This window comes from Gobius niger, assembly GCF_951799975.1.
Source record: "Gobius niger genome assembly, contig: SCAFFOLD_59, whole genome shotgun sequence".
Lineage (NCBI taxonomy): Eukaryota > Metazoa > Chordata > Actinopteri > Gobiiformes > Gobiidae > Gobius > Gobius niger.
The window spans coordinates 151,547-221,401 of NW_027639207.1; the positions used below are offsets into that span (position 1 = coordinate 151,547).

Sequence of the window (69,855 nt, forward strand, 5' to 3'; positions counted from 1 at the left end):
TTTTTAATATTTATGTTTTCCTGGATATATGCCAAACCGAAACATCTTTGGGTTTAATATTACTGGTTTAGGAATATTTTTTTCAATCACGTCTCTTATCTCACTCCAAAACAACACAGTTTTTCTCATTTGAATAGTTTACTAATATCATTATTGTTACACTTTTTACTATTTAAAGGAGTCTGGTTTATTTGACTTTTAGAATAATGTGAATAGTTTTGTATCATATTTAAAAGGCTCTTGGTGTTGCTTTACACATTATTATTCTCTCTTACTGAACTTTGTAGATTGAATTTTGTTTTAAAATCCTTAAATCTAAAAAAAATGACCTTGTTCATCTAATATCTGTGATAAACATTCCTTTTTCAAACCAACTTCTGAAAAAAAAAGCGTTTTTCTGCTGATTGTCATGACTCTGTTGTTCCACCAGGGGGAGCCATGTGCTGTAAAGTAAATACCATCTTCACTAATGCAGAACCTGCTGATGATATTCAGACAGTTTCACCGGCAGTTTGGAAACCTGGAAATCACACAAACCTCCCACTTTAGCAGAAACACTTTCAGGAAAATGGAACCATAAAGAATCAGGTTTATCTAAAAGGCTTTGATCCAGTTTCCTCTAAAAACTCGACCACAGATCCTTTGTTATGATCCTTTACCAGCTGTGATTGTTTAATACGTGTTATTACGCCGTATGAACTGGTACATTATAGTCTTTGCTTTTCTTATGTTTTGTGGATTAATATAAAGAGAGAAACTTGGAGAAATCAAATTTTGACAAGAGGTCACGTCCTAAAATAGTTCAGTCTCTGGTCGACCAATGATTTATGTTTCTTTATTTCTTCAAATCAGTGTCTGACTCTGACTTTAGGACCGGGAACTGCAGTACTGATACTTTTACTGATACTATTACTATTACTGATACTTTTACTGATAATATTACTATTACTGATACTATTACTGATACTATTACTGATACTATTACTGATACTATTACAATTACTGATACTATTACTGATACTATTACTGATACTATTACTATTACTGATACTATTACTGATACTATTACTGATACTATTACAATTACTGATACTATTACTGATACTATTACTGATACTATTACTATTACTGATACTATTACTGATACTATTACTGATACTATTACTATTACTGATACTATTACTGATACTATTACTGATACTTTTACTGATACTATTACTGATACTATTACTATTACTGATAATATTACTATTACTGATAATATTACTATTACTGATACTATTACTGATACTATTACTGATACTATTACTATTACTGATAATATTACTATTACTGATAATATTAATATTACTGATACTATTACTGATACTATTACTGATACTATTACTGATACTATTACTATTACTGATAATATTACTATTACTGATAATATTACTATTACTGATACTATTACTGATACTATTACTGATACTATTACTGATACTATTACTGATACAATTACTGATACTATTACTGATACTATTACTGATACTATTACTGATACAATTACTGATACTATTACTGATACTATTACTGATACTATTACTGATACTATTACTGATACTATTACTGATACTATTACTGATACTATTACTGATACTATTACTGATAATATTACTGATAATATTACTATTACTGATAATATTACTATTACTGATACTATTACTGATACTATTACTGATACTATTACTGATACTATTACTGATACTATTACTATTACTGATAATATTACTATTACTGATAATATTACTATTACTGATACTATTACTGATACTATTACTGATACTATTACTATTACTGATACTATTACTGATACTATTACTGATACTATTACTGATACTATTACTATTACTGATACTATTACTGATACTATTACTGATACTATTACTGATACTATTACTATTACTGATACTATTACTGATACTATTACTGATACTATTACTATTACTGATACTATTACTGATACTATTACTGATACTATTACTATTACTGATACTATTACTGATACTATTACTATTACTGATACTATTACTGATACTATTACTGATACTATTACTATTACTGATACTATTACTGATACTATTACTATTACTGATACTATTACTGATACTATTACTGATACTATTACTATTACTGATACTATTACTGATACTATTACTATTACTGATACTATTACTATTACTGATACTATTACTGATACTATTACTATTACTGATACTATTACTGATACTATTACTGATACTATTACTGATACTATTACTATTACTGATACTATTACTGATACTATTACTGATACTATTACTATTACTGATACTATTACTGATACTATTACTGATACTATTACTGATACTATTACTATTACTGATACTATTACTATTACTGATACTATTACTGATACTATTACTGATACTATTACTATTACTGATACTATTACTGATACTATTACTGATACTATTACTGATACTATTACTATTACTGATACTATTACTATTACTGATACTATTACTGATACTATTACTATTACTGATACTATTACTATTACTGATACTATTACTGATACTATTACTGATACTATTACTGATACTATTACTGATACTATTACTGATACTATTACTATTACTGATACTATTACTATTACTGATACTATTACTATTACTGATACTATTACTGATACTATTACTATTACTGATACTATTACTGATACTATTACTGATACTATTACTATTACTGATACTATTACTGATACTATTACTGATACTATTACTGATACTATTACTGATACTATTACTATTACTGATACTATTACTATTACTGATACTTTTACTGATACTATTACTGATACTATTACTATTACTGATACTTTTACTATTACTGATACTTTTACTGATACTATTACTGATACTATTACTGATACTATTACTGATACTATTACTATTACTGATACTATTACTGATAATATTACTGATAATATTACTGATAATATTACTATTACTGATACTATTACTGATACTATTACTGATACTATTACTGATAATATTACTGATAATATTACTATTACTGATACTATTACTGATACTATTACTGATACTATTACTGATACTATTACTATTACTGATACTATTACTGATACTATTACTATTACTGATACTATTACTGATACTATTACTGATAATATTACTGATAATATTACTATTACTGATACTATTACTGATACTATTACTATTACTGATACTATTACTGATAATATTACTGATAATATTACTATTACTGATACTATTACTGATACTTTTACTGATACTATTACTGATACTATTACTGATACTATTACTATTACTGATACTATTACTGATACTATTACTGATAATATTACTGATAATATTACTATTACTGATACTATTACTGATACTTTTACTGATACTATTACTGATACTATTACTGATACTATTACTATTACTGATACTATTACTGATACTATTACTGATACTATTACTGATAATATTACTGATAATATTACTATTACTGATACTATTACTGATACTTTTACTGATACTATTACTGATACTATTACTGATACTATTACTATTACTGATACTATTACTGATACTATTACTGATACTATTACTGATACTATTACTGATAATATTACTGATAATATTACTATTACTGATACTATTACTGATACTATTACTGATACTATTACTGATACTATTACTGATAATATTACTGATAATATTACTATTACTGATACTATTACTGATACTATTACTGATACTTTTACTATTACTGATACTTTTACTGATACTATTACTGATACTATTACTGATACTTTTACTATTACTGATACTTTTACTGATACTATTACTGATACTATTACTGATAATATTACTATTACTGATACTATTACTGATAATATTACTATTACTGATACTATTACTGATAATATTACTGATACTTTTACTATTACTGATACTTTTACTGATACTATTACTGATACTATTACTGATACTATTACTGATAATATTACTATTACTGATACTATTACTGATACTATTACTGATACTATTACTGATAATATTACTGATACTATTACTATTACTGATACTATTACTGATACTATTACTATTACTGATACTTTTACTGATACTATTACTGATACTATTACTGATACTATTACTGATACTATTACTATTACTGATACTATTACTGATACTATTACTATTACTGATACTATTACTGATACTATTACTGATACTATTACTGATACTATTACTATTACTGATACTATTACTGATACTATTACTCAAATCATGTCAAAAGCAGACCAATAATCTCACATAGAAATGTTTTATTTTCAAAATATACTATATCTTCCTCTCCCTCACTCGTCATCATCTTACGTGAGTAGAAGTAAAAAGTACTGTATAAAAACTAAGAAGTACAATGACGTCTACCTGATGATTATAATAAATACAAATGGACTAAATTCGTCTTAGTTTCAGGCTCAAACTGGACTAAAAATGAAGAGAATTATTTCACTAAAACTAATATATAAATAAATAAATGTTTGCGTCAGAATGAGCTCCAGAAAGCAAAAGTACCCGGATGTTACGTGCGTCACAGCGTCAGATTCTTCATCAGAGCTTTTACTGCGGAGCCGGAAGTGAGAGCTCGCTCTTTACTGTGAAAGTCCGGAGCGGAAGTGCGCGGTGACGTCACAGAGGAGACAGCGTCGCGAGGATGAGGTGCGTCAGTTTCTCCTGTTCCGTTTGTTTTATTTGTTTTTCCTCTGATTTAAACCTGGGATCGATTCTCTGAGTCTGGATCGATCCTGAGCGCGAGGTGCGGGCGCGTGCGGGAGAGAGAGAGGGAGAGGGGGGCTCTTCATCATCATCATCTTCATCATCTTCATCATCATTATCATCATCATCCCCCCCCCCCCCCCCCCCCTCTCCCGCCTCCCTCCTGTCACGTGCTGTTGTTGTTTACGTGTTTTCTTGTTTTCTTTTCTTCCACATCAGACGCTCCGTTACCTTACGTCACAACAACAATAACGGAGCGCTCTGATTGGCGGAGGCTGTTTCCGGTGAAGGGCGTGGTTTGCTTTATTTTCTTTGGATTCTCTGGATGTGGAGTTTTCCCTGTTTAACCCCTTAACCCCCACCTGAACCTTCCTCTCCTGTTCAGCTTTACCCAAATCTACGGCGTTTACAGCGACAGGCCAGAGCGACGCTTTATTGTGTCTCTGTTGTCGCTTTTCCGTCGTGTTATTGTCGCTCTTGTTTTGTTCTGACGTCGTGTTTTCATCCTCGTTTCTGTCGCTGTTTTCCAGAAGCTTTTAGATTTGGGTAAAGTCGAACCGGAGAAAATGTGCTCGGTCAAAGTGGTTAAGAAAGACTTGGGAAAATATTAGGTTAAAAGAATGAGTAAAACTCCTCTGCTTAAAGATGGATCAGGAGTTATGTCAGTCTGTGTGTTTTAGTATCAGGAGATCAGACTGTGGGTTCCTCAGGGCTGCTGCCTCGGCCCACTGCTCTTCTCTGTCCTTACAAATCATCTATGTTATCGGGACCGTGAGGAGCCCTGACCCTGGTCTGGCCTCAGTCTCTGCTCTGTCCCTCAGGTTTCTGCTCCTGCTGGTCCTGGTCCTGGTCTGGTCTCAGTCTCTAAAGTCTCTGCTCTGTCCCTCAGGTCTCTGCTCCTGCCGCTCCTGCTGGTCCTGGCCCTGGTCTGCCCCTGGTCTCGGTCTCTAAAGTCTCTGCTCTGTCCCTCAGGTTTCTGCTCCTGCTGGTCCTGGTCCTGGTCTGGTCTCAGTCTCTAAAGTCTCTGCTCTGTCCCTCAGGTCTCTACTCCCGCCGCTCCTGCCGCTCCTGCTGGTCCTGGCCCTGGTCTGGTCCCGGTCTCAGTCTCTGCTCTGTCCCTCAGGTTTCTGCTCCTGCCGCTCCTGCTGCTCCTGGCCCTGGTCTGCCCTTGGTCCCGGTCTCAGTCTCTGAAGTCTCTGCTCTGTCCCTCAGGTCTCTGCTCCTGCTGGTCCTGCCCCTGGTCCCGGTCTCAGTCTCTGAAGTCTCTGCTCTGTCCCTCAGGTCTCTGCTCCTGCCGCTCCTGCCGCTCCTGCTGGTCCTGCTCCTGGTCTGCCCCTGGTCCCGGTCTCAGTCTCTGCTCTGTCCCTCAGGTCTCTACTCCTGCCGCTCCTGCTGGTCCTGCTCCTGGTCCTGCCCCTGGTCCTGGTCTCAGTCTCTAAAGTCTCTGCTCTGTCCCTCAGGTTTCTGCTCCTGCCGCTCCTGCTGGTCCTGGCCCTGGTCTGCCCCTGGTCCCGGTCTCAGTCCTGGTCTCAGTCTCTAAAGTCTCTGCTCTGTCCCTCAGGTCTCTGCTCCTGCCGCTCCTGCTGGTCTGCCCCTGGTCCCGGTCTCAGTCCTGGTCTCAGTCCTGGTCTCAGTCCTGGTCTCAGTCTCTAAAGTCTCTGCTCTGTCCCTCAGGTCTCTGCTCCTGCCGCTCCTGCTGGTCTGCCCCTGGTCCCGGTCTCAGTCCTGGTCTCAGTCTCTAAAGTCTCTGCTCTGTCCCTCAGGTCTCTACTCCTGCCGCTCCTGCCGCTCCTGCTGGTCCTGGCCCTAGTCTGCCCCTGGTCCCGGTCTCAGTCCTGGTCTCAGTCCCTGAAGTCTCTGCTCTGTCCCTCAGGTCTCTGCTCCTGCCGCTCCTGCTGGTCCTGCTCCTGGTCTGCCCCTGGTCCCGGGCTCAGTCCCTGCCGGGTCCGGAGGTCCTGGACTGCTCCCGGCGCTGGTCGGACTTCGGGATCCGTTTGTTCCGAGCGGCGTCGTCTCAGTCGGACCAAAACCTGGTCCTGAGTCCGAGCGGAGCCGCCCTGAGTCTGAGCTCAGTCCTGGAGCGAAGCGCGGGAACCGGGAGGGAACAACTGCAGAGGCTGCTGGGAACTGCAGGTACTACTACTACTACTACTACTGTAGTACTACTGTAATACAACTGTAATACAGCTGCAGAGGCTGCTGGGAACTGCAGGTACTACTACTACTACTACTACTACTACTGTAGTACTACTGCAGAGGCTGCTGGGAACTGCAGGTACTACTACTGCAATACTGCAGTACTACTACTACTACTACTACTACTACTACTACTGCAACTACTACTACTGCTACTACTACTACTGTAATACAGCTGCAGAGGCTGCTGGGAACTGCAGGTACTACTACTACTACTACTACTGTAGTACTACTGTAATACAGCTGCAGAGGCTGCTGGGAACTGCAGGTACTACTACTACTACTACTACTACTACTGTAGTACTACTGCAGAGGCTGCTGGGAACTGCAGGTACTACTACTGCAATACTGCAGTACTACTACTACTACTACTACTACTACTACTACTGCAACTACTACTACTGCTACTACTACTACTGTAATACAGCTGCAGAGGCTGCTGGGAACTGCAGGTACTACTACTACTACTACTACTGTAGTACTACTGTAATACAGCTGCAGAGGCTGCTGGGAACTGCAGGTACTACTACTGCAATACTGCAGTACTACTGTAATACTACTGTCATACAGCTGCAGAGGCTGCTGGGAACTGCAGGTACTACTACTACTACTACTACTACTACTACTACTACTACTACTACTACTACTACTACTGTAATACTACTGTAATACAGCTGCAGAGGCTGCTGGGAACTGCAGGTACTACTACTACTACTACTACTACTACTACTACTACTACTACTACTGTAGTACTACTGTCATACAGCTGCAGAGGCTGCTGGGAACTGCAGGTACTACTACTACTACTACTACTACTGTAGTACTACTGTCATACAGCTGCAGAGGCTGCTGGGAACTGCAGGTACTACTACTACTACTACTACTACTACTACTACTACTACTACTACTGTAATACTACTGTAATACAGCTGCAGAGGCTGCTGGGAACTGCAGGTACTACTACTACTACTACTACTACTACTGTAATACAACTGCAGAGGCTGCTGGGAACTGCAGGTACTACTACTGCAATACTGCAGTACTACTACTACTACTACTACTACTACTACTACTGCAACTACTACTACTGCTACTACTACTACTGTAATACAGCTGCAGAGGCTGCTGGGAACTGCAGGTACTACTACTACTACTACTACTACTACTGTAGTACTACTGTAATACAGCTGCAGAGGCTGCTGGGAACTGCAGGTACTACTACTGCAATACTGCAGTACTACTGTAATACTACTGTCATACAGCTGCAGAGGCTGCTGGGAACTGCAGGTACTACTACTACTACTACTACTACTACTACTACTACTACTACTACTACTACTACTACTACTACTACTGTAATACTACTGTAATACAGCTGCAGAGGCTGCTGGGAACTGCAGGTACTACTACTACTACTACTACTACTACTACTACTACTACTACTACTGTAATACTACTGTAATACAGCTGCAGAGGCTGCTGGGAACTGCAGGTACTACTACTACTACTACTACTACTACTACTGTAGTACTACTGTAATACAACTGCAGAGGCTGCTGGGAACTGCAGGTACTACTACTGCAATACTGCAGTACTACTGTAATACTACTGTAATACAACTGCAGAGGCTGCTGGGAACTGCAGGTACTACTACTGCAATACTGCAGTACTACTGTAATACTACTGTACTACTACTGCAATACTGCAGTACTACTGTAATACTACTGTAATACAACTACAGAGGCTGCTGGGAACTGCAGGTAAATACTACTGCAATACTGCAGTACTACTACTACTACTACTACTGTAATACAGCTGCAGAGGCTGCTGGGAACTGCAGGTACTACTACTACTACTACTACTACTACTACTACTACTACTACTACTACTACTGTAGTACTACTGTAATACAGCTGCAGAGGCTGCTGGGTACTGCAGTAGTATTACAGTACTACTGCAGTATTACTGTGGTGGCCAGTCTTTGTTCATGTTTGGCAGAGGAGGTTGTAACTCTTATAAAGTCCAGTTTGCCGTTCAGACTGTATTTGTTCTCCGTGGTTCACCACAAAGTGGGTTTTCTTTCATTTAGTTTGTTACAAAACAGAGTCTCGTCCCCAAATACTGACCCACAAACTGCCCTCAGAGGAGCTGATCAGCTGCCTGATGAGGAGGGAGGTCAGAGGTCACAAAGAAAAAACAAAACATACCTCATTCCAAAACAAACAAACTGGCCCCAACATCCCGGCCCCTAATTGTTGCCGCAGAGCAAAACAATTACACATCTAGCTCACTAGGGGGAGCCAAAATCATCTCATTTATCATAATATTCCACACTTCAACGTATTTACAGGTCAACCAGAAAACCCGGATTTATTAGGCGACTTCTGTCTTGAAGTTATCAGTTCATCTGTGCTTCGTCTGCAGCTTCCATAAGCAGACACTACTTATTTACTGGTCGTTGCAGAACATTGGTCTCAGTCTGGACCATCACACTTCTCACAAGTCCTTGAGAGTCTGGAAAGGTTTGCGTTACCCGACCCACCAGCCATGAATGTCTTGGTGCTGTTTCATCCATGATAATGACGAGGTCTCCAGTCTGAAGGTTATTTCTAACGTGATGCCATTTTACTCTTTGCTGCTTTAAGGGGAGGTTTTCTTTTGTCCATCTTGACCAGAACAGCGAGATACTGTGCTTGTTTCCACCTCCTTCTTGAATACATGTCTTCCTCCAGGTGATATTGTGTGTTTTGTTTTGAGGTGAAGGAGATGGTTGGTTGGTTGGGTCACTTATTGGCCGATCGTTCAATATAGCCTCCACTTCAGTTAAGTTTGCAGCGTCTCATCATCCATTAGCTGTTGTCTTAGGATTGATGTGAGATCCACCGGCATTGCAGACTTGTTTATGTGACCTCCTACTCGTAGAATGCCCTTATCAATGGTTGGATCCAGATTGTGGAGACAATGCTTTGAGCCCAACCGTCTTCCGGTTCTGAGAAGTTGCAGCTCTTGTCCAAAGTGTCTGCTTTGTTCAAACTGAACCAGGGCTCTTTCAGCCTCCTTTATGTCATCCACTGTTAGAGTATGTACTTTTGCATCACACTTCTTCATCATCCCCCTTCTGTACGTGTATCTTCTCCCTGAAGGTCGTCACATTTTTGTTTTTTTATTTGATGAAGTAGAGTTTTCCTTACTTTCAATATCCATGCAGCTGCTCTCAACAGTTTGTTCCAGGAGGAATAGTGGCTGATCAGTAAACATAGTGGATTTGTGTTATCCACTTGCAACGTGTTAACTGTTACAGTTTTCCTCACTTCTGGATCTTCTACTGCTACTTCCCCTGGATCTTGTGAGTCATCCTTGTTTTTTCCCAGGAAAGGTGGACCTTCCAGCCATTTAGACTTGAGGAATGACTCCACATACAGCCCGCGTGTTCCATCATCTGCCGGGTTTTCTTTGGAGTTCATGTGTCTCCATTGCCTTGTGTTGGACAGGTCATGGATTACAGCCACTCGGTTGGATACAAACGTATGAAACCTCTTGGTCTGATTGTGGATGTACCTGAGTACTGTCATGCTGTCGGTCCAGAAGGTTGATTCTGTAGGTGGCATGTGCAGCTCTCTTTGTGTGGCTGCTGACAGCTCGAGTCTTGGTATTGTGATTTGTTTGATGGGAGCCACCCGTGCTTTTCCAAACACAAAAGCACCATGAATATCGTCTTGATGGTTTGTGTATCTAATGTAGCTTGCCGTGCCATAACCTGTTTCACTTGCATCACAGAAATGATGAAGCTCAGGGTCAAAATTGTCTGGCTTTAGACATCTTTTCACTTGAAATCCATTCAGCTGTTTGAGCTCTTCACACCATCTTTGCCAGGACTTTGAAAACTCATCCGGGATGATTTGATCCCACCCATATTTACATTTACAGAGTTCTTGGAGGATCTGTTTGGCTTTGAGCACAAATGGGGCAAGAAAACCTAGCGGGTCATACATTGAGCTGACAGTTGATAGGATAGCTCGTCTGGTTGCAGGACGGATTTTGAGGGTAACCTTGAAGGTAAATGTGTCATCTTTGAGCCTCCAACGTATTCCAAGTGCCCTTTCAACTGGATGTGGCTCCTTTGGACTGTCTTCATCCAGATCCAGCTCTTTGACCACAGCAGCGCGATGAGACTCAGGTTTCAAGCACTGCCTTACTGTCGCTGACCCATTTGTTTAGTGTGAAACCACCGTGCTTACAAGCGTCTCCCAGATCACTGCATAGCTCGACAGCCTGGCTCTCCGTTGGCACGGATTTGAGGCAATCATCAACATGAAAGTTGTGTTTAATGGTCTCAGTGATCACCTCATCATACTTGTCTTTATTGTCCTCCGCAGTTTGACGCAGGGCGAAATTGGCAATGCTTGGGGACGACACAGCGGCAAAAAGGTGCACTCTCATTGTGTGGATCACAGGCTCTTGTGTCACCCTCTGGCCACCAAAGAAACCTCAGTCTCTGTGGTCTTCATTTACAAAGACTTGATAAAACATAGCCTCAATGTCGGCCATAACAGCAACTTGTTCCTTTCGAAATCTTAGCAGGACTCCAATGAGCGTGTTTGTTAGGTCTGGACCCTGAAGAAGCTCTTTGTTTAGTGAAGCATCTTGATAAGAGCTTGTACAGTCAAATACAACTCTGAGTTTGAGTTTCTTCTTATGGTAAACACCATGATGGGGTATATACCAAACATGACCGTCATCTCTATTCAGCTGTTCATCAGGCACTTTTTCTGAGAATGTCTTGCATAAAGGCTGTGTATTCAGCAGCATAGCCAGAGTCCTTCATGAAGCGTCTTTTTAGACCTTGCAGGCGCTCTCTGGCCACTTTAATGTTGTTGGGCATGGACTTGTTTTCATTTCTGAGGGGCAGGGGCAAATAGTAGTGGCCATCTTTGAGAGTTACTTTGCTTGTTGCTATTGACATGAACATTTTGTCCTCCACAGACATCTCATTTTTCTCCTCAGATCTGTTTTCGCAGAAGTCTTGGTTATACTGTTTTATGAGAAGATCTTCCAGCTCCACCACAGAGATCCTGTTGCTTGACACTGCTATTGTCCCAGTGTTTTCTACTGTGGTTTGGCCTTGTTTTTGTGGTCCGCTCACCACCCGGCCCAGGAGCGTCTTTACTGCATATGGCCCATTGTTTTCACTGTGAAGGACATGCCATGGCTCCTGAGATCCGCTCTTGAGATGATGTTGTCTTTAGATACCGGGATCTTGTTTTCAGTGTAAACTTTTCCAATCTCAAGTCCAGGCACCTCATATGTTCGTGTGGGATTTTGTTTTCCCATTGTCTGCAATAGTATTGTTGTTTTACGTCCTTTTGCGTGTAGGCGGTTCATGAGACTGTTTGTGCAGAAGGATGCAGTACTGCCTGGATCGAGGAACGCGTAAGTACATAAGTATTTGGTACTCTGTCTGTGCAGTCCTTCCCGGCCCCGGTCGCATCTCCAGCTGAGACAATGGCATTGCTTATTGGGGTTTCTGGTGGGTTTTTAGTTTTGTTTTCCCGGTTCTGTAGGTCTGTATGATTCATGTGCAGAACAGCTGGATGTCTTTTTTGACATACATTACACGTTGACCTCTTTTTACAATATTTGCTCATATGAACTTTTATTAAGCATCCAAAACAAAAGCCATTCGACTTGAAAAACTCTTTTGTCATGGTCTTGTGAGTTTAACTGCGGACATTCATTCAGTACATGCTTTCCATGACAAAAATCACAATCGGCATTGGCACCACTAGAGGGCAGTGTTCGAGCATTTTGCTACTGCAATCTATTATAGAAAACGCAGAAAACGCAATCTCAATGGCCGCCTGGGCGCCGCCATGTTTATTTCCCATACCGACTTTGAAGCTAAGCAGGGAAGTGCTTGGTTAGGACTGGGATGGGAGACCGTTTGGGAACACCAGGAAGCCTGGCGACAGTAGTGAGTGTGTGCGTGGTTGGTGGTGCTGCCGTCCGAGGACAACCCGGCGTCACAAAAACGCGAGTGCACGAGATCGGACTGCCGTGCGTGTGCGCGCATCCTAACATGGCGATGTGTGCGTGTGTGTGCGTGTGTATGTGTGCGCGCGCATCCAAACCGGGCGGTGTGTGTCATCGTCACTCACCCTAAACTGCAGCTGCAGACGCTCCGCACAGGTACAGTTACATCCTCCAAAACACATCTGCGTGTCTTTGTTTCACTCTCTCCTGCAGTGACCGAGGCTGTGGTTCATTATAGATCCAGGCAGTATTCCGTCTCTAAAGCTTTGTCTCCGAAAAACACGCAAAACATTGCCCAAAAGCCTCTAATCAAACGCGCTGCTCCGACTGATTTATCCTCCGTGTGAGTAAAAGCGAAAATGAAACTAACACTTAACGAGCGCATGGCCTGCACTGCGTAGTTTTTTTCCTTTTTTTTCTTTGCTGCTGGACCATTTGTTTTCTATTTTGCTTTCATGTATTGTGAGCCCAGAGGTACATTTGATTCTAAAGCAGCTTGGAAAGCATTGCCAATTTTATTGTAAGGTTATAAATACTGTCTAACAACGATCATTTGGCTATTTCAGTTCAAAACCTACTTATTTTTTTTTTTATTGTACACTACCGTGATGCACCAAACCACGGGTCCTGCACCGTGAACCAAACCGTTAGAGCTGAACCCCTAATATTTATCCATAATTATCCCACTGTCTCTTGAATTCTATTGAGTTTAGCGAAAATATTGTCGATGTAGTTTATAAGAGAGGAGCACGGGTGCATCAAACACTCCAATTGCAGTTTGTTTGAAATTGTTTTTTGCATTCATTCTTTTACTCATTTGTAGTGGCCATAGTTTTTGGAATGGGTTGGGAACCACTGGTCTACAGCTGAACTGTGTGACGGGTTGGACATTTCTTTGTAATAACTCACAATCTCACAATATCAATATCAAATGCGAGACCCGGCCTTCGGCCTCGCTAGTACTCGCTAGTACTACTGCAGAGGCTGCTGGGTACTGCAGGTAAATACTACTGTAATACTACTGTAGTACTACTACAATACTACTGTAATACAACTGTAAATCCTACTGCAGTACTCCTGCAGCAGGACCTTGTACTCGGTTTGGTTTGAGCCTCTGGTCATAAATTATACACGACTTTGAACCAAAAGTTTCAGCACTTTTATCCATATTTTCCCCGTTTCAGCCGATCTTTCCCGTATTATTTCCCTTTTTCCAGTTTTTAAAGTGTTTCTCCGTCGGCTGAGTCTGAATCTCGTGTTTTGTTTAGTGTGTTTCCGGTTTGTGTTCCAGAGCCGGAGGTTTGTTTCTTTAAAGTGTCTGGTTTGTGTTCCAGAGCCGGAGGTTTGTTTCTTTAAAGTGTCTCTGGTTTGTGTTCCAGAGCCGGAGGTTTGTTTCTTTAAAGTGTGTCTGGTTTGTGTTCCAGAGCCGGAGGTTTGTTTCTTTAAAGTGTGTCTGGTTTGTGTTCCAGAGCCGGTGTCCGGGCTCCGGGCCGCTGTGGGCGAGGCCTCCATGGGGGGCGTGGCCTGGTTCGTGGCGCAGGGGGCGGAGCCTGATGATGCGTACAGGAAGAGCCTGGAGCAGGACTTCGGGGCCGACGTTCGAGCCGTGGACTTCGGCTCCAGACCCGACGCCCTGGACTCGATCCAGCGCTGGGTCCTGGAGCAAACCCAGGACCGGGTCACGATCCGGGATCTGGAGCTCGGAGCCGACCCCCAGCTGCTGCTCACGTCCGCGCTCAGCCTGCAGGGTAAGGTACTCACAGGTACTCAGGTACTCACACAGGTACTCACACAGGTACTCACACTCACAGAGGTACTCACACAGGTACTCACAGAGGTACTCACATGTACTCACAGAGGTACTCACATGTACTCACAGAGGTACTCACAGAGGTACTCACACAGGTACTCACACAGGTACTCACAGAGGTACTCACAGAGGTACTCACACAGGTACTCACACAGGTACTCACACAGGTACTCACAGGTTAGGTATCCACGTGGAGCACAGAAGGCCCTGTCATCCAAATATGGTCATTCCCCTGTGGGAGGAGCACAAATATACACAGGACTAAACAACCTCTCAGGATCTGGTGTGTGGAGCACCTCAGGGGTCCTTTTTGGGTCCCGTCTTATTCTGGTTATATTTGATCCCCGACTGAACCGAGCACATTTTCTCCAGCTTTACCCCAATCCAAAAGCTTCTGGAGAAAAGCTGTGAAGATAGCGACAAAACTGAGACAAAAACAATGATGGAAATGTGACAAAAAAAGTGAGAAAAAATGACAAAAAAAAATGGACAAAAAATTACAAAAAATGTGACAAAAAAATTACAAAAAAAACCCAAAAAATGACTAAAAAATGACAAAAAAAGACAAAAAATGTGACAAAAAAAGACGAAAAAATGTGACAAAAAATGCAAAAAAAGACCAAAAAAATTACTAAAAAATTACTAAAATATGACGACAAAAAAGTGACGAAAAAACTCCCAAAAATGACTAAAATATGACAAAAAAGCCAGAAAATGTGACAAAAAATGGTAAAAAAAAAAGACAAAAAATTTGACCAAAAAAATGTAAGAAAAATGTGACAACAAAGTGACGAAAAAGTGACAAAAAAAGACAAAAAATGACCAAAAAATGACAAAAAAAGACAAAAAAATGACAAAAAAGTTACAAAAATTAGTTGAAAAAACAAAAGAAAAAAAAAGATCCAAAAAAAGATGGAAAAAAATCTGATGACTTTCCTCAGAAAAAGCTCCATTTAGATGAGTTTTGTAGATCTTTCAAATGAGGTCTCTCCTACAGGATTTGGGTAAAGCTGAATTGGAGAAAAGGCTCTCGCTTCAGGCGGGAGTTCAGAGGTTAAACTCAGGAACATCCATGAACTCAGGACAGTTTATTTGTAGAGCACAATTCAAACACAAGGCAGTTCAAAGACTTGAATTGAGCCGAGCTGATTTAAAGGATCTGTATCTGCTATTTTAGCCATTCCAAAGTTAAGTATAGGCATTTATATGATATATTGTACCTCTACCACTATGGAGCCTCATTTTTGTGATAAATATAAGTGTTTTCTGGAGGTATTTTTCAAACCCGGAAGACACAACGCTTCGATTCAGTAACTCCGCCCCCTCTCTCAGTTAACTCCGCCCCCTCTCTCCGCACATACTTTACCGTAATATAAATAAACAGCAATAAGTGAATATGCTTCACGATGCAGTTATACGGAGTTGACATCTGCAACACAGCTTCATAAATGGCTAACACACACAAGCTAACATGCTAACACACATGCTAGTATGCTAACACACATGCTAATATGCTAACACACATGCTAATATGCTAACACACAAGCTAATATGCTAACACACATGCTAATATGCTAACACACATGCTAATATGCTAACACACAAGCTAATATGCTAACACACAAGCTAATATGCTAACACACAAGCTAATATGCTAACACACAAGCTAATATGCTAACACACATGCTAATATGCTAACACACAAGCTAATATGCTAACACACAAGCTAATATGCTAACACACATGCTAATATGCTAACACACATGCTAATATGCTAACACACATGCTAGTATGCTAACACACATGCTAATATGCTAACACACATGCTAATATGCTAACACACAAGCTAATATGCTAACACACAAGCTAATATGCTAACACACATGCGAATATGCTAACACACATGCTAATATGCTAACACACAAGCTAACACACATGCTAATATGCTAACACACAAGCTAATATGCTAACACACACATGCTAATATGCTAACACACAAGCTAATATGCTAACACACAAGCTAATATGCTAACACACAAGCTAATATGCTAACACACATGCTAATATGCTAACACACAAGCTAATATGCTAACACACAAGCTAATATGCTAACACACATGCTAATATGCTAACACACATGCTAATATGCTAACACACATGCTAATATGCTAACACACAAGCTAATATGCTAACACACAAGCTAATATGCTAACACACATGCGAATATGCTAACACACATGCTAATATGCTAACACACAAGCTAACACACATGCTAATATGCTAACACACAAGCTAATATGCTAACACACACATGCTAATATGCTAACACACAAGCTAATATGCTAACACACAAGCTAATATGCTAACACACAAGCTAATATGCTAACACACAAGCTAACACACGTTTGGACTGACTCACCGCTCTGGTCCATCGCTGTTTACATTATGGGACTCGCGTTGGTTATAAAAGTTAATCCACTTTGATTCAGGTGAAGCTTCACAAACATCCATCAGAGACAGTCACAGAAAAACACTAGTTTGGTGAAAGTCGCTGAATCCCGGAGAAAAGAACAACTTCAAGTTCATTCTTTTTTCTATCATTTGTTTGTGTTTTTCTCACGTTTTTGTCGCCTTTTCATCACATTTTTTGTCACTTTTTGTTGCTTTTCCGGCACATTTTTGTTTTGTTTTCATCCCCTTTTTCTCGCTATTTTGATGCTTTTCTTTTTAGCTTTTAGATTTGGGTAAAGCTCGGTTAAGGCGGGACCGGTGGCCCCTCTGTGCTCTTCCAGAATACAGGACATATGGCCAGTCCGCCCCTGGTTTAGACTCTTCTCTGAACCTCGGCCTCAGGTCCAGGTCCTGAACTCGGCCTCAGGTCCTGAACCTCGGCCTCAGGGTCTTTGTGGTGTTGTGATGTTAGACCTTTCTCCCGTGTGTTCCAGCCCGGTTCTCCTGTAACGCTTCGCTCAGACTTTACCTCCGTGTGTTCCAGCCCGGTTCTCCGTGCCCTTTAACGCCTCAGACTTTACCTCCGTGTGTTCCAGCCCGGTTCTCCGTGCCCTTTAACGCCTCGCTCACGGCCCCGGAGCGGTTCTTCGTGGACCGGTACCGCACGGTGATGGTTCCCATGATGACGACCTCGGGCCGGTTCTTCTTGGCCTACGACCGGACCCTGAAGACCGGGATCCTGCGCCTGGGCCTGGACCGGGGCCGGGCGGCGCTGCTGCTGCTGCCGGACGACGGCGTCCACCTGAGCGGCCTGGAGGAGGCGCTGAGCCACGAGCAGATCAGCGTGTGGACAAGGGCGCTCAGGAAGACGTGAGTAACATCTGTGTCAGGAACATGTGGAGCCGGGCGCTCAGGAAGACGTGAGTAACATCTGTGTCAGGAACATGTGGAGCCGGGCGCTCAGGAAGACGTGAGTAACATCTGTGTCAGGAACATGTGGAGCCGGGCGCTCAGGAAGACGTGAGTAACATCTGTGTTAGGAACATCTGGAACATCAGGACCCGGGCGCTCAGGAAGACGTGAGTAACATCTGTGTTAGGAACATCTGGAACATCAGGACCCGGGCGCTCAGGAAGACGTGAGTAACATCTGTGTTAGGAACATCTGGAACATCAGGACCCGGGCGCTCAGGAAGACGTGAGTAACATCTGTGTCAGGAACATGTGGAGCCGGGCGCTCAGGAAGACGTGAGTAACATCTGTGTCAGGAACATGTGGAGCCGGGCGCTCAGGAAGACGTGAGTAACATCTGTGTCAGGAACATGTGGAGCCGGGCGCTCAGGAAGACGTGAGTAACATCTGTGTTAGGAACATCTGGAACATCAGGACCCGGGCGCTCAGGAAGACGTGAGTAACATCTGTGTTAGGAACATCTGGAACATCAGGACCCGGGCGCTCAGGAAGACGTGAGTAACATCTGTGTTAGGAACATCTGGAACATCAGGACCCGGGCGCTCAGGAAGACGTGAGTAACATCTGTGTTTAGACCAGGAACATCTGGACCCGGGCGCTCAAGACAACAACAAAAAAAGACAAAAAAGTGACGAAAAAAGACAAAAAATTACAAAAAAAGACAAAAAAGTGACGAAAAATGTGACGAAAAATTGACAAAAAAAGACAAAAAATTGACAAAAAAGTGAAGAAAAAAAATGTGACAAAAAAAGTGACGAAAAAAGTGACAAAAAAAATGACAAAAAAATGGAGACTCAAGAAGACGTGAGTAACATCTGTGTCAGGAACATCTGGACCCGAGCGCTCAAGAAGACGTGAGCTCAAACTAGAGTCATAATTTTCAAGTCTTTAACTGGTCGAGGATCATTTAAATGTGGTGGAAAAAATCTCCCAGTGAAAACAGGATTTTTTTCCAAAATAAATATAGTAAAAACCTCAAAATCCACTGTTCCAAATGATTCTGCAACTCATCGTTTCAATACATTTTAAAGCTCGTAATTAACTGAAAATGGTCATTTGTTGAGTTTGTAGCATTAGGAGCTCATATTTACTGAAATCAGAAGATATTTCAATCAAAAACATTTCACCAGAGGACCTTCTCTGAGCAGCTTCAACATCCTTAAATCCATTAAACGTGTGAGTTTTGGGACAGAAAGCTTGATTTCTCTGCAGGATGTTAGAATAACCTCAGAGCTGCTGTTTGGATGAAAACTCTTAATCTGATGTGTTTGTCTGGCAGAAACCGTCCTCATCGTGCCTTTATCTGCACAAACCCGAGTGTGATTAAAGTCAGTGATTCAAAAGCCTGAGACACAAAACCATCCATGAGTTTATTTGAATTGTTTTTGACCTTTTTGACTCTGAAATACAGTTTGCAGAATCATCATTTGGAACATGGTGTAAAAACAAACCTTAATGGAGCCGATCACAGGAACCGGATCCACCACGAGGGGAACCGGATGTTCTCATTTCCCTCTCGTGTTTTTGTCTCTTCGTTAAAAACACTCACTTCCTGTTTGTCATATTTGTCTGCCCTCTGATTGGTTAACGCCTGATCCCAGACTGAAGGGTCACGTCCCAAAGCAACAACTAAAGTTTAACAACGTTCAGAATAATTAGGCACAAAATTCCATTTGGTCGTTGTGATAAAACCGTTATATTGTGTGTGTCCTCCAGGGGGCGCTACCTGCACCAGCTCACACTACTTTATTATTGATGTGGTGCTGAAATACAGTGGTTGAACTGTGAGGAGTAACTGTAACTAAATACCTTCAAATAAGTATTTTAAATACGTGCTCTGAATACAAGTTACTCCCAATACTGCAGTTACATAAAACCTGTGAGTGCGTTTCAGGTGATGAAGTAGTTAGATATACAGTGTATGTTACGGGTCCGGTCTAGGGGGCAGACCCGCACCAGAAAAACCATCTGAAGAGATGGAAGAAATGATGAGACAAGAGGCAGTGAGTGTTGTTCGATGCAGCCTCGCTTCATGTATGAGGGAAGGCCGCAAACGTGTTGACAAGAAGGACCCCGCCTGGCGGTTCCGCTGCTTCCTCACTACATTGCCCCCTTGTGGCGCACCCCAATATTGCAATAACCTCAGAATCAAAGACTGACATTAATACATTGAATTATAAATCCCCGTGTTAACTGAAGTTCTACTAACTAAAAATACTCTGATTATAAAATAACATAAAAAATGTGACTGCACATTTTGTGTGCGTCACACATATGCGTATAAATATATATATTCGTATATTCATGTGTACATGTGTTTTTCAGGAGGAGATACTGAAGTAGTTAGTTATACTGTATATACGTATATGTGTATGAGGTTTTCAGGAGGTGATGATGATGAAGTGTTATAGATATACACGTACGCATATACTGTATATATATGTGTGAGTATATATATGTATATATATATATATACATATATATGTGTACATGTGTTTTTCAGGAGGTGATGATGATGAAGTGTTATAGATATACAGTGTATGTGTGTATGTATATATATATATATATATTTATATATATATGTGTACATGTGTTTTTCAGGAGGCTGGAGGTGCAGCTGCCGCGCTTCGCTCTGGAACAGTCGTCTGTCCTGAGGAACAGTCTGCAGCGGCTGCAGGTCACTCAGGTGTTCGCCGACAACTCACTGTCACAGGTGAGACTCCGCCCCTGACCACGCCCTCTCACACCTGAGGGGCGGGGCCAGGTGAGACTCCGCCCCCTCACACCTGAGGGGCGGGGCCAGGTGAGACTCCTCCCTGACCACGCCCTCTCACAGCTGAGGGGCGGGGCCAGGTGAGACTCCTCCCTGACCACGCCCTCTCACACCTGAGGGGCGGGGCCAGGTGAGACTCCGCCCCCTGACCACGCCCCCTCACACCTGAGGGGCGGGGCCAGGTGAGACTCCGCCCCCTGACCACGCCCCCTCACACCTGAGGGGCGGGGCCAGGTGAGACTCCGCCCCCTGACCACGCCCTCTCACACCTGAGGGGCGGGGCCAGGTGAGACTCCGCCCCCTGACCACGCCCTCTCACACCTGAGGGGCGGGGCCAGGTGAGACTCCGCCCCTGACCTGCCCTCTCACCCCTGAGGGGCGGGGCCAGTTTGTAATGTTCCGTCTCTTTAGGTCCTGAACGCCGCCGTGTTGATCGTCGACGAAACGGCGGCACAAGGGGGCGTGGCCAGCACCTTCAAGACCGCGCCCCCTCGGCTCACGGTGAATCGGCCGTTCCTATTGGCCGTCGTCCACGAGGCCACGGGAGCGCTGCAGCTGATTGGACGAATCGTCGACCCCACGGGGAAATGAACCGGAGACTTTACCCTTTTATACTTCACCGCTTTAGGCATCGAGTATACACATACTACTACTGCTAATACTACTACAGATACTACAAACACTACTACAGATACTACTACTGCAAGTACTGCTAATACTACTACAGATACTACTACTACAGATACTACTACTACTACTACTACAGTTACTGCTCGTGTCCTTCACATATTCTCCCTGTACTGAAGTAACTGCATGTCTGACTGAATATTTATTTCTGAAGTAAAGCTTGTTAGTTGAGTCGTCTGTACCGGGGTGTTCCCGTCCTCTGCCTGGTGATTGTTTTTTTCCTCTCAGTTCACTCCGGACGATCGGGTTCTTGTTTCTGAATCTGCCGTGATGCTCTTTCACCACCAGATGGCGCCTAAACTATATAATAACTGTGGAATCCTGTGCCCGGTACAGACGACTGTTCCCCTGATGTAAACTGTGACTGTCGCCCTGTGGACTACACTTCCCATGATGCACCTCTGTCAATAATAAACGTTTTAAACCGACACAGTTTTCAAAGTCAATCATTTTATTTCCCAAAACAGATTTAGACAAAGAAGTCGAAGCCCCGGTCACGTTTAGATTTAATATAATAATGTTTTAACAATAATATAATGTTATAATAAAATAATAATGTAAGAACAATAATATGATAATGTAATAATAATAATGAGGACCGGAGAATCCAGGCGCTTCAGCACAAGGCCAAGTTCAGCCACTGAAACAGAGACATGTTTAAGGACAAATGTACTTTATTCTCTACAGCTCAGCTTTACCCAAATCTAAAAGCTTCTTTAAAAAAAATCGTCAAAATAGTGACGAAACGAAGATGAAAACTAACAACAAAAACAACAAAAACACTTCAAACTGTGAGGAAAGAAACATACGATCAGCTTTGTAGGCCTTAGCTTTCAAATGAGAATTAACCTTGTTGCTCTGAAGTGAAGAAGCTTTTAGATTTGGGTAAAGCTGAGCTGGAGAAAATGCAGGGTTATATTATTTAATTTTCTCATCTTTGCACCAAAAACACATTTGTTCCAAATATTAACCTCTCACTGTTTCCCAACTCTTAGTTTTTACGGAGCCCTGGAAGCGACGCCAGACAAAAACTATTGAGGGTGAAACTGTTTTTTGAACAAATATAAAAACGTAACAAAAAAAAAAAAGTACAAAAAAATTATCTCAGAATTTTTTTTTTTTTAAATGTATCTTGGGAGAACATGATAATTGTCTCGTTCCCCCGAGATAATTAAAAAATATATAAATATATATATATCATTCTTATATATCTTCTTCCAAAAAATTGTTTTTCACATTTATTTTTTACCCTGAGATAATACTCTCGTTCCCCTCAGATAATCTTTTTGGAAACTTTTTTTTACGTTTTCATGTTTCTTAAAAACAAAAAAAGGTTTTCACCCCTCACATTGTTTCTGTCTCGTGTCACTTCCAGGCCTCCGTAGTGTCTCCACATTTCTGCTGTTTCTCTTTTGTGTAAACATGAGCGTTTGAAAGAACGAGCTCGTACCTGAGTCATGTCCACCTCGATGTGTCCGGACGAGTCGGGCTCCATCTGCTCGAACATGTCTGGAAAACACAGTCACGGTGAGGCGCTGAGCGAGGAGCCTCTGCAGCAGGACTAGCAGTATCTGTAGTACTATCTGTAGTATCTGTAGTAGTATCTGCAGTATTAGTACTCACTGAACATGGTCTCCAGGCGGATCAAACAGTTGGTGAAGTTGTCGAAGTCGATGGTCAGGTTCTGTTCACTGTAACGAGCCACGAGCAGCTGGTGCAGAGGGTTATTCAGGGAGAAGCCTGTAAACAAACAAACAAACATGTAAACAAACATGTAAACAGAGCCACGAGCAGCTGGTGCAGAGGGTTATTCAGGGAGAAGCCTGTAAACAAACAAACAAACATGTAAACAAACGTGTAAACAGAGCCACGAGCAGCTGGTGCAGAGGGTTATTCAGGGAGAAGCCTGTAAACAAACAAACAAACATGTAAACAAACATGTAAACAGAGCCACGAGCAGCTGGTGCAGAGGGTTATTCAGAGAGAAGCCTGTAAACAAACAAACAAACATGTAAACAAACAAACAAACATGTAACGTGTAAACAGAGCCGCGAGCAGCTGGTGCAGAGGGTTATTCAGGGAGAAGCCTGTAAACAAACAAACAAACATGTAAACAAACATGTAAACAGAGCCACGAGCAGCTGGTGCAGAGGGTTATTCAGGGAGAAGCCTGTAAACAAACAAACAAACATGTAAACAAACGTGTAAACAGAGCCACGAGCAGCTGGTGCAGAGGGTTATTCAGGGAGAAGCCTGTAAACAAACAAACAAACATGTAAACAAACATGTAAACAGAGCCACGAGCAGCTGGTGCAGAGGGTTATTCAGGGAGAAGCCTGTAAACAAACAAACAAACAAACATGTAAACAAACATGTAAACAGAGCCACGAGCAGCTGGTGCAGAGGGTTATTCAGGGAGAAGCCTGTAAACAAACAAACATGTAAACAAACAAACAAACATGTAAACAGAGCCACGAGCAGCTGGTGCAGAGGGTTATTCAGGGAGAAGCCTGTAAACAAACAAACAAACAAACATGTAAACAAACATGTAAACAGAGCCACGAGCAGCTGGTGCAGAGGGTTATTCAGGGAGAAGCCTGTAAACAAACAAACAAACAAACATGTAAACAAACATGTAAACAGAGCCACGAGCAGCTGGTGCAGAGGGTTATTCAGGGAGAAGCCTGTAAACAAACAAACAAACATGTAAACAAACAAACAAACATGTAAACAGAGCCACGAGCAGCTGGTGCAGAGGGTTATTCAGGGAGAAGCCTGTAAACAAACAAACAAACATGTAAACAAACATGTAAACAAACATGTAAACAGAGCCACGAGCAGCTGGTGCAGAGGGTTATTCAGGGAGAAGCCTGTAAACAAACAAACAAACATGTAAACAAACATGTAAACAGAGCCACGAGCAGCTGGTGCAGAGGGTTATTCAGGGAGAAGCCTGTAAACAAACAAACAAACATGTAAACAAACGTGTAAACAGAGCCACGAGCAGCTGGTGCAGAGGGTTATTCAGGGAGAAGCCTGTAAACAAACAAACAAACATGTAAACAAACATGTAACGTGTAAACAGAGCCACGAGCAGCTGGTGCAGAGGGTTATTCAGGGAGAAGCCTGTAAACAAACAAACAAACATGTAAACAAACATGTAAACAGAGCCACGAGCAGCTGGTGCAGAGGGTTATTCAGGGAGAAGCCTGTAAACAAACAAACAAACATGTAAACAAACATGTAAACAGAGCCACGAGCAGCTGGTGCAGAGGGTTATTCAGGGAGAAGCCTGTAAACATAAACATGTAAACAAACATGTAAACAAACATGTAAACAGAGCCACGAGCAGCTGGTGCAGAGGGTTATTCAGGGAGAAGCCTGTAAACAAACAAACAAACATGTAAACAAACAAACAAACATGTAAACAGAGCCACGAGCAGCTGGTGCAGAGGGTTATTCAGGGAGAAGCCTGTAAACAAACAAACATGTAAACAAACAAACAAACATGTAAACAAACATGTAACGTTTAAACAGAGCCACGAGCAGCTGGTGCAGAGGGTTATTCAGGGAGAGGCCTGTAAACAAACAAACATGTAAACAAACATGTAAACAAACATGTAAACAGAGCCACGAGCAGCTGGTGCAGAGGGTTATTCAGGGAGAAGCCTGTAAACAAACAAACATGTAAACAAACATGTAAACAAACATGTAAACAGAGCCACGAGCAGCTGGTGCAGAGGGTTATTCAGGGAGAAGCCTGTAAACAAACATGTAAACAAACATGTAAACAAAGGCCTAAAGCCGCACAGATGTGAACATGTAACGTGCACGGACCCGCCTCCTCCACGGCTCCTCTCATCTCCATGGAGCTCATGGTCCCTGAATTATCCACGTCTTTCTCTCGGTAGATTTTCTGTTTCAGAAACAAAGAAAACGCTCGGATTAAAAACTCTCTCGGCTCAAACACAAACTTTAAAGTCTGACTTTTTACCAGAAACTGTTCGATCTTCGTCCAGAGGATTTTAAACTCCACCAAGCCCAGTTTCCCACTGCCGTCGTACTGCAGCAGCGTCAGGGAAACAGCGCGCACGTGTGGGAGACTAAACTAAAAACTAACACTAAAAACACAACTAAACACTAAACCAACACTAAAACTAAACTAAAAACTAAACCCACTGCCGTCGTACTGCAGCAGCGTCAGGGAAACAGCGGGCACGTGTGGGAAACTAAACCAACACTAAAAACTAAACTAAACCAACACTAAAACTAAAAACACAACTAAAAACTAAACTAAATACTAAACCAACACTAAAACTAAAAACAGAACTAAACACAGAACTACAGACAGAGACTGACTTACATATGAGCAACTATATCAGGTTTACTGTTTTTGATGTTTTCATATAAAATAAGGCGTTTTATTCATACAAATCTAAACACTGTTCAGAGACTGGTTTAAATGTGTGACAGATTAGTAACAAAGATTTACTCAGAGGGATTTTAGATCTGGTTTAGTTTGGGAATAAACTAGTTATTAGTAACTAAAATCTGTTACTTGTGTTGTTTTAAGAAAAAAAGGCTTAAATATTTGAGGTTTTCAAAACAAAAGACATAAATTTGTGAAGTTTTCAAAGTAAAAATCTTATATTTATGAAGTTTTGAAAATAAAAGTCTTAACTTTGTGAAGTTTTCAAAGTAAATGTCTTGAATCTGTGGTGCTTTCAGAATAAAAGTCTTGAATGTGTGGTGTTTTCAGAATAAAAGCCTGAGGGTGAGGATACGTCCAGGAGGTTGATCATGTTCCTGCAGGTGTCGATGCTGAAGCCGCTCGTCTGGATGTCGGAGCCTGAAACACAAAACACGGGTTTGACCCAATGTCGTTTATATAAAGCCTGTGTGTTTATATAAAAGCAGGTGAGTTTATAGAGTTTATATAAAAGCGGGTGTGTTTATATAAAAGCAGGTGTGTTTATATAAATCCAGTGAGTTTATAGAGTCTATATAAAAGCAGGTGAGTTTATATAAATCCAGTGAGTTTATAGAGTCTATATAAAAGCAGGTGAGTTTATATAACAGCGGGTGAGTTTATAGAGTTTATATAAAAGCAGGTGAGTTTATATAAAAGCAGGTGAGTTTATATAAATCCAGTGAGTTTATAGAGTTTATATAAAAGCGGGTGAGTTTATAGAGTTTATATAAAAGCAGGTGAGTTTATATAAATCCAGTGAGTTTATAGAGTTTATATAACAGCGGGTGAGTTTATATAAATCCAGTGAGTTTATAGAGTTTATATAGGTGTGACTGACGTTTGGTGACCACGCGGTTGAGGATCCTCTGCAGCTCGAACACACAGATCTCTGCGTCCTGAAGGAAAACACAAAACTCACATGTTTGGATCAAAGGACAATCCCAAGATGGCCGCCTCGTTAAGCTAACAGACATGCTAACAGGCATGCTAACAGGCATGCCAACAGACATGCCAACAGACATGCTAACAGACATGCTAACAGACATGCCAACAGATATGCTAACAGACATGCTAACAGACATGCTAACAGACATGCTAACAGACACGCTAACAGACATGCCAACAGATATGCTAACAGACATGCTAACAGACATGCTAACAGACATGCTAACAGACACGCTAACAGACATGCCAACAGATATGCTAACAGACATGCTAACAGACATGCTAACAGACATGCTAACAGACACGCTAACAGACACGCTAACAGACACGCTAACAGACATGCCAACAGATATGCTAACAGACATGCTAACAGACATGCTAACAGGCATGCCAACAGACATGCCAACAGACATGCCAACAGACATGCTAACAGACATGCTAACAGACATGCCAACAGATATGCTAACAGACATGCTAACAGACATGCTAACAGACATGCTAACAGACACGCTAACAGACACGCTAACAGACACGCTAACAGACATGCCAACAGATATGCTAACAGACATGCTAACAGACATGCTAACAGGCATGCCAACAGACATGCCAACAGACATGCTAACAGACATGCTAACAGACATGCCAACAGACATGCTAACAGACATGCTAACAGACATGCTAACAGACACGCTAACAGACACGCTAACAGACACGCTAACAGACACGCTAACAGACACGCACACAGACACGCACACAGACATGCTAACAGACATGCTAACAGACATGCTAACAGACATGCTAACAGACACGCTAACAGACACGCTAACAGACACGCTAACAGACATGCCAACAGATTTGCTAACAGACAGGCTAACAGACATGCTAACAGACATGCCAACAGATTTGCTAACAGACATGCTAACAGATACGCTAATAGACACGCTAACAGACACGCACACAGACATGCTAACAGACACGCTAACAGACACGCTAACAGACACGCTAACAGACATGCACACAGACATGCTAACAGACATGCCAACAGACACGCTAACAGACATGCTAACAGACGCGCTAACAGACATGCTAACAGACATGCCAACAGATTTGCTAACAGACATGCTAACAGACATGCTAACAGACATGCCAACAGACACGCTAACAGACATGCTAACAGACATGCTAACAGACACGCTAACAGACACGCTAACAGACATGCTAACAGACATGCCAACAGACACGCTAACAGACATGCTAACAGACATGCTAACAGACGCGCTAACAGACACGCTAACAGACATGCCAACAGACATGCTAACAGACATGCTAACAGACATGCTAACAGACATGCCAACAGATTTGCTAACAGACATGCTAACAGACACGCTAACAGACATGCTAACAGACACGCTAACAGACACGCTAACAGACATGCCAACAGACACGCTAACAGACACGCTAACAGACACGCTAACAGACACGCTAACAGACACGCTAACAGACATGCTAACAGACACGCTAACAGACACGCTAACAGACACGCTAACAGACACGCTAACAGACATGCTAACAGAAACGCTAACAGACACGCTAACAGACATGCTAACAGACACGCTAACAGACATGCTAACAGACACGCTAACAGACACGCTAACAGACATGCCAACAGACACGCTAACAGACACGCTAACAGACACGCTAACAGACACGCTAACAGACACGCTAACAGACACGCTAACAGACACGCTAACAGACACGCTAACAGACATGCTAACAGAAACGCTAACAGACACGCTAACAGACACGCTAACAGACACGCTAACAGACATGCTAACAGACATGCTAACAGACACGCTAACAGACATGCTAACAGACACGCTAACAGACACGCTAACAGACACGCTAACAGACACGCTAACAGACATGCTAACAGACATGCTAACAGACACTGACCTGCCCGGCGAGCTTCTCGAACAGGTTCTGGAAACGCTCGTCCACATCGTCCTCGTCGATCTCGATCTGAAACATCAGAGTGAGTTTTAGAGCAGAATATTTAAACGTATGCAGTAAAAACGTTTATTCATGTCCTTGTTTTGTGTAGATTTAATGTGTTTGTAGTGATGTGTTTGTAGTGAGCCTGATGTGTTTGTAGTGACGTGTTTGTAGTGAGTCTGACCTTCTCCACGCGGCTCTCTACAGGGTCGTCCAGCTCCCTGTCACAGAACAAAGGGTTAAAGGGACATTTCAGGATTTCTGACACACGTTGTCCAGAGTGTTGTTGATTTATGGAGATTTTTTTCGTCTTTATATATTATTTTAATAGTTTTAAGAGTTTAGTAGTGCTCGGCTAGTGCTGGACAAGTGCTCGGCTAGTGCTGGACAAGTGCTCGGCTAGTGCTGGACAAGTGCTCGGCTAGTGCTGGACAAGTGCTCGGCTAGTGCTGGACAAGTGCTCGGCTAGTGCTGGACAAGTGCTCGGCTAGTGCTGGACAAGTGCTCGGCTAGTGCTGGACAAGTGCTCGGCTAGTGCTGGACAAGTGCTCGGCTAGTGCTGGACAAGTGCTCGGCTAGTGCTGGACAAGTGCTCGGCTAGTGCTGGACAAGTGCTCGGCTAGTGCTGGACAAGTGCTCGGCTAGTGCTGGACAAGTGCTCGGCTAGTGCTGGACAAGTGCTCGGCTAGTGCTGGACAAGTGCTCGGCTAGTGCTGGACAAGTGCTCGGCTAGTGCTGGACAAGTGCTCGGCTAGTGCTGGACAAGTGCTCGGCTAGTGCTGGACAAGTGCTCGGCTAGTGCTGGACAAGTGCTCGGCTAGTGCTGGACAAGTGCTCGGCTAGTGCTGGACAAGTGCTCGGCTAGTGCTGGACAAGTGCTCGGCTAGTGCTCGGCTAGTGCTCGGCTAGTGCTGGACAAGTGCTCGGCTAGTGCTGGACAAGTGCTCGGCTAGTGCTCGGCTAGTGCTGGACAAGTGCTCGGCTAGTGCTGGACAAGTGCTCGGCTAGTGCTGGACAAGTGCTCGGCTAGTGCTCGGCTAGTGCTCGGCTAGTGCTCGGCTAGTGCTAGGCTAGTGCTCGGCTATTGCTAGGCTAGTGCTCAGCTAGTGCTGGACAAGTGCTCGGCTAGTGCTGGACAAGTGCTCGGCTAGTGCTGGACAAGTGCTCGGCTAGTGCTGGACAAGTGCTCGGCTAGTGCTAGGCTAGTGCTAGGCTAGTGCTAGGCTAGTGCTCGGCTAGTGCTCGGCTAGTGCTAGGCTAGTGCTAGGCTAGTGCTAGGCTAGTGCTAGGCTAGTGCTCGGCTAGTGCTCGGCTAGTGCTAGGCTAGTGCTAGGCTAGTGCTCGGCTAGTGCTCGGCTAGTGCTAGGCTAGTGCTAGGCTAGTGCTCGGCTAGTGCTGGACAAGTGCTCGGCTAGTGCTCGGCTAGTGCTCGGCTAGTGCTCGGCTAGTGCTCGGCTAGTGCTCGGCTAGTGCTCGGCTAGTGCTAGGCTAGTGCTCGGCTAGTGCTAGGCTAGTGCTGGGCAAGTGCTCGGCTAGTGCTCGGCTAGTGCTCGGCTAGTGCTAGGCTAGTGCTAGGCTAGTGCTCGGCTAGTGCTAGGCTAGTGCTAGGCTAGTGCTCAGCTAGTGCATGTCTATGGTAACTAGTAGCCTGCATTAAAAACATCCCTCTTTTAGGGCTGGGAAAAAAATCGATGTGATTTAAAAATCAAGTTGGTAGGTCAAGTAGATTCATATTTTCCAAAAATCGATTTTTTATTTTTGCATTTTTATATATATATATATATGTATCTCAGGGGAACGTGATACTTATCTTGGGGTAAAAAAAAGAAATGTTATTTATTTATTTTATTTTTTTTCCATAAGGATTTTTCCTTTTTTTTTTTTAATGTTTTTACCCCTGTGATAATGATCACATTCCCCCCGAGATAATTTGTTGGAAAATATATATATATATATATTTTATATTTCTTTAAAAAGAAAAAAAAGTTTCAAAATTTATTTATTTATTTAATGTATTTTTAACCCCAAGAAAAAAAAAAAAACGTTCTTTTTTTTTTTTTTTTACCCCTCAATTTTTTTTTGTCTAATGTCACTTCCAGGGCTACGTCTTTTTTTTTTTTAAATGGGAAGGAAAAAAATCGAATCGTAAATCAAGTGTTTTATAGATATATAAATATTTTTTTCTTGTTGAGTAAAAATAACAATGGCCCTGCCCTTTTTAGGAGCATGCTCCGTCAGAGCTGGGGGGAGGAGTCTGTGTATCCATGATTCCCCTCGTACGAGGTCATCATGGAAAACGAGGAGGAATGAGGAGGCGGAGTCTATCTACAGTCTATGATTTCACCATTCACCCCATTGGACGCCTTATTTTACTACATTTATTCTTCATTCTCAAATTTCTTTTCAACTATATTTTGTGCTCCCATATTTATTTATTTTGTTACTTTCCCCCCACTTATCCCACATCAGGATCAGGTGTTTCAGACGACAGGTGCGTCGCTCGTGAGGATTAGAATAAAAGAATCTCCCGCAGTAACATAGTGGATTTACAGGACGTTTCAGTAAATAAACCTCTCTGTCCTGGAACTCTCCAGAGGGACAGATGTTGAGATGTTCTGACTCACTGGAAGTCCGCCTGCTTCTCGCTGAACACCCGCACGCAGAAGTCCCCGTTCAGGTTGGGCTCGAAGGTGGACGGCATGATGAGGTACTCGCCGGGCGGCAGCACGAAGCGAGAGCAGACCTCCCTCAGGTTTATGAAGGTCTCAGAGCGAGCGGCCGAGGCGTGGCGCAAGAAGAACGAGCGGTTCAGGTGGACGTTCCTCTGGCCCTGGAACTAAACAAGAACTTTGTAATGAAACTAAAGAAGGAGCGGTTCAGGAGGACGTTCCTCTGGCCCTGGAACTAAACAAGAACTTTGTTATGAAACTAAAGAAGGAGCGGTTCAGGAGGACGTTCCTCTGGCCCTGGAACTAAAGAAGAACTTTGTTATTATGAAACTAAAGAAGGAGCGGTTCAGGAGGACGTTCCTCTGGCCCTGGAACTAAAGAAGAACTTTGTTATTATGAAACTAAAGAAGGAGCGGTTCAGGAGGACGTTCCTCTGGCCCTGGAACTAAACAAGAACTTTGTTATCATGAAACTAAAGAAGGAGCGGTTCAGGAGGACGTTCCTCTGGCCTGGAACTAAACAAGAACTTTGTTATCATGAAACTAAAGAAGGAGCGGTTCAGGTGGACGTTCCTCTGACCCTGGAACTAAACAAGAACTTTGTTATGAAACTAAAGAAGGAGCGGTTCAGGAGAACGTTCCTCTGGCCCTGGAACTAAAGAAGAACTTTGTTATGAAACTAAAGAAGGAGCGGTTCAGGTGGACGTTCCTCTGGCCCTGGAACTAAAGAAGAACTTTGTTATCATGAAACTAAAGAAGGAGCGGTTCAGGAGGACGTTCCTCTGGCCCTGGAACTAAAGAAGAACTTTGTTATCATGAAACTAAAGAAGGAGCGGTTCAGGAGGACGTTCCTCTGGCCCTGGAACTAAAGAAGAACTTTGTTATCATGAAACTAAAGAAGGAGCGGTTCAGGAGGACGTTCCTCTGGCCTGGAACTAAACAAGAACTTTGTTATCATGAAACTAAAGAAGGAGCGGTTCAGGAGGACGTTCCTCTGGCCCTGGAACTAAACAAGAACTTTGTTATCATGAAACTAAAGAAGGAGCGGTTCAGGTGGATGTTCCTCCACATTTCGATCTGATCTTGCAGACGACGTGTGTGTAACCTACGTCTCCTAATGCCATGCTGTAACCGCAGCCCTCCGCCACAAGTGGCGCTATCATAAAAGTGCCTGACGGTCATCACTTCCGAGTCGGCCCCACTGCTCCCGCTGTGACCGACTTAGAACTGCTGCACGATACCAACCACCAAAAGAACCGTCACAATCTTCTGATACCCTAAGAAACACATCTCGAAAGTTGACGGTGAGTTACCAGAACCTGTTTTGCGTTGTAGCACTTTGCCAAATGTCCGACAGTCGTCACCAAAATAGTAACTTAACTAAAAGTCGCTACTTCCGTGTTCGCGGTCGCCGTTCCTCTAACAGTTGGGCCCTCAACTACAGCGGTGTCACTGCACCTCCTCACAGCAGACACTCACTACTGTGTGCTATATTAGCCCTTTGCCGATACCTCTTTTTGTTTAGATGAAATATGCATGTTTTCATATGCTACCAGAATGCTAACAGCCCATTGAAATGCATAGGGTTTCGTTAGCTCATACAATGAATGAAGCTTCTGATTGTTTTGATTATGTTGCGCAACTATTTTGATGTTTACATTTATTTTTAATAAGCTATACTGGGCTTCAGTATTGATGAATTCACTGAAGTTACTAGTAACTGATTACTGACTGATAGTTTCATTGTGAACTTATGTTTTTTTCCTGATCTTGTTTTCAGGTCAGGTTTTTTTTCTTAGCTTTTGCCCCAGGAATTCCTCTGCTAGAGGTGACGAGCTGAAATGAACCGACACTGGTAGGAACTTATCATTCCTCTTCTGTTGCCTTTGCTGGACACTTTTTGTTGGATTATTCTTTTTTTCCTCAAGTTTTTGTTTTTTTTTTAACTCTGAACGGTCTTGGACAAGGATCGGTTTTCTGAACTTTGCGTTTTGGATAAAAGGATCGTAAACCAAACTAGATATTGCGTTTTGAAGAAAAACTTATGAACTGAACTCTAAAACAAGAACTTAAACCGGACTATTTGACTAAAGGTCATAAGGGTTTTTTGGACATTTTTTTCCCTTATTGTCGTCGTTGTGCACTTTAAACAAGGCCTTATTTATATTTATTTGTTACTGTGTGTTACTATTTTTCTTTTGCTTGAATATACGTCACTTCAAATCTTATTTCTGTGCATCGTGTTCATCATTTCCCCCAAGCTCCTAAAACGAACCTGGTTTTTCTGTTCAGTCATATTCCTCCGTTGCAATACAAGTCCTAACCTTATTACACATTAATTGAGCGTTACATGTGTCTCAGCTCTACCTGGACGACTGAGAGCCTACCTGCTCCGGGACCTCGTAGATGGCGAAGCCGATGGTGTGCATGTCCTCGCCCATCTTCCTCATCCTCCGGCGGTTCTTCTGGATCAGCCCCACCACGAGGCTGCAGCCGGACTCTCCATCGTCCGGGTCGTCGTCCTCCTCGCTCAGGCGGATCACGAACTGAGGGTTTGTCCAGAACGAGTCTGCACAGACAGAGCTCACGGTCAGGGCGCTCCCGGAGGCTCTGGGGTCACTCTGGGGTCACGGCGCCCCCTGGGGTCACACCTGGGTAGTTGCGGCAGCCTCCCGCGGTGGAGCCCCGCCTCCAGGTCCCGGTGAACAGGTTCAAGGCCCATTTGGAGAACGAGTCGTCGCTCAGAGAGTCCGGGGTCAGATTACAGATCTCCACACGAGAGTAATGTCTGCTGAAGTCCTCCCACGACATCCTGGAGGTCAAAGGTCAGAGGTCAGAGAGAGGTCAGAGGTCAGAGAGAGGAGAGAGAGAGGTCACAGAGAGAGGTCAGAGAGAGGTCAGAGGTCAGAGAGAGGTCAGAGAGAGGTCAGAGGTCAGAGAGTCCGGGGTCAGATTACAGATCTCCACACGGGAGTAATGTCTGCTGAAGTCCTCCCACGACATCCTGGAGGTCAGAGGTCAGAGAGAGGTCAGAGAGAGGTCAGAGAGAGGTCAGAGGTCAGAGAGAGGTCAGAGAGTCCGGGGTCAGATTACAGATCTCCACACGGGAGTAATGTCTGCTGAAGTCCTCCCACGACATCCTGGAGGTCAGAGGTCAGAGAGAGGTCAGAGAGAGGTCAGAGAGAGGTCAGAGGTCAGAGAGAGGTCAGAGAGTCCGGGGTCAGATTACAGATCTCCACACGAGAGTAATGTCTGCTGAAGTCCTCCCACGACATCCTGGAGGTCAGAGGTCAGAGAGAGGTCAGAGAGAGGTCAGAGAGAGGTCAGAGGTCAGAGAGAGGTCAGAGAGTCCGGGGTCAGATTACAGATCTCCACACGAGAGTAATGTCTGCTGAAGTCCTCCCACGACATCCTGGAGGTCAGAGGTCAGAGGTCAGAGAGAGGTCAGAGAGAGGTCAGAGAGTCCGGGGTCAGATTACAGATCTCCACACGGGAGTAATGTCTGCTGAAGTCCTCCCACGACATCCTGGAGGTCAGAGGTCAGAGAGAGGTCAGAGAGAGGTCAGAGAGAGGTCAGAGAGTCCGGGGTCAGATTACAGATCTCCACACGAGAGTAATGTCTGCTGAAGTCCTCCCACGACATCCTGGAGGTCAGAGGTCAGAGAGAGGTCAGAGAGAGGTCAGAGAGAGGTCAGAGGTCAGAGAGAGGTCAGAGAGTCCGGGGTCAGATTACAGATCTCCACACGAGAGTAATGTCTGCTGAAGTCCTCCCACGACATCCTGGAGGTCAGAGGTCAGAGGTCAGAGAGAGGTCAGAGAGAGGTCAGAGAGTCCGGGGTCAGATTACAGATCTCCACACGGGAGTAATGTCTGCTGAAGTCCTCCCACGACATCCTGGAGGTCAGAGGTCAGAGAGAGGTCAGAGAGAGGTCAGAGAGAGGTCAGAGAGTCCGGGGTCAGATTACAGATCTCCACACGAGAGTAATGTCTGCTGAAGTCCTCCCACGACATCCTGGAGGTCAGAGGTCAGAGAGAGGTCAGAGAGAGGTCAGAGAGAGGTCAGAGGTCAGAGAGAGGTCAGAGAGTCCGGGGTCAGATTACAGATCTCCACACGAGAGTAATGTCTGCTGAAGTCCTCCCACGACATCCTGGAGGTCAGAGGTCAGAGGTCAGAGAGAGGTCAGAGAGAGGTCAGAGAGTCCGGGGTCAGATTACAGATCTCCACACGGGAGTAATGTCTGCTGAAGTCCTCCCACGACATCCTGGAGGTCAGAGGTCAGAGAGAGGTCAGAGAGAGGTCAGAGAGAGGTCAGAGAGTCCGGGGTCAGATTACAGATCTCCACACGAGAGTAATGTCTGCTGAAGTCCTCCCACGACATCCTGGAGGTCAGAGAGAGGTCAGAGAGAGGTCAGAGAGAGGTCAGAGAGAGGTCAGAGAGAGGTCAGAGAGAGGTCAGAGAGTCCGGGGTCAGATTACAGATCTCCACACGAGAGTAATGTCTGCTGAAGTCCTCCCACGACATCCTGGAGGTCAGAGGTCAGAGAGAGGTCAGAGAGAGGTCAGAGAGAGGTCAGAGAGAGGTCAGAGAGAGGTCAGAGAGAGGTCAGAGAGAGGTCAGAGAGAGGTCAGAGAGAGGTCAGAGAGAGGTCAGAGAGTCCGGGGTCAGATTACAGATCTCCACACGAGAGTAATGTCTGCTGAAGTCCTCCCACGACATCCTGGAGGTCAGAGGTCAGAGAGAGGTCAGAGAGAGGTCAGAGAGAGGGTTAGAGAGGAGGTCAGAGAGAGGTCAGAGAGAGGTCAGAGAGAGGTCAGAGGTCAGAGAGAGGTCAGAGAGAGGTCAGAGGTCAGAGAGAGGGTTAGAGAAGGTCAGAGAGGGTTAGGTCTGGCATCAGTAAGAGGAGTCTCCGAGGGCTCGTGTCGTGTGAAATTGGGGGAAATGTTTGAAAAAAAAAAGAGAATAAAATGAGAAAAAATAGAAATGAATGATAAATGAAAAATGTTATAAAAAATGTGAAGAAAAAAAAATGTGGAAAACGCTAAAACAAAGGCATAGAAGTAAGTAAGTGAGCAGAACTCTGAGGCCTGTGTGAGGAGTAGTTTGAGTGGTGGAGCAGATACTGAGATACTGAGATACTGAGATACATGTGAAGTATTGCAGTACTTCCTGTATTTGTGGTTTAGTTTATGTCATGGAGCAGATACTGAGATACTGAGATACATGTGAAGTATTGCAGTACTTCCTGTATGTGTCGTGAGATACATGTGAAGTATTGCAGTACTTCCTGTATGTGTCGTGAGATACATGTGAAGTATTGCAGTACTTCCTGTATGTGTCGTGAGATACATGTGAAGTATTGCAGTACTTCCTGTATGTGTTGTGAGATACATGTAGAAGTATTGCAGTACTTCCTGTATGTGTTGTGAGGTACATGTGAAGTATTGCAGTACTTCCTGTATGTGTCGTGAGATACATGTGAAGTATTGCAGTACTTCCTGTATTTGTGTTGTGAGGTACATGTGGAAGTATTGCAGTACTTCCTGTATGTGTTGTGAGGTACATGTGAAGTATTGCAGTACTTCCTGTATGTGTTGTGAGATACATGTGAAGTATTGCAGTACTTCCTGTATGTGTTGTGAGATACATGTGAAGTATTGCAGTACTTCCTGTATGTGTTGTGAGGTACATGTGAAGTATTGCAGTACTTCCTGTATGTGTTGTGAGATACATGTGAAGTATTGCAGTACTTCCTGTATGTGTTGTGAGATACATGTGAAGTATTGCAGTACTTCCTGTATGTGTTGTGAGATACATGTGAAGTATTGCAGTACTTCCTGTATGTGTTGTGAGGTACATGTGAAGTATTGCAGTACTTCCTGTATGTGTTGTGAGGTACATGTGAAGTATTGCAGTACTTCCTGTATGTGTTGTGAGGTACATGTAGAAGTATTGCAGTACTTCCTGTATGTGTTGTGAGGTACATGTGAAGTATTGCAGTACTTCCTGTATGTGTTGGTGGTAAAGTTACCAGAACTCTCCGTCCTCAGATCGATGAGTCAGGCGCTCACGGTCGTCGTCACTGATGTATCTCCACTGCATCGCACTGGACACCACAACAACGTTACACATGTGAGAACACACAACCACACACAAACCACACATATAACACACATATAACACACAACCACACATATAACACATATAACACACAACCACACGTATAACACACATATAACACACAACCACACATAGAACACACAACCACACATATAACACATATAACACACAACCACACATAGAACACACAACCACACATATAACACACAGACCACACATATAACACACATAGAACACACAACCACACATAGAACACACAGACCACACATATAACACACATATAACACACAACCACACATATAACACACAGACCACACATATAACACACAACCACACATATAACACACAACCACACATATAACACACAACCACACATATAACACACAACCACACATAAAACACACACCCACACATATATCACACAACCACACATATAACACACAACCACACATATAACACACAACCACACATATAACACACAACCACACATATAACACACAACCACACATATAACACACAACCACACATATAACACACAACCACACATATAACACACAAACCACACATATAACACACAACCACACATATAACACACACATAACACACCACACATATAACACACAACCACACATATAACACACAACCACACATATAACACACACATAACACACCACACATATAACACACACATAACACACACACCACACATATAACACACACATAACACACCACACATATAACACACAACCACACATATAACACACACATAACACACACATAACACACAACCACACATATAACACATATAACACACAACCACACATATAACACACAACCACACATATAACACACAACCACACATATAACACACAACCACACATATAACACACAACCACACATATAACACACAACCACACATATAACACACAACCACACATATAACACACAACCACACATATAACACACAAACCACACAACCACACATATAACACACAACCACACATATAACACACACATAACACACCACACATATAACACACACATAACACACACACCACACATATAACACACACATAACACACCACACATATAACACACAACCACACATATAACACACACATAACACACCACACATATAACACACACATAACACACCACACATATAACACACACATAACACACCACACATATAACACACACATAACACACACACCACACATATAACACACACATAACACACCACACATATAACACACAACCACACATATAACACACACATAACACACACATAACACACACATAACACACAACCACACATATAACACATATAACACACAACCACACATATAACACACACATAACACACACATAACACACAACCACACATATAACACACATATAACACACAACCACACATATAACACACATATAACACACATATAACACACATATAACACACATATAACACACATATAACACACAAACCACATATAACACACAACCACACATATAACACACATATAACACACATATAACACACATATAACACACATATAACACACATATAACACACAAACCACATATAACACACATATAACACACATATAACACACAACCACACATATAACACATATAACACACAACCACACGTATAACACACATATAACACACAACCACACATAGAACACACAACCACACATATAACACATATAACACACAACCACACATAGAACACACAACCACACATATAACACACAGACCACACATATAACACACATAGAACACACAACCACACATAGAACACACAGACCACACATATAACACACATATAACACACAACCACACATATAACACACAGACCACACATATAACACACAACCACACATATAACACACAACCACACATATAACACACAACCACACATATAACACACAACCACACATAAAACACACACCCACACATATATCACACAACCACACATATAACACACAACCACACATATAACACACAACCACACATATAACACACAACCACACATATAACACACAACCACACATATAACACACAACCACACATATAACACACAACCACACATATAACACACAACCACACATATAACACACAAACCACACATATAACACACAACCACACATATAACACACACATAACACACCACACATATAACACACAACCACACATATAACACACACATAACACACCACACATATAACACACAACCACACATATAACACACAACCACACATATAACACACACATAACACACCACACATATAACACACACATAACACACACACCACACATATAACACACACATAACACACCACACATATAACACACAACCACACATATAACACACACATAACACACACATAACACACAACCACACATATAACACATATAACACACAACCACACATATAACACACAACCACACATATAACACACAACCACACATATAACACACAACCACACATATAACACACAACCACACATATAACACACAACCACACATATAACACACAACCACACATATAACACACAACCACACATATAACACACAAACCACACAACCACACATATAACACACAACCACACATATAACACACACATAACACACCACACATATAACACACACATAACACACACACCACACATATAACACACACATAACACACCACACATATAACACACAACCACACATATAACACACACATAACACACCACACATATAACACACACATAACACACCACACATATAACACACACATAACACACCACACATATAACACACACATAACACACACACCACACATATAACACACACATAACACACCACACATATAACACACAACCACACATATAACACACACATAACACACACATAACACACACATAACACACAACCACACATATAACACATATAACACACAACCACACATATAACACACACATAACACACACATAACACACAACCACACATATAACACACATATAACACACAACCACACATATAACACACATATAACACACATATAACACACATATAACACACATATAACACACATATAACACACAAACCACATATAACACACAACCACACATATAACACACATATAACACACATATAACACACATATAACACACATATAACACACATATAACACACAAACCACATATAACACACAAACCACATATAACACACATATAACACACATATAACACACCACACATATAACACACCACCACATGAGGCTCTGCAGCTCCAGCTCCACTGGGACGTCCCGTTATACATGTTTTGTGTATCACTGACCTGTCGCTCCAGTCTCCGGTCCACTCCACCTGACCCCAGGGGTTCCTGACCCGCACCAGCTTCTGCTGGGACCCTCTGTACTCCACCTGGAACAAGAGCTTCAGAGAGTCACCATCACTGCAGCAGGAGAGGAGGAGGAGGAGGAGATGTTCCTCCTGCTCTCCTGCTGGGACCCTCTGTACTCCACCTGGAACCAGAGCTTCAGAGTCACCATCACTGCAGCAGGAGAGGAGGAGGAGGAGATGTTCCTCCTGCTCTCCTGCTGGGACCCTCTGTACTCCACCTGGAACAAGAGCTTCAGAGTCACCATCACTGCATCAGGAGAGGAGGAGGAGGAGATGTTCCTCCTGCTCTCCTGCTGGGACCCTCTGTACTCCACCTGGAACCAAGAGCTTCAGAGAGTCACCATCACTGCATCAGGAGAGGAGGAGATGTTCCTCCTCCTCTTCTGCTGGGACCCTCTGTACTCCACCTGGAACAAGAGCTTCAGAGAGTCACCATCACTGCATCAGGAGAGGAGGAGATGTTCCTCCTCCTCTTCTGCTGGGACCCTCTGTACTCCACCTGGAACAAGAGCTTCAGAGAGTCACCATCACTGCAGCAGGAGAGGAGGAGGAGATGTTCCTCCTGCTCTTCTGCTGGGACCCTCTGTACTCCACCTGGAACAAGAGCTTCAGAGTCACCATCACTGCAGCAGGAGAGCAGGAGGAGGAGATGTTCCTCCTGCTCTTCTGCTGGGACCCTCTGTACTCCACCTGGAACAAGAGCTTCAGAGAGTCACCATCACTGCAGCAGGAGAGGAGGAGGAGGAGATGTTCCTCCTGCTCTTCTGCTGGGACCCTCTGTACTCCACCTGGAACAAGAGCTTCAGAGAGTCACCATCACTGCAGCAGGAGAGGAGGAGGAGGAGATGTTCCTCCTGCTCTTCTGCTGGGACCCTCTGTACTCCACCTGGAACAAGAGCTTCAGAGTCACCATCACTGCAGCAGGAGAGGAGGAGATGTTCCTCCTGCTCTTCTGCTGCTCCAAAGCTATGTCAGATAGTCTGGGATGTTGTAGATGGTGGAGCATGGACCTCATGGGGTTCAGAAACTAAAGTGTAAGTTTCTCCCTCAGGCTGCCTGGGTCGCCTATGCCCAGTGTCATGATGTGAGGTCTGGGTTCAGCAATGTCCCGATACTTAGTAAATAAATAAACAGCACAGGGAACATTTGGCTTCGATATCGTTTTAGCTAAAAATATTAAAGCAGTACTAAGTAACTCTTCCCCCTAGAGGCCATTAGTGCAACTGCAGGTGTCGTAGCAAGTTACGATTTTTTAACTTATTAAGTGTCTTGGAGAGTAAATACTACGCAGACAGGAAAGGTGAAGGGAGAGAGGGTTACTGTGCAACCAATTATACAATGGAATTATTTTTTTTCACTCAAACTTGGCTGTAAATACTGTTTAAAGTGACGTTAGCCGCAGTTAGCTTTGCCCGTTAGCATGTTAGCTTCTTCTTCGTGATTCCATTAGTGTGTATTGGTGACTCCGGACCGGTGGCAGTCAAGTTGCAAACATGGTTTTCTGGCCAGAGACACCAGGGGGCGATGAAAGACCCTCCAATCATCCCATAAACACTTGTATCACCCCCACAGGGACTACGGGGAGGGTTTATTAAGGTAAACACGTTACTTAGTACTGCTTTAAGACAAGTCTGATCCCAGAGACGGGACTAAACCCCGGCGTGGACTGACCTGAGCGGCGGCGGTCAGAGAGTAGGCGTGGCCTTTCACCAGCTTCTGGGAGGTGACGGCCTCGGAGTCGTGAGCGCTGGTGATCTTCAGGAGACAGAAGGAGACAGGACTTAATGTCTTTGATCTACAGCAGAAGGTCCACACTGACAGGACTCACGTCGATGGAGCAGCCCAGCAGAGAGCCTCGGGCCAGGGCCTTCTGGATGATGTGGAACAGGTGAGGGTCTCTGCTCTGGAGCTCGTGGACCTCAGCGATGCCTCCAGTGAAGTCCTCGAAGCCCTCGGTGGTGCTTCCTCCAGAGAGCGCCTCATAACAGCCGTTCATTCTGAGGAGAAACATCAGCATCATCTACAGCAGTGGTTCTCAACCTTTTGGCGCCGCAGCCCCCATTTTAACAGTAAAAGGGAATCGAGACCCCCGCTCGGGTCACACCGTGAGGAATAGAAACAGTAGCCGACGTAATTCTTAACCTCTTAACACCCGCCTAAACCGAGAGGATCTTTTTCCTCACGTCAGCACTTTTTTTTCTCCATCATTATTTTGTTGGGTATTCAACTCTTTTTTGTAATTGACTTTTTTCGTCAATTTTTTGCCATTTTTTTGTCACATTTTTGTCATTTTTTTGTCACATTTTTGTCATTTTTTTGTCACATTTTTGTCATTTTTAAGTCACATTTTTGTCATTTTTTTGTCACATTTTTGTCATTTTTTGGTTATTTTTTTGTCATTTTTTTGTCACATTTTTGTCATTTTTTTGTCACATTTTTGTCATTTTTTTGTCACATTTTTGTCATTTTTTTGTCACATTTTTGTCATTTTTTTGTCACATTTTTGTCATTTTTTTGTCACATTTTTGTCATTTTTTTGTCACATTATTGTCATTTTTTTTGTTACATTTTTGTCTCTTTTTGTCATTTTTTTTGTCATTTTTTTGTCAAATTTTCGTCACTTTTTTGTCAATGTTTTCTCACTTTTTTGTCTCATTTCCATCATTGTTTTCGTCTCAGCTTTTTTCCAGAAAGCTTAATACAAAATTGAGGAATAATTGGGGAAAGGATATGGGAAACTTTGGGGAAAAACCCTCATTCTCAGTGCTTTTGTCTGTTCAGGTCAGTTCTGTTTGTAAATGTAGATGCAGCACATTTATACAGATATTCACTGAGCTTTACACTTTCTTAAAGCGGGGGTATTCTGCAAAATGGACTTAAGCTTTCCATCATGTTATTCTGTCACTCCCTCATTACAAACATGGCTGAAGTGTTGTCTTGGCACATTCACGTATTTCTGAGTAATCTGTAAAAACTCTGATGGCGGCCATTTTAGGGATAGGTTTGCCTGAGTCCTCCTAGGAACGCCCCCACCTCCTGGAGACGCCTCCGAGCTTTGGTCACCAGCCGAGTAACCAACCACTGCTCCTCAGCAGAACCCCCTCCCCACTGATGCCACAGACAGCGTGTGGAGGGGGCGTGTCTAAAGGCTCAGAGGTTCTTAAAGAGACAGAGGCCGATTTCAAGACATTCACTACAGCCATTTTGAGAGAGACATTTTATACAAGGCAGTTATTCTAATTTACTGCATTTACAGACCAACAGAAGGTTTGTCATCATTTTTATCATTTTTTGTCATTTTTTCGTCAAATTTTTGTCATTTTTTTGTCACATTTTTGTCTTTTTTTCGTCACATTTTTATCATTTTTTGGTCACATTTTTTGTCATATTTTTGTCTTTTTTTCGTCAAATTTGTATCATTTTTTGTCATTTTTTTGTCAAATTTTTGTAATTTTTTTGTCACATTTTTGTCGTTTTTTGTCATATTTTTGTCTTTTTTTCATCAAATTTTTTATCATTTTTTGTCATTTTTTTGTCACATTTTGGTCATGTTTTTGTCATATTTTTGTCGTTTTTTCGTCAAATTTTTATCATTTTTTGTCATTTTTTTGTCAAATTTTTGTGATTTTTTTGTCACATTTTTGTCGTTTTTTTGTCACATTTTTGTCACATTTTGTAAAAAAAAAAAAAAGTCAATATTTTCTCACTTTTTTGTCACATTTCCATAATTTTCCATATTTTTTTTCCATTTTCAAGACATTCACTACAGCCATTTTGAGAGAGACATTTTATACAAGGCAGTTATTCTCTTTAAAGCAGAACACCCCCTCTTTAAAGCAGAACACCCCCTCTTTAAAGCAGAACACCCCCTCTTTAAAGCAGAACACCCCCTCTTTAAAGCAGAACACCCCCTCTTTAACCTTCAAAGTAAATGAATGAAGTGACTGAGCCGTTTCTCCAGCCTCTGTGGGAGTGAAGGAGGAGTGAAGGAAACACTTTTATTATTACTGAGCGACGCTGAGGCTCTGACTCATGTTCACACTGAAAACAGTCGACGCCTTGTTCATATTTACAGCAGAGCGAGTCAGACTGAAAACACTGACCACAGCGTTTGGACTGAACCTGGAATCTGACCTTCCTCTGGTTTTACAGACGTCAGTAAACATCGACAACAAGAATCTCAGTATTTGTGTGTAAAAATAAAAGATGTGTAAAAATGTGCTGCAAACATCGACATTTACTTTACATTATGTTATTTACTTAATATTCTTATGCCCCCAGAGCTCTATAGTTTTACAGCTTGTTTAATCTAGATCAGGGGTGCCCAAAGTGGGGGAAACAGTTTTGTCGGCCCGCCAGAGAGAGAGCTACTTTGCGTGTGGTTAAATGTTTTCCATTCAATCTCAAGGGTTAATATGGATGCAGTACACTTTTTGACCACCAGCGTCAAATTGGGGGCGCTGTTTCACCCCTTTTGGAAACACTGTTGTGGTGTCTTGGTGTTTATTAATCACAGAATGTTGTAGCATCAACTTTCAGTTTTCCAACTTTTATTGCAAAGGTTGTTACATCGACTACAGTATATGTTAAATAGTGACTAATAAAAGAACTTATGCTGAACTGACACTTTCAAAACAATCTAATGAGGTAAAGTTACTGTAGGTGCTGTAGATGCAGGTGTTTTTTTGCTCTAAATTGCTACAATGGTTGATTTTTTTTAACTAAAACTAGGCTTTTGCCATCGTTACCATTTGTTTTAATGTAGCATGTTATTTGCATAGATAGAATCAAATGTAATTTGCAGTTATGTGTGTTTCAAGCTTGACATGGCCGTGTTTGGCCCGCGACTCACCGGCACTTTTTCATTTTGGTTCTCGGAGACAAGAAGTTTGGGCCCCCCTAGGGCTGTTCAATTAATCGAAATTCGATTACGATTTCGATTACAACAGTAAACGATTACAAAATTAGCATAATCGCAAAAAATCGATTATACATTTTTTATGATTTTTTTTTTCATTTTTTTTTTTTCATTTTTGTTTTGCTAATTTTAAATTTTTGGATTTTTGTAATTTTTTTAATGGATTTTTGTCACTTTTCTGCTGGATTTTTTTCAATTTTTTTTATGGATTTTTGTCACTTTTTTCTACTAGATTTTTGTAATTTTTCTGCTGGATTTTTGTCTTTTTTTGCTGGATTTTTGTCACTTTTTTGCTGGATTTTTGTCTTTTTTTGCTGGATTTTTGTCACTTTTTTGCTGGATTTTTGTCACTTTTTTGCTGGATTTTTGTCTTTTTTAGATGGATTTTTGTCACTTTTTTGCTGGATTTTTGTCACTTTTTTGCTGGATTTTTGACTTTTTTTTGATGGATTTTTGTCACTTTTTTGATGGATTTTTGTCACTTTTTTGATGGATTTTTGTCACTTTTTTAATGGATTTTTGACTTTTTTTTGATGGATTTTTGTCACTTTTTTGATGGATTTTTGTCACTTTAATGGATTTTTGACTTTTTTTTGATGGATTTTTGTCACTTTTTTGCTGGATTTTTGTCATTTTTTTGCTGGATTTTTGTCACTTTTTTTGCTGGATTTTTGTCTTTTTCTGCTGGATTTTTGTCATTTTTTTGCTGGATTTTTGTCACTTTTTTTGCTGGATTTTTGTCACTTTTTTGCTGGATTTTTGTCATTTTTTTGCTGGATTTTTGTCATTTTTTTGCTGGATTTTTGTCATTTTTTTGCTGGATTTTTGTCACTTTTTTGCTGGATTTTTGTCACTTTTTTGCTGGATTTTTGTCTTTTTTTTGCTGGATTTTTGTCTTTTTTTTGCTGGATTTTTGTCACTTTTTTGATGGATTTTTTTAAAGGCAACAAATAATCGTTTGAATAATCCTGATTTCAATTATGACAAAAATAATCGTGATTATTATTTTTTCAATAATCAAGCAGCCCTAGGCCCTCCTGATCTAAATTCTGTGTTTTATGTTTAATGTTGCACCGAGAAAACGTCCTGGTTTGTGAACCTGTTCTGGCAATAAAAACGATTCTGATTCTGACATTACACGTTACACATTCATCCCCATCAGGAAAAAATCCTCCTTTCAGACCATTTTTTTTAACAAATGTATCAAAACTTTTTCTACTAATTCCCTCCATTTTCCCCCAGCAGGTCTTCCCCAAGTTTTTCTAGATTTATTTTTCTTTTTTTTACATATTTCCTATTTTTTTTGCAATTTTTTCCACATTAATTAAGTTTGTTCCCCCATTTTTTTTTTTTTTAATTCCCAATTTTCCCCAATATATTTTATTTTCCCCCCCAATATTTTCTACAATTTTTTTCCACTTTTTCAACATCTTTCCCCACATTTTTTTTCCACATTTCCTCCCATTTCTTGACACTGGAGATAAACTCAACACTAAATCATCCGTTCTCTCATCCATTGCCGGACTCGGCCTCTCCGGGTGAAGCTCTGGGTCTTACTTGGCGTAGGCTTTCTCCAGCAGAGCGCTCCAGAACTCAGAGCCTTCAGCCGAGTGGACGAACAGCAGCTCGCCGTTCCTCGAGGGCAGGCGGTCGTCCACCACCACGTCCAGCCACTCCCCGCACTGCCAGAACTAACACAAACAAACAAACAGGTAAACAAACAGGTAAACAAGGATATAACCACGTCCAGCCACTCCCCGCACTGCCAGAACTAACAAACAAACACACAAACAGGTAAACAAACAATAAACAAGGATATAACCACGTCCAGCCACTCCCCGCACTGCCAGAACTAACAAACAAACAGGTAAACAAACAGGTAAACAAACAGGTAAACAAGGATATAACCACGTCCAGCCACTCCCCGCACTGCCAGAACTAACAAACAAACAGGTAAACAAACAGGTAAACAAACAGGTAAACAAGGATATAACCACGTCCAGCCACTCCCCGCACTGCCAGAACTAACAAACAGGTAAACAAACAGGTAAACAAACAGGTAAACAAGGATATAACCACGTCCAGCCACTCCCCGCACTGCCAGAACTAACAAACAAACAAACAAACAGGTAAACAAACAGGTAAACAAGGATATAACCACGCCCACCCACTCCCCCCAGGGTTAGGGGCGGGGTTAGGGGCGTACCTGGAAGTGGAAGATCCCGGCGTACTCCCCGCTCTCTAACTGCCTTAGGGGCGGGGTTAGGGGCGGGGTTAGGGCCGTACCTGGAAGTGGAAGATCCCGGCGTACTCCCCGCTCTCTAACTGCCTTAGGGGCGGGGTTAGGGGCGGGGTTAGGGGCGGTTTCAGGGCCGTACCTGGAAGTGGAAGATCCCGGCGTACTCCCCGCTCTCTAACTGCCTTAGGGGCGGGGTTAGGGGCAGGGTTAGGGGCGGGGTTAGGGCCGTACCTGGAAGTGGAAGATCCCGGCACACTCCCCGCTCTCTAACTGCCTTAGGGGCGGGGTTAGGGGCGGGGTTAGGGGCGGGTTAGGGCCGTACCTGGAAGTGGAAGATCCCGGCGTACTCCCCGCTCTCTAACTGCCTTAGGGGCGGGGTTAGGGGCGTGGTTAGGGGCGGGGTCAGGGCCGTACCTGGAAGTGGAAGATCCCGGCGCACTCCCCGCTCTCTAACTGCCTTAGGGGCGGGGTTAGGGGCGGGGTTAGGGGCGGGGTCAGGGCCGTACCTGGAAGTGGAAGATCCCGGCGCACTCCCCGCTCTCTAACTGCCTTAGGGGCGGGGTTAGGGGCGGGGTTAGGGGCGGGTTAGGGCCGTACCTGGAAGTGGAAGATCCCGGCGCACTCCCCGCTCTCTAACTGCCTTAGGGGCGGGGTTAGGGGCGGGGCTAGGGCCGAACCTGGAAGTGGAAGATCCCGGCGCACTCCCCGCTCTCTAACTGCCTTAGAGGCGGGGTTAGGGGCGGGGTTAGGGGCGGGGTCAGGGCCGTACCTGGAAGTGGAAGATCCCGGCGCACTCCCCGCTCTCTAACTGCCTTAGAGGCGGGGTTAGGGGCGGGGTTAGGGGCGGGGTCAGGGCCGTACCTGGAAGTGGAAGATCCCGGCGTACTCCCCTCTCTCTAACTGCCTTAGGGGCGGGGTTAGGGGCGGGGTTAGGGGCGGAGTTAGGGCCGTACCTGGAAGTGGAAGATCCCGGCGTACTCCCCTCTCTCTAACTGCCTTAGGGGCGGGGTTAGGGGCGGGGTCAGGGCCGTACCTGGAAGTGGAAGATCCCGGCGTACTCCCCTCTCTCTAACTGCCTTAGGGGCGGGGTTAGGGGCGGGGTTAGGGGCGGAGTTAGGGCCGTACCTGGAAGTGGAAGATCCCGGCGTACTCCCCGCGCTCTAACTGCCTTAGGGGCGGGATTAGGGGCGGGGTTAGGGGCGTACCTGGAAGTGGAAGATCCCGGCGTACTCCCCGCTCTCTAACTGCCTTAGGGGCGGGGTTAGGGGCGGAGTTAGGGGCGGGGTCAGGGCCGTACCTGGAAGTGGAAGATCCCGGCGTACTCCCCGCTCTCAAACTGCCTTAGGGGCGGGGTTAGGGGCGGGGTTAGGGCCGTACCTGGAAGCGGAAGATCCCGGCGTACTCCCCGCTCTCTAACTGCCTTAGGGGCGGGGTTAGGGGCGGGGTTAGGGGCGGGGTCAGGGCCGTACCTGGAAGTGGAAGATCCCGGCGTACTCCCCGCTCTCAAACTGCCTTAGGGGCGGGGTTAGGGGCGGGGTTAGGGCCGTACCTGGAAGCGGAAGATCCCGGCGTACTCCCCGCTCTCTAACTGCCTTAGGGGCGGGGTTAGGGGCGGGGTTAGGGGCGGGGTTAGGGCCGTACCTGGAAGTGGAAGATCCCGGCGTACTCCCCGCTCTCTAACTGCCTTAGGGGCGGGGTTAGGGGCGGGGTTAGGGCCGTACCTGGAAGTGGAAGATCCCGGCGTACTCCCCGCTCTCTAACTGCCTTAGGGGCGGGGCTAGGGGCGGGGTTAGGGGCGGGGTTAGGGCCGTACCTGGAAGTGGAAGATCCCGGCGTACTCCCCGCTCTCTAACTGCCTTAGGGGCGGGGTTAGGGGCGGGGTTAGGGGCGGGGTTAGGGCCGTACCTGGAAGTGGAAGATCCCGGCGTACTCCCCGCTCTCTAACTGCCTTAGGGGCGGGGTTAGGGGCGGGGTTAGGGCCGTACCTGGAAGTGGAAGATCCCGGCGTACTCCCCGCTCTCTAACTGCCTTAGGGGCGGGGTTAGGGGCGGGGCTAGGGCCGTACCTGGAAGTGGAAGATCCCGGCGTACTCCCCGCTCTCTAACTGCCTTAGGGGCGGGGTTAGGGGCGGGGTTAGGGCCGTACCTGGAAGTGGAAGATCCCGGCGTACTCCCCGCTCTCTAACTGCCTTAGGGGCGGGGTTAGGGGCGGGGTTAGAGGCGGGGTTAGGGCCGTACCTGGAAGTGGAAGATCCCGGCGTACTCCCCGCGCTCGAAGCTCTGTCCGTGAGGAACGACTCGAGCCAAAACCTCCTCGTTCAGAGTGAGCGACGCGATGGCGGCGAGCAGCCAGCAGTCGCCTGGAACAGAATCACCACACGTTAACTTCAGACTTTTATTTTGCTAAAACACCACAGATGTGAGGCTTTTATTGTGGAAACACGTGGGTTAAACACAGTGTGGACAGTATCATCATTCACAGAGACTCGTGTCAGGAATGTAAATGTTTCTCTGCAGAGTCTTTATCCTGGAGGGTTGGTCACAGGGAGCGCCCGCTGTTCAGTTCTGGTTAAACCTGCTGCTCTGCCCTGGGGCGGTTTCCTGGAGCCGTGGCACCTCGCCTCGCTCTGGCATCTGCGTCACTGCTGCAGCGAGTGTTTGTCAAAGGCTCAGCAGAGTCGTCCTGTGTCACATGATCAAAAATCCAGCTCCTCTTTTAAGGAATACAAGGCACAAACCGATTTATAACCCCTTAACTCCCGCCTGAACCGAGCACATTCTCTCCAGTTCGGCTTTACCCCAATCCAAAAGCTGCTGGAAAAAAAGCTGAGAAAATAGCAACAAAACTGAGACGAAAACAATGATGGAAATGTGACAAAAAAGTGAGAAAAGTTTGACAAAAAAGTGACGAAAAATTGATGAAAAAGCGGCAAAAATGTGATAAAAAAATGGAAAAAAATTGATAAAAAATGACAAAAATTTGATTAAAAAAATGACAAAAATGTGATAAAAATGTGACAAAAACATTACAAAAAATTGATGAAAAAGCTGCAAAAATGTCACAAAATGTCAGAAGAAATTGACAAAAAATTGACGAAAATGGGGGAAAAAATGAAAAAAAAAATGAAAAAAAAAATGAAAAAAAAAATGAAAAAAAAAATGAATTTTTTTTTACAAAATGTGACAAAAAATGACAAAAAAATTACAAAAAATTGATTAAAAAATGAAAAAAAAAAGACTAAAAAATGACAAAAAAAGTGACAAAATGTGACAAAAAATGACAAAAAAAGACAAAAATGTGACAAAAATTGACAAAAAATTGATAAAAAATTCACCAAAAAATGACAAAAATTTACAAAAAAAATGACAGAAATGTGACAAAAATGTGACAAAAAATGTGACAAAAAATGTGACAAAAAATGACAATAAAGTTACAAAAATGAGTTGAATATCCAACAAAAAAATGATGGAAAAAAAATGTGCTGACGTGAGGAAAAAGCTCGTCTCGGTTCAGGCAGGAGTTAAGAGGTAAAACTGGCTTCACTGGCGGAACATTTTGGTTTCATTATTTGAATGTGAACGTGAGAAGAGCTGGGAGACACTGACACAAATGAATCTCAATATTAACCTCTTCCCCCCCGCCTGAACCAAATGCATCCTGTCCTCTTTGGCCATTATATCGGTCTGTGTAACACCTCATTTGAAAGCTAAGACCCACAAAACTGATCTTTTTCCTCGCATTGTTGCTGTGTTGTCTCACCTTTTGTGTGTGTTTTTTTAGTTTAGAGCTTAGAGTTTTTGTCACATTTTTGCTGAATTTTTGTCACATTTTTGTTGGATTTTTGTCACATTTTTGTTGAATTTTTGTCACATTTTTTCTGAATTTTTGTCACATTTTTGTTTAATTTTTGTCACATTTTTTCTGAATTTTTGTCACATTTTTGTTGAATTTTTGTCACATTTTTGTTGAATTTTTGTCACATTTTTGCTGAATTTTTGTCACATTTTTGCTGAGTTTTTGTCACATTTTTAGTGATTTTTTTTGATTTTTTTGAGATTTTTTTTTGATTTTTTAGTTGAGTTTTTGTCGTGTTTTTGTCACATTTTTGTTGAATTTTTGTTTTGGTTTTTGTTCAATTTTTGTCAATTTCTTTTTTTTTTTTTTTTAATTTTTTGTTACGTTCACATCCTTGTTTTCTTCTCATTTTTTGTGGCTGTTTTGGTGCTTTTTCCCCAAGAAGCTTTTTGATTGGGGTAAAGCCAAACTGTAGAAAATGGGATCCGTTCAGTTGGGAGTTAAGAGGTTAAAGGGACTTTCTCCATCCACATTTACAGTGTTTTGTTGCTTTAAGGCACGTGCTCTGAACTGGAAGAAGAAGAAAAGCAGACTGAATGAGGTGAACGAGCCGCCGCACCTGTGAGGGAGGGCGTTACCACGGTGACGGCCACACCCCCGGCCCCACAGCCAATCAGAGCGCAGGCCTCAGCCGCTCGCCTCAAACCATCTCTCACTGACTCACAACATTGTCCTGGTGTTTACGTCAGGCGTCTTTGAGCTACGCTGGAGTGATGGGTTTCAGTTTAACCTCTTAACTCCCGCCTCAACCGAGAGGAGCTTTTTCCTCACGTCATCACTTTTTTTTTCCATCATTTTTTTGTTGGGTATTCAACTCATTTTTTAAACTTTTTTGTCACATTTTCATCAATGTTTTATCACATTTTTATAATTAATTTGTCATTTTTTTGTCAAATTTTTATCAAATTTTTGTCCTTTTTTTGTCACATTTGTAATTTTTTTCACATTTGTAATTTTTTTCACATTTGTAATTTTTTTCACATTTGTAATTTTTTTCACATTTGTAATTTTTTTCACATTTGTAATTTTTTTGTCACATTTTTGTTACATTTTTGTCATTTTTTTGTCACATTTTTGTAATTTTTTTGTCATTTTTTTGTCACATTTTTGTCATTTTTTTTGTCATTTTTTGTCACATTTTTTGTCACATTTTTAGTTAATTTCTTGTGACATTTTTGAGACATTTTTGACACTTTTTCATCAATTTTTTATCACATTTCTTTTATTTTTTTGTCAATTTACTAGTCATTTTTTTGTCAAATTTATGTCACATTTTTGTCAATTTTTTGTAATTTTTTGTAATTTTTTGTAATTTCTTGTCATTTTTTGTGAATTTTTTGTCATTTTTTTGTCACATTTTTGTCATTTTTTCGTAAATTTTTTGTTAATTTCTTGTGACATTTTTTATCACATTTTTGAATTTTTTTTGTCAATTTTTTTGTCAAATTTTTATCACATTTTTGTCATTTTTTTTAATAATTTTTTTGTCACTTTTTTGTCAAAGTTTTCTCACTTTTTTGTCACATTTCCATCATTGTTTTCGTCTCAGTTCTGTCTCTATTTCCACAGCTTTTTCCCAGAAGCTTTTGGATTGGGGTAAAGCCAAACTGGAGAAAATGTGCTCGGTTCAGGTGGGAGTTAAGGGGTTAAATTTAAATGTCAAATAAAACGAAAAAAAAAAAAAAAAGTAATCTACATAGATAGTCTGCATGTCACACAGCTCGGAGAAAGCAGTGGCTTCTGTCCGAATCGCCAACAGAATCTGGGTTTGCATTTTAGAGCTCGAGAGCCGTGCTGTGTGGAGTCAGTATCTGTGAATGAAGAAGACCCCGCTCTGAGGTACATACTCTGAGGTACTCACTCTGAGGTACTCACCCAGAGCGCCCTGGCAGATGTCCGTCCGAGAGGCTCCGGAGACGATGAACTGAGGCTCAGACACCAACTCCTGGAAAAACATCAGAATAACATCAGACCAGAGACAAAAACATCTGCTGAATAGAGCCACATGTCCACACTGCTGTTCAGCCAGTTCATCTCCAATCTCGAGAAAACAGGGGGAAACTTTGGAAACAATGGACTAAACTAAAGGAGAAATGTGTTTTGGGCCCTTTCATGGTCTGCTCAGGACCTTTAACCTCTGGGACAGACGAGGATTCTTCTACTGGTTTATGAAGCTCTGGGTTATTTATCTGACCTGCTTTAGACTCAGGAGCCTCTGGGACCCTCATGAGGGAAGAACTACAGCTCCTGGTGGGACCTCTAGGTTTAGTTTTAATAGTCTACATTTCCAGGACGGCCTTAAGAGCTTTGAATTCTGATTTTAATGAAGTCCTGTACTGTAAATATATCCGAGTTATATGAATGATCAGATCTGCAGCCTCTCAGATCCCGTCCCGTTATATGAATGATCAGATCCCGTCCCGCTCTGCCGCCTCTGGTCTGATAACCCTGTGGTAGTAAAGTGCTGAGCCGTTAAACCACATGAATGATGGATAAACCGGTTCAGCGTCTGGTGACTCTGAGTCAGAGGTCCTGCACTGATATTCTCTGCCTCCAGCACAAAGTCAGTCACAGCTTTCTAACGTCTTCACTTTGATGGGAAGTCACTTATTAAAGGGATGTTTCAGGATGTTTGACAAAGGGCCTCATTACTTCATTGGTGATTCTGGAGATATTGATATATTTACCTTATGGAGCTTTGTTATACAATGTTCATGCTTCATAGTGAGTTTTAAATGTGTAGAATTGTATTTGTATTTGAGGCTACATTAACACAGCTCTCCCTTTGCTTATCCTGTAGATCAGGGGGAGGCAGGTTCTCTTAAAGGAGGGCCCATTGTTTTCACTGAAAAAACACCCAGGGCCAAAGTAAAGCTCTGGAGAAATGAGCTTCTTAATCTTGTCTAGGGCCCTTTTCCCCAAAATGCTCTACATGTGTTTATCTGGGTTTAACTCAGCCTCTACAAGGGTCACATGGATAATCTTGGTACCAAAATAAACTTCATCCTCGGGACTTTTTGTTTCAGTGAAAAATAATTTAAAAAAAATGACAGTTTGTGAGTAAAAATTAGTTTGAAACAGAAAAATCTAAATTCCGCCTGAATAAAAAACACATATTTGCCCCTAAAAATGCTCTTTCTCTGTCTGTGCTGTAGCGAATACGAACAGAAATGGAAATAATCAATATAGTGTGTGCTCCCTGTAGTCAACAAGATACCAGCAGGTCAAAACACTGAAGTTATACATGCTTTATAAAAAAAAAGTCCAGGCGGAATCTAACTGTGCCAAATTGTGCCAAATTAAAAATAATAATAATATTTTTTACTTTTTGATTTCTTTTTTTTTACAGAAATTAAGTATTTTAGTCATAGAGACATATTAGGGTCACAAAATTGTATTCCCTGTTTATAAATAAACACAATTTTTTCCAAAAACATGACACAATAGCATTATTTGTCAAAGACCAAAATATGTACAACGAATTATGACAACTTGACATATTGTGGCTGTTTGAGGATCTGTTGATTTGAAATTGGAGGTGATGAATGTGTTGCTGAGAGTCCACTGAACACGGAGAGGTGAAATACATGACTGACAGTATTTGTATGTGAAAGTTATGGCCCCGGAGATGCAGACACAAGGGGGCGGAGCCAAATATGTCTCTTTACAGCTTAAAGGGTTAAATGAGGTAAATGACTTACAATAGCTTGAATAAAGGTTCTTTGTGTTGAGTCTGTTTGGACTAATCTAAGATAAAGATACAAATGCTGATGCTAATGGAACAAACATAAACCCACTTTGAAATCAGACAAGTCAACTTTACTTTTAAACAGATTTGTTTTTCACTTGAAATGATACAATATAATCTGAGTTAAGAGAATAATGACTTGTTCCATTGGTGATAAGATGTTTTATCTGATCTTAGATTTGGATCTACTCGATCTACTCGACTTTAGACTGAATCTCTTCATTCAAGCAGGTTCCTGTCATTTTTTCCAGTGCACTTTCTACAAATTCCAGAGTTAACCTAATGGTGCATTGACAGTATTTCTCCCATTTAACCTTAAAAATGTACTTTCTGATTTGTGTCACAGTGTTTCTGAAAATCACCTTGAGGGCCTGGCCTGTGTGTGTCTTCATATGGACCAGTGTTCATTTTATTTAGTCTTAATTTTAGTCAAAGTGATATTTTTGTGACTAAAATTGGACTAAAACTAAATGAAAAGTTTCTCATGAGACTAAAACTGTGACTAAAATGTCCAGATGTTTGAGTCGACTAAAATCAGACTAAATAAAACTGAAAGAGACTAAAATCATCCAAACTTGTATTGAGCGTCTGAAAGAGCCTCAGATCATGTTTAAAGGATCAGCTCTGAGCTTTGTTCATGTGGAGCAGAAACATGAAGCAGAGGAACAACATTAAACATGATTATTATTAGGGCTGAAACTAACGATTATTTTGACCATTAATCGATTAATCGCCTGGCTGTGAATTAGGGATGTACCGATCCGATATTCGGTAGCCGATCAGGCTTTTTTAGAGTATCGGATTGGATCGGATTAGATGACTGGACGGGTCCGATACAAGACGGCCGTGAATCTGCGGTCCTGGATCTGCAGCGGCTCCAGTCTGCAGGTTTACAGCACCGCCGCGCTCCGAGGGGACCTGCAGATGGAGCCGCTGCAGATCCAGGACCGCAGATTCAGGGCCTTCATGCTATCGCTAAGCTCGGACACTGGATTTATTTATTTGATTTGATTTATTCTTATTATTGTGTCTTTCACAGAAGTGCTCAGCTCTCGTGGGCTTATACAAGACACATTTCAAAACAGAATTAAAACACCTGCTTCTGAAAAACTTTCTGATTTAACCTCTTAACTCCCGCCTGAACCGAGAGCATTTTCTCCAGTTCAGCTTTACCCAAATCCTGTAGGCCAGAGTAACGCCTCATTTGAAAGCTAAGATCTACAAAACTCATCTAAATGGGTCTTTTTCCTCATGGCATCAAAGTTTTTTCCATCTTTTTTTGGGGGGTATTCAACTAATTTTGTAACTTTTTTGTAATGTTTTTTAATCCATTTTTGTCAAATTTTTGTCACTTTTTTGTCATTTTTTTGTCAAATTTTTATCACATTTTTGTCAAATTTTTGTCACTTTTTTGTCAAATTTTTATCACATTTTTGTCAAATTTTTGTCACTTTTTGTCATTTTTTTGTCAAATTTTTATCACATTTTTGTCACATTTTTGTCTTTTTTTGTCAAATTTTTGTCAAATTTTTTATCCCATTTTTATAATTTATTTGTCATTTTTTTGTCAATTTTTTATCACATTTTTGTCACAGTTTTCTCACTTTTTTGTCACATTTTCATCATTGTTTTCGTCTCAGTTTTGTCGCTATATCCACACCTTTTTTCCAGAAGCTTTTGGATTGGGGTAAAGCCAAACTGGAGGGGTTAAAATTCAAAGCTAAAGCCAAAACGTCTTCCATGTTTATGAAAAAAATACTGGTAAAACTAGTGGTAAAACTGGTAACATCCATAGGCAATAATATATAATGATATACAGTATATTATATAAAAATCTAATAATACAAAAACACTGTATCGGATCGGTATCGGCCAGATGAAGTGTCAAAAATATCGGATCGGGAGCTCAAAAAAGCGGATCGGTGCATCCCTGCTGTGAATGGTTTTTCATTTATCTTTAATCACATGAAGCTAAAGTGGCGTCTCTTGAGGACACGTTGATGGAGTAAACTTAAACTGTTGTAAAGTGTTTCTGTAGTGCCAGTTCTGCTTTCTGATTGGACGAGACACAGGCAGATATCTATGACATGTTCTATGTACAAAACTCTACAGACCCGAACCTGAAAAACAAAGTAGGTTTACATCAGAAAGAAAAATGTTTATGTAGCTTTTGCTCTTTTTAAGTCTGCGTTTACTAGAAAACAACTAATCGATCACTAAAACAGTTGATAACTATTTTAGTGATCGATATGTTGTTTCAGCCCTAATTAGAATGAGTATTATCAATGAAATTTGTCTTAAATTTAGTCGACTAAATTTACTTGCAATTTTAGTCGACTAAAACTAGACTAAAATTGAATTACATTTTCGTTAAAAGACTGTGACTAAAACTAAATGATGTCAAAACTAACACTGATGTGGACCTGGAGTCTGAGGATGATGATGATGATGAGTTCTGTCTCTAACATATAAACTTCCACATGAAATAAAACCCTGGAACTTCACATGTTTCATTTTTGCACTGATTCCATGTTTCTCCACAGGCTCATTCAGTAAATCCTCATTTTCTCACATTTAGACTCATGTGGAAAGTCTTTTTAATCTAATTCCTGATTTATTGAGCTTTGACTTTGAACAGAAATGTGATTTGTACAGATGTTGTGAGCCCTACAGCAGAAGCTCCACACTGCCTGAACTCTGAGATCTCACCGGGGGTCGGGTCCACTCCACGCCGCGGGTCTTGTGCGAGCCCGGGCCCAGCTCCTTGAAGCCCAGGGCGGAGGTGTCCGCGGGGAAGGCCTCGTCGCAGAACAGGCGGCCCGTGTCCAGGCAGCGGCTCCGCAGAGACTCGTAGTCCTGGTTCAGGTACTTCACCGCCCGGCTGTTGGAGCCCACGCCCTGCTCGTGGTCCCTCCGCCGCCGCAGCGCGCTGGCGACGCCCGACATGGTGCTCCTGCTGCGGGAGGGAGAGAGTCGGAGAGAGACGGAGAGAGAGCGGAGGCACGGGGGGAGAGGAGCGGGGGAGAGGAGCTCAGACAGCGGGCAGAGAGAGGAGGAAGTGCCCGCGGAGGAGGCAGCACACGCGGATACAGAGCTGGGAGGAGCCCGTTCACCTGGAGCTGTGTGTGGGAGTGACGGGAGCGGCCGCGGGAACATACGGGTCTAGATGAACGTCACCATGGTAACACACAGGAGCTAACGCCGCGCTAACGTCAGGCTAGCGTAGCGCGCTGGCGGCCATGTTGTGACGGCCATTCGGTTTAGAAACTCCTGGGACACTTTATTTTTCATAAATAAATATGTAACGTTCATGTTTGGTGATGGTTCTTATAATAAGGTTTGGTTTTGGTGATTAAAGTCAGTATTTGTACATTTAAATAAAGCCTCAAAACTGAGATTATCCATCCAGAAGCAGATCTTACGCTCCAGCTCAGTTTGAACTGACCTTATACTGAGGAAATTAGTATGAATCTAAATCACTTTATATATTCAAACTGAGGCATATTTCAGGAATACAGGCTATACATTTAACTTATAGGAAAATGTGTAAAGTTTATCCAAGTACTTTGATTTCTCACTTCTCTGGATGATTTTCTCCAGGTTTTCCCTGGAGGACACAGAAAAAATGTTCACTGACGGGATAATAGTTTTTAAATATAGATCAAATTCTTCATGAAGAACTAGAAAGATGGGCTATGGTGACTGAATTCACATTTAAGGCTGTGAAATGTGGTCAATAATAATAATAATAATAAAAGGTTAATTAGAAATATTTGATTGGTTGACTGATCAGTTTGGTTTGGATAAATCCAGAGACCATATGCTTGAAGAACAAATGCTGTTGTACATTTCACTTTTCTTTTATAAACTAGAGAAGTCTTTCCAGAGGTTATATTCTTTTAAGGGAGCAGATAAAGGAAGTTTAACACACATCTGTAGGTGGTTTATTAGCTGTCCATCAGTGGTCATGAGTTATGAGACAGCAGAATATTCTCATCAACCAGTTTTGAGTTAGCTCCACACCTTTAGTCTGAGTTTATCCTATGACAGAAATGTGAACAACGCCAACAGTAAGTACAGTTAAACTCAGTTAAACTCTGTAAAACTTTAAGTGATCTGAGCAGCTCATGAATAAACATCAGGCTAAAGCCGTTATGTGAGTCCAGTTTAAGCTAACATGATGAGTCACTGTAAAAACTGACCTTCTGAAACGCGGGAACCTCTGAGCGGATTCAGGCACAGCTGCGAGTCTTTGTTGAAAATAGAATAATGTTAATTCCGTCAGAAACTGCACTTATTTGGAGTTTATTTAGAGAAACGTCGATGAGGAAAAGCCGCGTCCGCTCAGCTCGGGAGTGGCGGGAAACGGCGCCATCTTGTGGAGTCGTTAAATGTTCGTCAACAGAAGTTTAACCTCTTAACTCCCGCCTGAACGGACCCCATTTTGTCCACTTTGGCTTTACCCTAATCTAAAAGCTTCTTTGGGAAAGAAGCACCAAAACAGGCACAGAAAATGAGAAGAAAACAAGGATGTAAACGCAACAAAAAATTGACAAAAACTAAACAAAAATGTGACAAAACTTCAACAAAAATGTGACAAAACTTCAACAAAAATGTGACAAAAATTCAACAAAAATGTGACAAAACTTCAACAAAAACTCAACAAAAATGTGACAAAAATTCAACCAAAATGTGAAAAAAACCTCAACAAAAATGTGACAAAAATTCAACCAAAATGTAAAAAAAACTCAACAAAAATGTGACAAAACTTCAACAAAAAAGTGACAAAAACTCAACAAAAAAGTGACAAAAATTCAACAAAAATGTGACAAAAACAACAAAAAAAATGTGACAAAACTTCAACAAAAAAGTGAAAAAAACTAAATAAAAAAGTGACAAAAATTCAACAAAAATGTGACAAAAATTCAACAAAAAAGTGACAAAACTTCAACAAAACGTCAACAAAAAAGTGACAAAAATTCAACAAAAATGTGACAAAAACAACAAAAAAATGTGACAAAAATTCAACAAAAATGTGACAAAAATTCAACAAAAATGTGACAAAACTTCAACAAAAAAGTGACAAAAATTCAACAGAAACTCAACAAAAATGTGACAAAAATTCAACCAAAATGTGAAAAAAAACTCAACAAAAATGTGACAAAAATTCAACCAAAATGTAAAAAAAACTCAACAAAAATGTGACAAAACTTCAACAAAAAAGTGACAAAAACTCAACAAAAAAGTGACAAAAATTCAACAAAAATGTGACAAAAACAACAACAAAAATGTGACAAAACTTCAACAAAAAAGTGAAAAAAACTAAATAAAAAAGTGACAAAAATTCAACAAAAATGTGACAAAAACTCAACAAAAAATTGACAAAAATTCAACAAAACGTCAACAAAAAAGTGACAAAAACTCAACAAAAAAGTGACAAAAACTCAACAAAAAAGTGACAAAAACTCAATAAAAAGTGACAAAAACTCAACAAAAAAGTGACAAAAACTCAACAAAAAAGTGACAAAAACTCAATAAAAAAGTGACAAAAACTCAACAAAAAAGTGACAAAAACTCAATAAAAATGTGACAAAACTTCAACAAAAACTCAACAAAAAAGTGACAAAAACTCAATAAAAATGTGACAAAACTTCAACAAAAACTCAATAAAAATGTGACAAAACTTCAACAAAAACTCAACAAAAATGCGACACAATATAAACATACAAAAGGTGACACAACACAGCAACAACGCAAGGAAAAAGATCAGTTTTGTGGGTCTTAGCTTTCAAATGCGGTGTTACACAGGCCTATTACCAAAGAGGACACAAGGCCTTCGGTTTAGGCGGGTGGTCAGAGGTTAAGACAAACATTAGTAAGAAAACACTGTAAGCACATGTGAAATGTGGTTTATTCAGAATAATGTCATGTAATTTACCCACTGATGAAGTTTTATGCTTACAATGTTGTCTTTTTTGCTCATTGCAGTGGTAAAACAAGCACAATACGTTTTACTTCACCTCAGCGCCACCTGTGGGTCAACAGCAGCCATCACAGGAGCTTATTTAGCCTGATTGTGTTTCCGCACTGTGTGTCTCTGTCCTGCAGGCGGCGCTGTGCTCCTCTCCACAGCTGTCTCAGAGTAAACAGCTGGAGGGAAAAGCATCTGTCCACATGAGCTAATCAAACTCTCTGATCCACAGTTTGTTTCCAGCCTCCGCTTCCGCCCAAACCCTGCCCTGGGGAGGACAGTTTCAGCAACAATAAGCAAAACAACACATGAACAAAACTACGACAAAACGTAAAGGATGATAAACAAGAGACGAAAACGCTTAAAGACAGACAGTGTGAGGACAGTGGGACCAGGGGGTGGGACTGTGGGACCTCAGTGTGGCTCTGGGACATTTATGAGGACAGTGGGACCAGGGGGTGGGACTGTGGGACCTCAGTGTGGCTCTGGGACATTTATGAGGACTGTGGGACCCAGGGCGGGACTGTGGGACTGTGGGACCTCAGTGTGGCTCTGGGACATTTATGAGGACTGTGGGACCCAGGGCGGGACTGTGGGACTGTGGGACCTCAGTGTGGCTCTGGGACATTTATGAGGACTGTGGGACCCAGGGCGGGACTGTGGGACTGTGGGACCTCAGTGTGGCTCTGGGACATTTATGAGGACTGTGGGACCCAGGGCGGGACTGTGGGACTGTGGGACCTCAGTGTGGCTCTGGGACATTTATGAGGACTGTGGGACCCAGGGCGGGACTGTGGGACTGTGGGACCTCAGTGTGGCTCTGGGACATTTATGAGGACTGTGGGACCCAGGGCGGGACTGAAAACCAGCCCTGGACTCTGGTCAGCCTGGCCCAAATTAGCGTAAATGTGACACTTCCGCAAATAAACATGTGACCCTCTGACCCCCCGCCTTAACCCAGAGCATTTTCTCCAGTTCGGCTTTACCCAAATCTAAAAGCTTCTTGAAATTCAACAAAAAAATGACAAAAACTCAACAAAAAAATGACAAAAACTCAACAAAAAATGACAAAAACTCAACAAAAAAATGACAAAAAATTAACAAAAAAATGACAAAAATTTAACACAAAAATGACAAAAACTCAACAAAAAATGACAAAAACTCAACAAAAAAATGACAAAAAATTAACAAAAAAATGACAAAAATTTAACACAAAAATGACAAAAAATTAACAAAAAAATGACAAAAATTTAACAAAAAAATGACAAAAACTCAACAAAAAAATGACAAAAATTTAACAAAAAAATGACAAAAACTCAACAAAAATGTGACAAAAACTCAACAAAAAAGTGACAAAAACTCAACAAAAAAATGACAAAAATTTAACAAAAAAATGACAAAAACTCAACAAAAAATGACAAAAACTCAACAAAAAAATGACAAAAAATTAACAAAAAAATGACAAAAATTTAACACAAAAATGACAAAAACTCAACAAAAAATGACAAAAACTCAACAAAAAAATGACAAAAACTCAACAAAAAAATGACAAAAATTTAACAAAAAAATGACAAAAACTCAACAAAAAAATGACAAAAAATTAACAAAAAAATGACAAAAATTTAACACAAAAATGACAAAAACTCAACAAAAAAGTGACAAAAACTCTACAAAAAAATGACAAAAATTCAACAAAAATGTGACAAAAATTCAACAAAAATGTGACAAAAATTCAACTAAAATGTGACAAAAATTCAACAAAAAAATGTGACAAAAATTCAACAAAAAAATGACAAAAATTTTACAAAAAAATGACAAAAATTCAACAAAAAAGTGACAAAAACTCAACAAAAAAGTGACAAAAATTCAACAAAAAAATGTGACAAAAATTCAACAAAAAAATGACAAAAACTCAACAAAAAAGTGACAAAAACTCAACAAAAAATGACAAAAACTCAACAAAAATGTGACAAAAATTCAACCAAAATGTGACAAAAACTCAACAAAAAAATGTGACAAAAATTCAACAAAAAAATGTGACAAAAATTCAACAAAAAAATGACAAAAATTTTACAAAAAAATGACAAAAATTCAACAAAAAAGTGACAAAAACTCAACAAAAAAATGACAAAAATTCAACAAAAAATGACAAAAACTCAACAAAAATATGACAAAAACAACAACAAAAATGTGACAAAAATTCAACAAAAATGTGACAAAAATTCAACAAAAAAATGACAAAAATTCAACAAAAAGTGACAAAAACTCAACAAAAAAATGACAAAAATTCAACAAAAAAATGACAAAAACTCAACAAAAAAATGACAAAAATTCAACAAAAAAATGACAAAAACTCAACAAAAAAATGACAAAAATTTAACAAAAAAATGACAAAAACTCAACAAAAAAATGACAAAAACTCAACAAAATGTGACAAAAACTCAACAAAAAAGTGACAAAAACTCAACAAAAAAATGACGAAAATTCAACAAAAAATGACAAAAATTCAACAAAAAAATGACAAAAACTCAAAAAAAAAATGACAAAAATTTAACACAAAAATGACAAAAAATTAACAAAAAAATGACAAAAACTCTACAAAAAAATGACAAAAATTCAACAAAAAAATGACAAAAACTCAACAAAAAAGTGACAAAAACTCAACAAAAAATGACAAAAACTCAACAAAAAAATGACAAAAATTTAACACAAAAATGACAAAAAATTAACAAAAAAATGACAAAAACTCTACAAAAAAATGACAAAAATTCAACAAAAAAATGACAAAAACTCAACAAAAAAGTGACAAAAACTCAACAAAAAAGTGACAAAAACTCAACAAAAAAATGACAAAAATTTTACAAAAAAGTGACAAAAACTCAACAAAAATGTGACAAAAATTCAACCAAAATGTGACAAAAACTCAACAAAAATGTGACAAAAATTCAACCAAAATGTGACAAAAACTCAACAAAAATGTGACAAAAACTCAACAAAAAAGTGACAAAAACTCAACAAAAAAATGACAAAAATTCAACAAAAAAATGACAAAAACTCAACAAAAAATGACAAAAATTCAACAAAAAAATGACAAAAACTCAACAAAAAAATGACAAAAATTTAACAAAAAAATGACAAAAACTCAACAAAAAAATGACAAAAACTCAACAAAAATGTGACAAAAACTCAACAAAAAAGTGACAAAAACTCAACAAAAAAATGACGAAAATTCAACAAAAAATGACAAAAATTCAACAAAAAAATGACAAAAACTCAACAAAAAAATGACAAAAATTCAACAAAAAAATGACAAAAACTCAACAAAAAAATGACAAAAAATTAACAAAAAAATGACAAAAATTTAACACAAAAATGACAAAAACTCAACAAAAAAGTGACAAAAACTCAACAAAAAAATGACAAAAATTCAACAAAAAAATGTGACAAAAATTCAACAAAAAAATGACAAAAATTTTACAAAAAAAATGACAAAAATTCAACAAAAAAGTGAAAAAAACTCAACAAAAAAGTGACAAAAATTCAACAAAAAAATGTGACAAAAATTCAACAAAAAAATGACAAAAACTCAACAAAAAAGTGACAAAAACTCAACAAAAAATGACAAAAACTCAACAAAAATGTGACAAAAATTCAACCAAAATGTGACAAAAACTCAACAAAAAAATGTGACAAAAATTCAACAAAAAAATGTGACAAAAATTCAACAAAAAAATGACAAAAATTTTACAAAAAAATGACAAAAATTCAACAAAAAAGTGACAAAAACTCAACAAAAAAATGACAAAAATTCAACAAAAAATGACAAAAACTCAACAAAAATATGACAAAAATTCAACAAAAATGTGACAAAAACTCAACAAAAAAATGACAAAAATTCAACAAAAAAATGACAAAAACTCAACAAAAAAATGACAAAAATTTAACAAAAAAATGACAAAAACTCAACAAAAATGTGACAAAAATTCAACAAAAATGTGACAAAAATTCAACAAAAATGTGACAAAAATTCAACAAAAAAATGACAAAAATTCAACAAAAAGTGACAAAAACTCAACAAAAAAATGACAAAAATTCAACAAAAAAATGACAAAAACTCAACAAAAAAATGACAAAAATTCAACAAAAAAATGACAAAAACTCAACAAAAAAATGACAAAAATTTAACAAAAAAATGACAAAAACTCAACAAAAAAATGACAAAAACTCAACAAAATGTGACAAAAACTCAACAAAAAAGTGACAAAAACTCAACAAAAAAATGACGAAAATTAAAAAAAAAATGACAAAAATTCAACAAAAAAATGACAAAAACTCAACAAAAAAATGACAAAAATTTAACACAAAAATGACAAAAAATTAACAAAAAAATGACAAAAACTCTACAAAAAAATGACAAAAATTCAACAAAAAAATGACAAAAACTCAACAAAAAAGTGACAAAAACTCAACAAAAAATGACAAAAACTCAACAAAAAAATGACAAAAATTTAACACAAAAATGACAAAAAATTAACAAAAAAATGACAAAAACTCTACAAAAAAATGACAAAAATTCAACAAAAAAATGACAAAAACTCAACAAAAAAGTGACAAAAACTCAACAAAAAAGTGACAAAAACTCAACAAAAAAATGACAAAAATTTTACAAAAAAGTGACAAAAACTCAACAAAAATGTGACAAAAATTCAACCAAAATGTGACAAAAACTCAACAAAAATGTGACAAAAATTCAACCAAAATGTGACAAAAACTCAACAAAAATGTGACAAAAACTCAACAAAAAAGTGACAAAAACTCAACAAAAAAATGACAAAAATTCAACAAAAAAATGACAAAAACTCAACAAAAAATGACAAAAATTCAACAAAAAAATGACAAAAACTCAACAAAAAAATGACAAAAACTCAACAAAAAAATGACAAAAATTCAACAAAAAAATGACAAAAATTTAACAAAAAAATGACAAAAACTCAACAAAAAAATGACAAAAACTCAACAAAAATGTGACAAAAACTCAACAAAAAAGTGACAAAAACTCAACAAAAAAATGACGAAAATTCAACAAAAAATGACAAAAATTCAACAAAAAAATGACAAAAACTCAACAAAAAAATGACAAAAATTCAACAAAAAAATGACAAAAACTCAACAAAAAAATGACAAAAAATTAACAAAAAAATGACAAAAATTTAACACAAAAATGACAAAAACTCAACAAAAAAGTGACAAAAACTCTACAAAAAAATGACAAAAATTCAACAAAAAAAATGTGACAAAAATTCAACAAAAAAATGACAAAAATTTTACAAAAAAAATGACAAAAATTCAACAAAAAAGTGACAAAAACTCAACAAAAAAGTGACAAAAATTCAACAAAAAAATGTGACAAAAATTCAACAAAAAAATGACAAAAACTCAACAAAAAAGTGACAAAAACTCAACAAAAAAATGTGACAAAAATTCAACAAAAAAATGTGACAAAAATTCAACAAAAAAATGACAAAATTTTACAAAAAAATGACAAAAATTCAACAAAAAAGTGACAAAAACTCAACAAAAAAATGACAAAAATTCAACAAAAAATGACAAAAACTCAACAAAAATATGGACAAAAATTCAACAAAAATGTGACAAAAACTCAACAAAAAAATGACAAAAATTCAACAAAAAAATGACAAAAACTCAACAAAAAAATGACAAAAATTTAACAAAAAAATGACAAAAACTCAACAAAATGTGACAAAAACTCAACAAAAAAGTGACAAAAACTCAACAAAAAAATGACGAAAATTCAACAAAAAAATGACAAAAATTCAACAAAAAAATGACAAAAACTCAACAAAAAAATGACAAAAAATTTAACACAAAAATGACAAAAAATTAACAAAAAAATGACAAAAACTCTACAAAAAAATGACAAAAACTCAACAAAAAAGTGACAAAAACTCAACAAAAAATGACAAAAACTCAACAAAAATGTGACATAAATTCAACCAAAATGTGACAAAAACTCAACAAAAAAATGACAAAAATTTTACAAAAAAGTGACAAAAACTCAACAAAAATGTGACAAAAATTCAACCAAAATGTGACAAAAACTCAACAAAAATGTGACAAAAATTCAACCAAAATGTGACAAAAATTCAACAAAAATGTGACAAAAATTCAACAAAAAAATGACAAAAATTCAACAAAAAGTGACAAAAACTCAACAAAAAAATGACAAAAATTCAACAAAAAAAATGACAAAAACTCAACAAAAAAATGACAAAAATTCAACAAAAAAATGACAAAAATTTAACAAAAAAATGACAAAAACTCAACAAAAAAATGACAAAAACTCAACAAAATGGTGACAAAAACTCAACAAAAAAGTGACAAAAACTCAACAAAAAATGACGAAAATTCAACAAAAAATGACAAAAATTCAACAAAAAAAATGACAAAACTCAACAAAAAAATGACAAAAATTTAACACAAAAATGACAAAAAATTAACAAAAAAATGACAAAAACTCTACAAAAAAATGACAAAAATTCAACAAAAAAGTGACAAAAACTCAACAAAAATGTGACAAAAATTCAACCAAAATGTGACAAAAACTCAACAAAAATGTGACAAAAATTCAACAAAAAAGTGTTGAATTCTCTTCATTCCGAGCCTGAAGGTCTCTGCAGTTTGAGCTTTTGAACCAAAAAGCTGAAGCACTTCACCTCAGCGCCACCTGTGGGTCAACAGCAGCCATCACAGGAGCTTATTTAGCCCTGAATGTGTTTCCGCACTGTGTGATTGTACCGAGTGTCTCTGTCCTGCAGGCGGCGCTGTGCTCCTCTCCACAGCTGTCTCAGAGTAAACAGCTGGAGGGAAAAGCATCTGTCCACATGAGCTAATCAAACTCTCTGATCCACAGTTTGTTTCCAGCCCTCCGCTTCCGCCCAAACCCTGCCCTGGGGAGGACAGTTTCAGCAACAATAAGCAAAACAACACATGAACAAAACTACGACAAAACGTAAAGGATGATAAACAAGAGACGAAAACGCTTAAAGACAGACAGTGTGAGGACAGTGGGACCAGGGGGTGGGACCTGTGGGACCTCAGTGTGGGCTCTGGGACATTTATGAGGACAGTGGGACCAGGGGGTGGGACTGTGGGACCTCAGTGTGGCTCTGGGACATTTATGAGGACTGTGGGGACCCAGGGCGGGACTGTGGGACTGTGGGACCTCAGTGTGGCTCTGGGACATTTATGAGGACTGTGGGACCCAGGGCGGGGACTGTGGGACTGTGGGACCTCAGTGTGGCTCTGGGACATTTATGAGGACTGTGGGACCCAGGGCGGGACTGAAAACCAGCCCTGGACTCTGGTCAGCCTGGCCCAAATTAGCGTAAATGTGACACTTCCGCAAATAAACATGTGACCCTCTGACCCCCCGCCTTAACCCAGAGCATTTTCTCCAGTTCGGCTTTACCCAAATCTAAAGCTTCTTGAAATTCAACAAAAAAATGACAAAAACTCAACAAAAAAAATGACAAAAACTCAACAAAAAATGACAAAAACTCAACAAAAAAATGACAAAAAATTAACAAAAAAATGACAAAAATTTAACACAAAAATGACAAAAACTCAACAAAAAATGACAAAAACTCAACAAAAAAATGACAAAAAATTAACAAAAAAATGACAAAAATTTAACACAAAAATGACAAAAAATTAACAACAAAATGACAAAAAATTTAACAAAAAAATGACAAAAACTC

At 40.7% G+C, this 69,855-nt stretch overlaps 2 protein-coding genes across 2 annotated transcripts; one reads left to right on the plus strand and one right to left on the minus strand.

Annotated features, from left to right (window-relative positions):
* Positions 1-4,776: 4,776 nt before the first annotated feature.
* LOC306982763 (alpha-1-antitrypsin homolog) lies at positions 4,777-21,713 on the plus strand (the record flags this gene model as incomplete). Its single annotated transcript, XM_079583220.1, has 11 exons — positions 4,777-4,781; positions 5,728-5,781; positions 5,879-5,998; positions 6,051-6,119; positions 6,209-6,335; positions 6,400-6,537; positions 6,602-6,971; positions 14,534-14,812; positions 17,922-18,195; positions 20,898-21,009; positions 21,481-21,713. The coding sequence occupies 11 exons, from the start codon at positions 4,777-4,779 to the stop codon at positions 21,658-21,660; spliced, it is 1,728 nt and encodes a 575-aa protein (XP_079439346.1). The 3' UTR covers positions 21,661-21,713.
* A 613-nt stretch (positions 21,714-22,326) lies between these two features.
* LOC306982758 (calpain-2 catalytic subunit-like) lies at positions 22,327-60,414 on the minus strand. Its single transcript, XM_079583216.1, has 21 exons — positions 60,309-60,414; positions 58,816-59,062; positions 54,234-54,303; positions 50,741-50,862; positions 47,822-47,955; positions 43,175-43,343; positions 43,018-43,101; positions 41,282-41,367; positions 37,863-37,937; positions 34,484-34,644; positions 34,220-34,401; positions 31,789-32,000; positions 29,349-29,385; positions 29,126-29,191; positions 27,066-27,123; positions 26,541-26,605; positions 25,751-25,819; positions 25,594-25,672; positions 23,380-23,496; positions 23,207-23,265; positions 22,327-22,396 (listed from the first exon to the last, which is right to left on the minus strand). Exons 2-21 carry the CDS (start codon positions 59,050-59,052, stop codon positions 22,373-22,375), a joined length of 2,106 nt encoding a protein of 701 aa, XP_079439342.1. The 5' UTR covers positions 59,053-59,062; positions 60,309-60,414; the 3' UTR covers positions 22,327-22,372.
* Between the last annotated feature and the right edge of the window lie 9,441 nt (positions 60,415-69,855).

Excerpts from the sequence above, each read along its gene's own strand:
- LOC306982758 (XM_079583216.1), bottom strand. The coding sequence starts at position 59,052 with ATGTCGGGCGTCGCCAGCGCGCTGCGGCGGCGGAGGGACCACGAGCAG. Across the intron at positions 54,304-58,815 it reads TGGAGTGGACCCGACCCCCG|GAGTTGGTGTCTGAGCCTCA; the intron begins GTGAGATCTCAG and ends ATGTTTTTCCAG. Across the intron at positions 47,956-50,740 it reads CCGGGATCTTCCACTTCCAG|TTCTGGCAGTGCGGGGAGTG; the intron begins GTACGGCCCTAA and ends TGTTTGTGTTAG.